Source organism: Drosophila subobscura, chromosome A, assembly GCF_008121235.1.
Source record: "Drosophila subobscura isolate 14011-0131.10 chromosome A, UCBerk_Dsub_1.0, whole genome shotgun sequence".
In the NCBI taxonomy this organism is placed as follows: Eukaryota; Metazoa; Arthropoda; class Insecta; order Diptera; family Drosophilidae; genus Drosophila; species Drosophila subobscura.
Window position 1 is genome coordinate 18,394,424 of NC_048530.1, and position 62,793 is coordinate 18,457,216.

The 62,793-nt window shown below is 46.4% G+C and overlaps 10 protein-coding genes and 1 long non-coding RNA gene across 17 annotated transcripts; 6 read left to right on the forward strand and 5 right to left on the reverse strand.

Annotated features, from left to right (window-relative positions):
* Window positions 1–2,058: 2,058 nt before the first annotated feature.
* Window positions 2,059–21,286, forward strand: LOC117900134 (neurogenic protein mastermind). 4 transcript variants are annotated; one of them, XM_034810372.1, is made up of 10 exons: window positions 2,059–2,182; window positions 3,852–5,197; window positions 10,755–12,396; window positions 12,465–12,724; window positions 12,808–13,036; window positions 13,693–13,950; window positions 14,025–14,137; window positions 14,261–14,341; window positions 16,612–16,955; window positions 19,099–21,286. In XM_034810372.1, exons 2-10 carry the CDS (start codon window positions 3,883–3,885, stop codon window positions 19,972–19,974), a joined length of 5,118 nt encoding a protein of 1,705 aa, XP_034666263.1. In that variant the 5' UTR covers window positions 2,059–2,182; window positions 3,852–3,882; the 3' UTR covers window positions 19,975–21,286. The 4 variants fall into 4 exon arrangements, with proteins under 4 accessions (XP_034666263.1, XP_034666271.1, XP_034666254.1 ...); XM_034810380.1 differs by lacking the exon at window positions 2,059–2,182 and having other exon boundaries at window positions 3,774–4,391; window positions 4,461–5,197; XM_034810363.1 differs by lacking the exon at window positions 2,059–2,182 and having other exon boundaries at window positions 3,774–5,197.
* Window positions 21,287–22,117: 831 nt separating this feature from the next.
* LOC117900158 (eukaryotic translation initiation factor 3 subunit G-2-like) lies at window positions 22,118–22,997 on the forward strand. Its single transcript, XM_034810402.1, has one exon. It carries the CDS (start codon window positions 22,144–22,146, stop codon window positions 22,966–22,968), a length of 825 nt encoding a protein of 274 aa, XP_034666293.1. The 5' UTR covers window positions 22,118–22,143; the 3' UTR covers window positions 22,969–22,997.
* A 7,382-nt stretch (window positions 22,998–30,379) lies between these two features.
* Window positions 30,380–33,087, reverse strand: LOC117898299 (cap-specific mRNA (nucleoside-2'-O-)-methyltransferase 1). The gene is made up of 2 exons (XM_034807574.1): window positions 32,348–33,087; window positions 30,380–32,283 (listed from the first exon to the last, which is right to left on the reverse strand). Exons 1-2 carry the CDS (start codon window positions 32,997–32,999, stop codon window positions 30,563–30,565), a joined length of 2,373 nt encoding a protein of 790 aa, XP_034663465.1. The 5' UTR covers window positions 33,000–33,087; the 3' UTR covers window positions 30,380–30,562.
* A 393-nt stretch (window positions 33,088–33,480) lies between these two features.
* Window positions 33,481–34,644, reverse strand: LOC117902295 (DNA repair protein complementing XP-A cells homolog). Its single transcript, XM_034813579.1, has 2 exons — window positions 34,401–34,644; window positions 33,481–34,338 (listed from the first exon to the last, which is right to left on the reverse strand). Exons 1-2 carry the CDS (start codon window positions 34,553–34,555, stop codon window positions 33,606–33,608), a joined length of 888 nt encoding a protein of 295 aa, XP_034669470.1. The 5' UTR covers window positions 34,556–34,644; the 3' UTR covers window positions 33,481–33,605.
* A 66-nt stretch (window positions 34,645–34,710) lies between these two features.
* LOC117902145 (beta-1,3-galactosyltransferase brn) lies at window positions 34,711–35,849 on the forward strand. The gene has a single exon (XM_034813284.1). It carries the CDS (start codon window positions 34,747–34,749, stop codon window positions 35,704–35,706), a length of 960 nt encoding a protein of 319 aa, XP_034669175.1. The 5' UTR covers window positions 34,711–34,746; the 3' UTR covers window positions 35,707–35,849.
* A 634-nt stretch (window positions 35,850–36,483) lies between these two features.
* LOC117895646 (thymosin beta) lies at window positions 36,484–40,665 on the forward strand. Its single transcript, XM_034803435.1, has 4 exons — window positions 36,484–36,693; window positions 39,906–40,041; window positions 40,106–40,219; window positions 40,433–40,665. Exons 2-4 carry the CDS (start codon window positions 39,906–39,908, stop codon window positions 40,570–40,572), a joined length of 390 nt encoding a protein of 129 aa, XP_034659326.1. The 5' UTR covers window positions 36,484–36,693; the 3' UTR covers window positions 40,573–40,665.
* On the reverse strand, window positions 36,689–37,912 carry LOC117895653. 3 transcript variants are annotated; one of them, XR_004648945.1, is made up of 2 exons: window positions 37,011–37,912; window positions 36,689–36,818 (listed from the first exon to the last, which is right to left on the reverse strand). It is a non-coding gene; the product is annotated as an uncharacterized LOC117895653 (long non-coding RNA). The 3 variants fall into 3 exon arrangements; XR_004648944.1 differs by having other exon boundaries at window positions 36,689–36,945; XR_004648946.1 differs by having other exon boundaries at window positions 37,147–37,909.
* A 1,004-nt stretch (window positions 40,666–41,669) lies between the features above and the next one.
* On the reverse strand, window positions 41,670–44,460 carry LOC117895615 (tRNA (cytosine(34)-C(5))-methyltransferase). Its single transcript, XM_034803368.1, has 3 exons — window positions 44,290–44,460; window positions 42,401–44,219; window positions 41,670–42,342 (listed from the first exon to the last, which is right to left on the reverse strand). Exons 1-3 carry the CDS (start codon window positions 44,347–44,349, stop codon window positions 42,041–42,043), a joined length of 2,181 nt encoding a protein of 726 aa, XP_034659259.1. The 5' UTR covers window positions 44,350–44,460; the 3' UTR covers window positions 41,670–42,040.
* Window positions 44,461–44,525: 65 nt separating this feature from the next.
* Window positions 44,526–45,350, forward strand: LOC117895641 (augmin complex subunit dgt4). Its single transcript, XM_034803421.1, has one exon. The coding sequence runs from the start codon at window positions 44,723–44,725 to the stop codon at window positions 45,281–45,283; it is 561 nt and encodes a 186-aa protein (XP_034659312.1). The 5' UTR covers window positions 44,526–44,722; the 3' UTR covers window positions 45,284–45,350.
* On the reverse strand, window positions 45,275–47,547 carry LOC117895623 (histone acetyltransferase Tip60). The gene is made up of 5 exons (XM_034803379.1): window positions 47,379–47,547; window positions 47,182–47,308; window positions 45,842–47,123; window positions 45,564–45,776; window positions 45,275–45,487 (listed from the first exon to the last, which is right to left on the reverse strand). Coding segments are annotated over exons 1-5 (1,683 nt in total). The 5' UTR covers window positions 47,439–47,547; the 3' UTR covers window positions 45,275–45,486.
* Window positions 47,548–47,827: 280 nt separating this feature from the next.
* On the forward strand, window positions 47,828–59,929 carry LOC117895586 (mucin-19). Of its 2 annotated transcripts, XM_034803331.1 has the most exons (8): window positions 47,828–48,098; window positions 48,734–49,297; window positions 49,407–50,234; window positions 52,352–52,480; window positions 52,556–53,275; window positions 54,137–54,622; window positions 54,698–58,547; window positions 58,615–59,929. In XM_034803331.1, the coding sequence occupies exons 3-8, from the start codon at window positions 49,476–49,478 to the stop codon at window positions 58,677–58,679; spliced, it is 6,009 nt and encodes a 2,002-aa protein (XP_034659222.1). In that variant the 5' UTR covers window positions 47,828–48,098; window positions 48,734–49,297; window positions 49,407–49,475; the 3' UTR covers window positions 58,680–59,929. The 2 variants fall into 2 exon arrangements, with proteins under 2 accessions (XP_034659222.1, XP_034659231.1); XM_034803340.1 differs by lacking the exons at window positions 47,828–48,098; window positions 48,734–49,297; window positions 49,407–50,234 and adding an exon at window positions 51,753–52,263.
* Window positions 59,930–62,793: the final 2,864 nt, after the last annotated feature.

Consider the following 62,793-nt stretch of genomic DNA (forward strand, 5'->3'; position numbering starts at 1 on the left):
ACTGGTACTAGTACCATTACATCTGTCCACCTGTACGTGTGTCCGGCGAATGCGTCAAGCACTTTGGCTGCGTCAAGTTGTGCGGCTGCTCTTAGCTCTTGGCGGTATGCTCGATGTGGCCGCTGCTCATAGGCGATAAGGCGGGACTCATTTTAGTGGTTGAGGCGCCAGAGCAACGGCTTGGCCTGGATCGATCTGTGTTTGATCGTCGCCCAGCGATGACTGCGGGGATCAGCGGACCGCGGACCACGGACCACGGACCATGGTCCATGGACTCTAGACTTGAGTCGACGACGGGATAAAGTCATTTGTGGGCAACCAACGCCGCTGCTGCTGCCGTCGCTGCTGCTGCCACCGCTGCAGCTGCTGCTGCTGCCGCCGCTGTTGGAATTTACAATTAGAGAGGCCCCCTCCCTCCCCCAAAATTGAAAGCCAAATCAGCGAGTGGCGGGCGGCTGACGGAATGCGCCGGAATCACCCTGCGCCCTTCGTCAACCCGGCCACGTCTGTGCGATTTTTTCGGAGACATTTCTCTGACCGAACCCGAGAACCCAGTCGACGTTCAGTCGACGTCGCAGCCACAGCACACACAAGGGGTGGGCAGAGCTGGCAGCAGTGCGCCGACTCCGTAACTGTCATATAACTGTGCTACCAGCCACGGCTGTGGTTCTGTTCTGCCACAGGGGGAGGCCAGCGCAAAGGCAAAGGGCCCACGAAATCCGTTCGGCTTTTACTCCGAAAACACGACTCTGGTTCGGAGCGACGACGCTGACGCTGCCGTCTTCTGACGGTCTCTGGACTGCGACAGCAACAGCAACAGCGACGCTGACATCGACGTCGACGTCGACGTTCGACAACATTTTTGGCTGCAGTTTTCATCGCGTTCTAAGAGTTCGACAACTTTGGGAAAACTGTCAGTTGGCAGCGAACTTAGAACAGGTAGACACGCACGTTGTCGGCCTTCCTCCTGGGCCACAAAAAGAGAGAGTAACGGTACGCGACGCGACGCTACGCGACGACAAAAACGAAGCGGAACAGCATAGAAAGGAACATCACGGAACCAAAAACCGACACGACCCGAAACACACACGAGAACCGACCGTGGACCAACCAACCCCCTCGCCAACGTAAACGAATTGTAGGCGAAGCCGAAGTGTGTGCTGGTGTGTCTGTTGTGTCTGTGTGTGTGTGTGTATCTGTGTCCGAGTGCAATCGCTAAGAAGAAGCAGCAGCAGCAGCAAAAGGAAGAGGAAAAGGAAAAGCAGAAGCAGCAGATTAGCTGGGAATCCCCCGGACAGGCTGGCAGGCAGGCTCCAAAGTGTTCCGATGCGTTCGTTCGACCATTCCGTTGGTTCGTCGTTTTTTGTTGTTTGTTGTTGTTGTTCTTGTTGCTGCCGCCGCGCTCCGCTAACACCGCTGCTTCTGCCAGCGTCGACGCCAACCGAGCTGGTCGCGCTGCTGCCGATGTAAAATTTTATTACCCCAAAACGCATCCAGCAGTCGGGTTTTGGACGTCCGGACTACACCGCCGCCTCGCTGAGACAGACGACTTTTATTGCAATTCTCTCGCCCAAGCGGCGAAAAGCGGCCCCAGACCCAGAGGGCAACCTCATTTTTTTGAGAAATTAACGGACAGAGACGGAGAAACGCAGAGAAAGACACGGAGAGCAGCAAAGAAAGACGCAGAAAACAAAGAAATACGAAGAAGCACCGAGAGTGAGAGAAGTGAGGAGGGCCACGGAGACATTCAAACTTTTGCGCGGCATCAAAGTTACGACAAAAAAAAACAAACTTTTCCAAACTACGCGCAAAACTAAAATCAACTCTTCCGGAGGTCGTGCTGCTTATAGACTAGCCCCTTCTCCCGGTCCACCAACCCCCCCAAGCCGCCCACATACCTCCTCTAAGCAGCCGCTTTAAACAACAGTGCAGTGAAACAATAAGCAAAAGCGAACAAAAAGTAAACCGAAAATTATAGTGGAAACAACAATTTGCCCGAAAGTGGAAAGTGCGCGGCCTAATTGAAATTGCGTATACGCCGCCGATGCCGGAAAAGTTGAGCGACGCACCAACAGCCGATCCTCCGCTGCCAAGCACAACTTTGAACTCTTAAATCCTTGAAGTCGTCTCAGCGGCGTGTCGACCAAGTCGAGAAATTCACACAAATTGTAACCAAGCCAAAGTGAGTGCCAAAATCCAATGATCAAATAATTCCTTTTTCTAGTTTTAATTATTTCTGGTAGTTTTTCCTTATTTTTTGTTGTTGTGTTGAACCTGGTGTCAGTTTGTGTGTGTAAGTGCTTGTGTGTCTGTGTGTGTGTGTGTGTGTTGCAGGTGTGTGTAGGTGTGCATGTGACGAAGATGAAGACGAATATCAACCAGCAGCAAGTTCAGCAGCAAAGCAACAGCAGCATTCACCATCCAGAAGAATGATTCAAACACGAAGACAAAACTAATGAGAAAAATACAAATAAAGCTTAAAAGAATTAGCAGAAGTGTCCAAGCTGAAAGTGTTAATAAAGAAGAATTTAAATGCAAACGAGCTCGAGGCTGCAATCTCCAAAATTAATTAAAACACAAAAACCGAAAATCAAACAAACTCAATCGAAAATCGAAACAGAATCCGAACAAATCTGAAAGCAAACTAAAGAAAAGCAAAGTCGAAACTGAAACAGAATTCACAAAATAGGTAAAGTTCATATATATTTGAATCTGTAATCAATCAATCTCCTAGCCAATTTTGTCTCTCTCTGTAACCCTTAAAACATTTCGAGTTTCTCAGAACGCCAAAGAACCGAACAGATCCCAAAACAAACACCACCCCCCTTCATTTATTTAGCTATATATTTGACCCGCCCCTGCCCCAAAAAAAAGCAAACCAAAAAACATAAACAGAAATTGAAACAAACGAAGCAGAAAATGAAAACCAAAAAAACCGAAACTAAAAGCGAAATATATACAAGAAATTCAATGCAACAAGAATAATCACATTGAGAATTTGATAAATTGACAAAAAAACAAAACAAAACAAGAGGAATTGAGCAAACGACAATCGAGAATTTTTTAAGGGTTTTACTCATATTCGATGGATCGCATTTAGGTCATAGCCTCGTAGGATTTGTGTGTATTATGAGTTGGGACCTAAGCAACATTGGAACCGCAATAGGAGCAGAATACAATTAATAGACTTGTTTAGTATATTGACCAAAAGTGCAAATAATTTAAGATTAATCTTTCGCACTTTCAACTATAATTCATTAATACATTTTGTAACTCAAGCAATGAAGTGTTTGCATCTGAAAGAGCAGAACTCTCAACGGATAAAGATTAAAACAGGAATCTATCTTCATTGAATTCAGGCAATATTTCTCATTCCGCAAACATTAAACAATTTTTATAAATATTTTACAATATGTAAATCCAAGGAAGTACCGAGAAAATCATTTGTTATTAACGAGGCTTAACTTTAGGGTCCGCAAATTGTTCTGCGGTCGTTAATTATTACGAGTATGTGTAAAAATATGTATTTGAAAGCAAGCAGCCTTTTAATGTTTCAAATGTGTAGCAAATATAAACTTAGTTTAATTAGGGATCCCCCCATAAGAGAGTTTTGTATGTTAGCAGAGAACTCTTCAGATTTTGTTCGATTTTGTTTGGTATGGTGTCGGGGCAAAGCGATCTTCAAGCTACTGGGATAACGGATGCTGAGGTGATGCTGATGTTGATAAATTATGTTGATTGGCGCCGCCGCTCACGCTTACACACACAAGTTTCATCGCGTTATCAAACACAATCAATCGTCTAAATTTTTATTCAAATCCCAAATACGAATCTGAATCTCTTCTGATCAGCGAACTGGCTTAAAGCAGAAGGGCAAGCAAGATGGCGCTGTCCAAGCGGCCACTCACCAAGGACACGCCCTTGGCCGAGAGCAACAGCAACAACCAAAATCACAACCACAGCCACAGCCACAACCACGGCGGTGGCAACAATACCAATACCAGCAGTGATCTCGAGACGACAGCCATAAAGCGCAGGAAGCGCTGCAGTCGCGATGAGGATTCCACTCTCAATAACAACAACAATTGCAATAGCAACAACAACAACATATTGCCACAAAAGAAACGAAAACAGGGACCCATACCGGACAGCCCCGAGAGTCCTGCGCCGACGAGCGTCCTCAATGTGGGAGCAGCCGGCATAACCAAGATGACAGCAGCTCCAGGACCCGCCGATGCTGATCAGGATGATGAGACACTCATACGGGAGACGCAGGCGGCATTGAAGAGTCTGTCCGGCAGCTGGCCGGATGCCCGGGCCAATCTGTACAGATTGCAGGAGCAGGACGAGAATCCACCGCCCTTCCAGAACCTGTTCGAAGAGAAGCAAAAGTATGAGGCCATTGCACCCAGAACTCCCACAACAACTGCAACTGTATCCCTGTTTCCACGTTTCCACAGACAGAAGGAGAATGACCAGGCCCGCCTCAATGCCGGCGCCACGCTCGAGGATCGCGAGCGGGGCAAGAAGCTGGTTCCAGTCACAGCAACGGGCACAGCTCTGGGTGGTGGACCAGAGGACATGGATCTGGAGGAGGCCGCCAGCAATGTGTATGCCCAGGCCGCCTCGGCCTTCAAGCCGCCCATCGACTTTATCAAACGCAACTATGCGGCCGCTGCCCACGCCCATGCCCAGGCCCAGGCCCATGCCCATGCACACTACACGTCGAGCGCCTACAATGCGACGGCAGCGGCAGAGTCCGCCGCCGGATTGGCCTACTACGGCTATGCGGCAGCCGCCGCCGCCAGTCAACAGCAGCAGCAGCAATTGAGCCTGGAGCCGTCACCATTGCCACCACGCGCTGCCTTTGACATAGCCAGCCAGCTGGGCGAAAAACCGTCAAAGAACTCCAAGGAGTCGCTGGCAGGCGCATTGCCAGGAACGGGCACGGGTCATGGTGGGTCCCAGGTGGATGCCAAACAGTATACGATCCTGCAGCCGGCTGGCGTGGGCAGTCGGGCAGCCTCAGTGATGCAGGACATTGCCCGGGAAGGTGTTGTCGGTGTACCTCTGGTTGCCACACCCCCATCCACGAGTAGTCCGCCATCAGGAGCAGGAACAGCAGGCACATCGACAGCATCAGTGACATCGACATCGACGCCGGCGCCCAGCTACTCGCCGGGCAGCCAGAATCGCGGTAAGTTCTTCATAGTAAGCATAGTAAACGAGATTTTACAGTTGGCTGTGATTTTGGTGTGAATCAAATTCCGGCATACTGTGCTCCAGCATCACAGTACTGTGATTCGTGGTGGTTCGGTTTGGTCTCCGGTTACGGTTCAACTGATCGTTCGGCTGATGATGTGAGCGAGACTTCTTGTTGCATTGAGTTTACCACTTCAATTGGCAAAATCAAAAACAGAACAAAGCCCCCAAAAACCCTTTCCCCCCAAAACAGTCTCAACCCGTCCCAAACCCTACCCAAAAGATGACAGAGACCAAGAGAGAGAGTGTCCCAGTGCGTGTGTGAGTGTGGTTTTGTGGATGATTTATATAGAGAAAGATCTAATTCAAGCGGTGATAAATCTGTGGTTATTCTCAGACACAATTAAGAGAACATTTTTGTGCTTTTTTGTGATCAACTCAGCAAAGAATGAGCCAGAGGCGTCTTTTCTGTGTACCAAAGAGCAGCACTGAGATCCAGCAGTTACTCCAACTCTTACATTATTTTACGAGTAACCACAGAAGACTAATTGAACCATTCAATTTGAGTTCATCGAAAGTACAGCTGTGTTCAGAACTCGCCCAATAACCAGCGAGACTTTCGATCGAAACAGCGAGTAGTAGCCAGACAATTGTTTTATTTTATAAACTCTTTGCTTTATCGAACGGCAATGACTTTGACTACTCTTTTTCGGAAGAACTAGAGTCATTCCCTCATTAGAAAGTAAAGCAAAGTTATTCCCACAATATGGAAAAAGGAATTTGGCCAAATGACGTTCAGGTTGGTTAAAGGCTCAATAAAAAGCCAATCATTAGGCATGCTGTGATGGCAGCGTCTTAGACATTAAAATTCCGTATGAGAGAGACACTCAATCTGCTTGCGTAATAAGCAACATTATGACCATTATTATAATGTTGGCTTTTGTTGTTATTATTTGCACATTTCACTGCTGCCACAGCACTCGACTTTCACCTAAGCAACTCCCCCTCTTGCCCCTTCCAGTCATATCTAAAAATAAAACCCTTTTTGCAGCTCATTCAATGCGCTTCCTCTCTCTCTCTATGCAGAGGATGGAATGGAATGGGAGCGAGCGTGTGGAGAGTGTGAGTGTGGCAGCCAAAAGACATTAAGCGATTTTGTCGTTATGAAAATGGGATCGGGAATGGGTGTGGGAATGGGTATGGGATATGGAATGGAGTATGGGAATAAGGTATGACTAGTGGGGCAGGGGGCAGCAATTTTGTTGGCTACAATGGGGGGGCACACAACAACAACTAATGGCTTGTAAACCCTTTATACCACAATACACACACACACACACACACACACTCGTTGAGAACTAGACGTAGACATAGACAGACACATCTTCTGGCTGAGTGAGTGCCTCCTTGGCTTGGCAAGGCCTTGAGCTTTGCCTTTTACTAATTTCGCTGTACAATTTCCACCAGACTGTCAGTTGTTGGTGGGTCGGAGTGCGGGGGGCAAACGAGGGTGTATGATTAGATATAAAGCATTATGAGCACGTTTTCCTTCAAAACCACTTTTGCATATTTATTTTGTCATTATGTTTTGGCATTAATATGCTGCAGAGGACCGCCGCCTTGAACATGAATATATATACATAAATGTATGTAGGGTCTGTGTCTCTCTCTTTGGCTTGACTTTGGTATTCATATAATTTGAATGACTTTTTAAATAGTTGACAGAAGGCTCTAAAGCTCTAAAATAGAGGCAGTTTCGTGTGTGTGTTCGTGTGTTTGTGTGTGTGGCACGTAATAAGTCATTAGCGTGTGGCAAGCACTCATATTCCATATTTTGTTGGCATTATTGTTGCTGCCTTTCGCTAATGTGGCTTATTAGGCTTAACCCTGGAGCACCCTGTGTGTGTGTGTATGAAGCCTTCACTCCATGCTTTAGTTTCTTTTTGTATCCTGGCAGAGTGTATCAGTTTTTTGAGCAGAGCATAGAGAAAGTTAACGATATAATCCATAAAGATAGGTTCATTTTATGGCTTCAAAATATTCGATTGATGTACCAAATGCTTGACAAATTAATATGAGAGTTACTTTAAAACAAAAACTCTTGAAAAATATTCATTCTTTAGGGGTATTGTGTCTGACTATATACACATTTGTCTACCATTTGTCTAATTTCTCTCTTGTTTCCTTCCTTTTTTTCCGTTCCCCACGTTTTACACACTAATCTAAAGTCTGTGCAGAAATATATTATAAATATATCTTGAAGATCTCGCAAGCAAGTGTATCAACTGCTTCGGGCTGCGAGGCTAACATTCTTTCCTGGTTATTCCCAGCTCCTACCGTATCTGCTTTTTCCCCAAACATTTTTGGTTAGTTGAAAATATTCTAATGCACAAAACACTTGGCCCTCCATGGCTCTGCTTGCTGCTGCTTCCCCTGCTGCTTGATTTTAATTAAATTCTAATTAGAGTCGAGTTGGTTTTTACCTTTTCCGGATGGTGTTCTCCACTGGCTGCTGCAGTTTGACATTTTGCCCGGCCACGTAATAGACACAACAACAAAGACCTGGAAAGAGCAAAATATTTCGAAAAGTATTTCATTAACCAGGCCACCCGTCCACCCACCCGACACGACTGTCTGATATATCACACAAGTATGTACATGCATACATACATACTTACATACTTATATGTACAAGTATAAGTATGTACATATATGAACCGTGAAGGTATGATGGTTGTTATCTTGAGAGGAATACGCGCTTAGAAAAAGGCCAAGTTTTTCCGTCTGCACGACATGGTTTGCTTCTCGGTCTGGTTTGATTTTTGAAAGCTGTCGTACCGTTCCCCCCAGCCTCACCCATTACCCCCCTCTAGGGCTGTCTAATGTGTGAGTGTGTGTGTGAGCTTTTTAAAGTAAATAATGCAAAGCTGTTTTCCATCAAATTTTAATTAATTATTTAGGCTAAAAGAATTCGTACGTTCGCTTTTCCAGCATTTCTTCTTCAAGGTTGCTTTTTTGGAGAGGTTTTTCGTGCAGTGAAAGGATGGAAAGCGACTACATTTAGGTGGGTGGATGGGTGGTGGGGTTTGTTATGGGTAGAGCATATGTAGGTAAAGGCTACAAAGGGGTGGGTGGGTAGAGTGGTATGGTTTTGGACAACGTCAAACTTGTCTCTCGCTGTCGCTTCCCATATAATTAATTAGAAAATCGCTCGCCCGCCCGCCCGCTCGCTCCAGCCAGCCATGCCATCCATCCATGCCACTTACACACTCTCGCGTCTGTCTCTCTGCCTGTCTCTCCCTGTCCCTCTCTCTCTCACTCTGTGTGTCTCTGACGCTGACTCAGACTCGCTCCCTTCTCTCCGGTTCATCTTGCTCTCAATCGCAATCGCTTTCCCCAGCGCCTTCGTTGATTTCAACTTTTTACTGTTAATTGGTTAATTGTAGATGGCGCCAAATGCCCCACGCCGCATTGCACTGGCCAAGGACATGTCACCGGATTGTATTCGCATCATCGCAGGTACCGTTGCACCGTTTATCCCGTGTTGTGCCGTTATGCGAAATCAATCTCTATTTCTCTTTCTATCTCCCACTCTCTCTCTCTCTCTCTTTCTTTCTCGAACATGCTTGGCCTGGGCAGTTTATCGGGTTGTCCGAAGCGCGATAAGGTTACCACAGAATGTAAGTTGTCCATTCCGTTTAGATATTCTTATGCGTAGTAGATGATCTATCCTCTCCATCTATCACTCTCTCTCTGTCTGTTTCTGTGCCTCTTTCTACTTGTCTGTTTCTCTGACATTGTCTATCACTCACTCTCACCTTCTCTCTTTACACTCTCTGATACTTCAACGAAGAATTTGCTGAGCTTTACTTTCCCGTAGTTCTTAAAAAAAGCATGTGTTGTATGTGTACATTTCTGTGACTGTTTGTGTGGAAACTGCAACTTCTTCAAATACTCTGCTATAGCCTAGATCCAGCAAAATAAATCTGTTCTTTTGAGCCGTATTTCTTAGAGCAAGCTCTCGCGCACACGCTACCTGAAAGCGGCGCCGAAAAAAAAAAAAAAAGAACCCACACATTACACAAGTGCAAGTGAGATCGCTGCTGCCTAGCTGAGCTGAAAGCTCTCCCATTGCACGTTGCTGCATCGCTCAGCTGAAAGCTATTCCATTGATCAAGCGTGTGTGTTTTTGTGCGGGGGTTCTTAGAGCTTTAAAGTTCCATTTTTGCAGAGCTTGTATTCTTCGTTTTGTTTTCAGCACACTTTGTGATGTTTTTCTATCCTATATTAGATGACCTTCTAATTCGAGATATCTTCTATTTTAAAGGGAGTTTACATACAGCTTAACCATTTGCTTGAATGCTTTTATCTCCACGGTAACTTATATTGAAATTCCATGGCAGCCCATAGAAACGTCTGCGAAAAACTGTAACATTGTAAATGGAATTTATTCAGCAAAAGCAATTCTTTACCAATGTGTTCCATAACTATTTTCCTGGATAACACTTATGTTGTAATCTCTCCTAAAAAATATGTTCAAGCAGCCTATCTTTAAAAATAGCTTTGTTATATTAAACTTTTCGTAGATTCGTCGCAATTTCTACGCAATGTACCATTCTTCTCAGTTCCACTCAGTTTTTCATCACATTCATCTTCTGTTCAGACGTTTCCTCCCTTGTCCATATCTATTTACCAGAATTTAATTAGAATCCATTCTTCCTTCTTCTTCTACAATCTGTTTAGAGTGTCTACTTCTTTGCCACCTTCTTCTTAGTCTCTATCTTTCTCTATCTCTCCCTGTTTGTGTAGTTGCATGTGGCTGTGGACTGTTTTGCGAAAGCTCTAGGTTCGCACTGTTTGATATTCCGTTAGATGGCTCTCTCTCTCTCTCTCTCTTCATTTCTCTGCCTCTTTTGGTCGGTCTTTCTCCACGCCTGACTGTCTCTCTTTCTTTATCTCTCTCTCTCTCTCTCTCTCTGTCTGTCTGCGTGTGCCTCTCTCTCTTCTGCCTGTTGCTGTTGTAGTTGTGATAGTTGTGAAAATCGTTGAAAATATCGCTGATCGTTAATCGTTAATTTCCCCATTCACTCTTACGAATTGAAAACCCCGGCCCGAATCGCATTCGAATCAAATTGCACATCCAAATTTGACTTGAACAGTGCTGGCCCTGCACGAACAGATACTGAAATGCCCCACACCGGGCTGCAACGGACGCGGACACGTTCAGCCGCACCGCAGTGTGCATCGCAGCCTCTCCGGCTGTCCGCGCGCAGTCCGTCGCTCAGCCAGTCGTCGTCTGAATAGCGAACCCTCCTCGAACGTTGATCGAACAGGTGCGTCCATGCGGCCATTGAGTGCACGGAACCGACAGAACCACAGAACCACTAAGCTGACATTTCGAAACCGCTTGATTTCGATTGCTTGAAGAATGATCTTTTAACGCGTCTCTCTCTCTTTTTATCTCTCTCCCTCTCTCTACACTCTCCCGCTCTCTCTCTCTATCTCGCTTAATTTCTGGCCATCTCCTTTTTTGTGGGATTTTACGTTTAAAGCGGATTTGGAGAAGCACGAAAAGGAGCTGCATCCATTGGATAAACTGAAGATCGCCTCCAGTCACTATCTGAACAACAACAATACGAGTTGCATCAACAACAACAACAATAACAGCAAGTTGAGTGGAACAACAATGCCCATTATCAAGTCGGAGTACAGTCCTGTAGCGAGCATCAAATCGGAGTACAACAAAAGCCCAATGCACTCATATCTGGCGAACGATGCCGCCGGCCCCGCATCCAGTGTGACGGCCAGCGCATCCACGACACCGGGCACGGCTCGCACTGCATCCGGCGGCGGTGGGGCAGCTAACGGTGTCGGCGGTGGTGGCAACACAACCACCTCCAATGGCGGCGATGCCAATCTGCACGCCCCCCACCTGAGTCGCTTTGTGGGCATGCAGAGTCCTCCCCATCCACAGAGCCACCATCCACACGCCCACCACGTTCAGCAGCAGCAACAGCAGCAACAGCAGCAGCAGCAGCAGCAGCAGCAACATACGCTGCACCAGCAGCGCGGACCCTTTATCAATGAGGGCAACGATGGCCCCGATCCCTCAGCCAGCTACCACACGGAGCACCAGCAGCAGCAGCAACAGCAACAACAGCAGCAACAGCAGCAGCAGCAGGCGGAGGAGCGCCAGTATGAGCAGATGCGCTACGCCGTCGGCGGTGAGCTGCTGAGTAGCAATGGTGGAGCGAATGCCAGTGAACTGTCGCCGGGAACGGCGAGGAGTGCCTACGAGGCGCATCCTCACCCGCATCCGCATCCACACCCACATCCGCATCCACATCCGCACCCGCCCACCTCGCTCAGCTCCCTCAGCAGCGCATCGGTGGTGGGGGCGCCCGCCTTTGCCACAGTAGACTCCGTGTCGGCGGTGACAGTGTCCAGTGGAGCTGGCGGCTTCGAGCGATACGATCCCAACTGCTGCCCCAATGGACAGCGTCAGGTGGCGTCCGTGGCGGGCGTGGCAGCTGCCTCAGCCTCGGCTGCGGCGGCGGCGGCAGCGTATCACTATCTGCCCCAAAGCGCCGACGATCTGCAGGTGCAGCAGCAAAAGTATCTGCAGGAGCAGCAGCTCATGCTGGCCAAGGCCGAGCACGATGAGCAGCTGGCCAATGGCGGCGGTGCGGGGCCGATATATCCGCGGCCCATGTACCACTACGATCCTACCATGGGACCCCTGCCGCCAGGCTTCTCCGCCATCAATCTGTCCGTGAAGATGGCCGCTGCTCAGGCGGCAGCCGCCGCAGCCGCCTATCAGAACCAGCAGCAGCAGCAGCAACAACAGCAACAGCAACACCACCAGCAGCAGCAGCAACAGCAGCAACAGCAGCAGCAGCAACAACAGCAGCAACAGCAGCAACAACAGCAGCAGCAGCAGCACGGCAAGCAGAGCTCCTCGCCCACACCGAATGTGGGTGGTGTGCCAGCGCCAGCGGTTGACCTATCCGGGTCCACATCGGTGACCTCCTCCAGTCCGCACGGTTTCAATTCACCAGCCTCCCACAACCAATACAACCAGCGCATGGGCAACGGCAGCCCACAGCCGGGCGCCAGCCCCAATATAGCCAGCCCCCAGGTGCCCAGTCCGCAGGGACAGACCCTGGACCTGAGTGTCACCCGGCTCCCACACAGGTAAGCAGAGAGCACGCGACAGTTTCCAGCACAGCATCAACCAGATCACTCATTAGTTGGGATTACAGCATCATCACCAGTCCCCAGTACGGGGCCGATGGCCTTGTCGTGGGTCATGCCCAGGGTTTTGGCAGCGGAGCGCCTGGCGCTCTGGGCCCCAATGGACCGCCGCGTTCCCCCCAAATGGAGCCCGTCGACTTCAGTGGACCGCCGCGACCCCTGGGCTTCGGACTGGTTGGACACATCAGTGGACCGCGGCCCTACAGCCGTGAATCCACGCCGGACAGCGGCGGCTCACACTACATCGAGACGTACAGGGATCCCAGCGGTGAGTGAACAATGAGCGAAAATCAAATCATAAATAAATAAATCATAATCAAAATAAAATTTGATTTCCCTTTGTGCTTTCAGGATACTCGCCGCATCCCGGTTACGGCATGGTGGTGCAATCGGACTATCCACCGGCTGGCTATCATGGCTATGGTCCAGCCGCGTATCAGTGCAGCAATCCGTATGCCACGGCGGTGGGCCCCGGCGGCTATCCAACGCCCGTTTCCGGCGGCTATTCACCCAGCCCGGCCACCTGCTACTCGATGCCACCGCCGCAGCACATACCGCAGCACGACAAGACCAAGGACGGGTAAGTACGCGGTCAGCATGGACCTCAGGGCGCACACCTCAATGAATTATGCAATTATGGGACACAAACACGCGCTGCCAAAATTTACTACACTTAAAAAAAATAAGCAAAAACTATTTTAAATATATGCATCGGACAACTTTTTGAGTTGCAAATAAATTTGAGAGTTTGCTAAATCTTAACAAAAATATTTGCCTGCCAAAAGGATGCAGAAAAAAAGTGTTGAAAATATCCGAAGCTCATTTTTTGCCGTGCACTTCACATCCATCGGTCAAGCGGACAGTGTCCCAGTGCCGACACCTGAAATGTCGTTAAAGCTTGCTGGAAAATCAGAGACTTTAATATTTATGATTAGTGGCGGAGAGTGGACGCAGGGCGGTCATAAAACCAGTCCCAAGTCTTAGTCCCACAACCCCACTCCCGCCCACGCCAAGACAGATGGCAGATGGTTTAATGAAACTTTAAAACTGAAAGTTTCAAGAACAAAGTCTTAGCCCACACACACACACACACACACACACACACACACACACAGGCGAAATCCCACCCACCCATACACAGCGCAATCTTATCTGACCAAGAGCACTCTTGGCCTGGTTTAATACTTTTGGGTCAGGCAGTAATCCCTTTTCCATCCACCTCCGCACCATCCACAGATTGACGGGCTGCTCGCGCTCCGACCGAAATCATCTGCAGTCGCACTCGCAGGAGCTCAAGTGCCCAACGCCCGGCTGTGATGGCTCTGGCCATGTGACCGGCAACTACTCATCGCACCGCAGCCTCTCCGGCTGTCCTCGGGCCAATAAGCCCAAGAGCAAGCCGCGCGATGGCCAGGACTCGGAGCCACTGAGGTGTCCCATACCAGGATGCGATGGCTCAGGTCACTCCACCGGCAAGTTTCTCTCCCACAGAAGGTGAGTTCAACTGTTGCCTGTTCGATATTCGAATAGTTTTCTATAAGACAAATGGATCTCTCTGTGCATTCCAGTGCTTCGGGTTGTCCCATAGCCAATCGGAACAAGATGAGAGTCCTGGAGGCTGGTGGCACTGTGGAGCAGCACAAGGCCGCTGTGGCGGCTGCCACCGCCATGAAGTTCGACGGTAAGATCCCTAAACAGATCACACAGGAAGCTTTCATGATCCCAAACTCGCTTTTCCCATCTGTTCTTTCCTCTTTCCTCTTTCCTCTTTTCTCTTTTCTATTCTTATCTTTTGCTTCTGCAGCGTGCACCACTGTGGGCGGTCAGGGCATCAAGAAGCCCAAATTCGATGAGGTCACCATGGTCTATCCCAAGGGTTATACAGGTAAGTTTCAATATCTCTCTATCTCTCCTTCTCTCTCTGTCTCTGCATCTCTCTCTTGCGCGTTTTTTTTCTGTTATGAACTGGGCCCACTGCCATTATACCACCCCACCTCCACTCAATCAGGGCAGAGGTTGGGTCATAATGGCATTTGCATAAAGTCTGCAAACACACAGAGAATGATAAGGCCGAACCCAACCAAATTAAATGTTGAAAAATGCATTACAAATTCAAATAGGCCTCGAATTTCTTGTACAAAGAACCATCAGATGATTTTACCTTCAAAGCTCTGCTGACAGTTCCATTAGAATTAGATCCTGTGATCTGAACCATCGCTTCCACCAAGAAATCCTAAAAAGAATCCTAAGAATGTCTTTCCAAACATGTTAAAATATTTAAAATTGAAAAAATCACCACTGAGCATTGTCTTTGCAGAAGGGTGCCAAAAATTCTTCTCTGTTGTTGCCAGATTTTAGTAAAAAAAAAAGAAAAATAACTTTCGGTTGGAGTTTTGTGTGCGTGTGCTAACGTCAAGAAAAAGAATACCAATACAAAAGATTGAAAAAGAATAGATAAACGTAATGCTAAAAACATGAGTTACAAGTACTTATATTCAAAGAAGAGACACTTTATTTTTGGTTTTGGTTTCGGAAAATGCAACAAAAAATGAATAAATACAAAAAGAATAGGATTTATAAATTCAAAACTAAAAATTTATCGTTTTCAAATTGAAGAGGAGAGGATACGGGCTATGAACAAAACCCCAACAATCCAACACCAAAATTCCCCCCATAACAACAACAAAAAAACCCCACTCCACAAACCAACCAAGATGAATCCTCTATAAACCCGGTACATAACATGAACGATCGACCCGTTGATATCTCTAAACACACACACACAGCTGCATATCCTTTGAGGTGTGGCCGTCTGTGTGTGTGTGTCTAAAGAACAAGAGAAACAAAAAGCAAACAAGAAGATAAGTCAAAAAGAGAAAGAAAACAATAGAAGAAAACAAATCCATTTAAATTCCTAGTTTTAATTCTAATTTAATTCTGTGTTCCTTCTTTTCGTTTCGTTTCATGGTTTTTGTTGGCGTTTTCTTTTAGATTACGCAACATTTTGTATCGGTGCCGAGTATCTACTGTAGATAGAAAATCAAACTGATCAAAAACAGTCCGAAATAGCGAAAACCTGAAACCACAACCACCAACCAAAAATAAATGAAAAATGCAAATGAAAAAAACGAAAAACGAAAAACGAAACTGCAATTGCACCAGCAAACAAAATCAAAAGCAGAAATCCTCCCCCAAACAAACAAACCAAAAAGAAAACATTATATATTACATGTAATGAATGTATATGGAGAAATGTTGTATATACATTATATGTATGTACACACAGCAAAGCGAACAAGCCACAAATTGTTAAACAAAACACACAAAAATCAAAAAGAACAAAAATTCAAAGTAAACCACAGCAAAAATGTACATACAAATATTCCCAGAGAGTCTGTCGATCAAGGTAAGCCACGAAGATACATAACTACAAACAAACTACATGCATATAATGAAAAAACACACATATCCAATCCCAATCCAGTCACCACTCACAGCCACAACCACACACCTACACAGATCATAGCCACTCTATGAACTTTAAAGACTGCGAGGCACCCACTCGATGTTTAAGGCACAAACTGTGATCAACAAATATTTCAAATAGATTCGTTTAAGGGTACATTCTTGTGTCCTAGGCTGCAAGCAGTTGCCCAAGAATACTGAACGTTGCCTCACATAAACGTTCCATTCCATTCTGTTTCATGGAAAGGCGCTCTCTCTGCCTGCAAGCAGTGCAATTTCATATAATTTGAATGTGCTCTAAATGCAGTGTTTTCAACAGGAAATATTTTCACACTCTGTGGCAGCCTTTCCCAGAATTTCTTCCACTTTCAGTGGTAACCTTTTGTCTGTTTTCTCTGCATTCAGCGATCAACGTGCACAGTTTATATTCAGCTCTGTCCCACGCACTCTATGATCCACTCACTCACCCACCACAACCCACCGACACACCCACACACGCTCCGATTGAGTTGCTAGCACACGCGCACATAGAAAACCCGTGGAATGCCAGAGACAAGAATGTAAAAGCAAAGAAAAAACAGAAGAAAAACAAAACTAGATCCTAAGAGAGCGCTATCGTGTACACCCACTAACTGTGTCCTTTGACCTACCGTTCTCTCTCCCCTGCAACTATGCGGCTCCACCATTCAGGAGGAAGCGGCCTGGACATTGTCATGAGCGGCACAGGGGGTGTTGTTGGCGGCGTCGTGGGTGGCATTGGACTCAATGTCAATGTTGGCCTTGGAGTTACCAGCAGCAGCAACAGTGCCCACAGCAGTCTCAGCAGCAGCAACAACAACAACAACAACAACAACAATGGAAACAACGAGAAGAGCGGCACGGCGACAGCATCGGGCAATGGCAGCGACGATCTGAACACCCTTGAGGCTGAGATCTCCGAGCTGCAGCGAGAGAACGCCCGAGTCGAGTCGCAGATGATGCGACTCAAGTCCGACATCAATGCGATGGAGTCGCAGCTGAGCACCAGCGATCGGGTATGTAGGCTCAGGTTCGTTGACGGCAACAAATTATGAGAACAAAAAAAAACACAAGCCAAACCAAACCCAACCAAACACTAGTACATAAATCTAACTAGGCTAAGTGCACCCTGTAGCATAATATGATGGTCATAGGGAAAGTTTACCGCCCCGGAAAGTTTCGGCCAGACTTTTGCCGAGCACAAACTTTGGCTCAAAACGAGACTTTGAGTGGAGTTCTTTCCCCCGAGTTTTTTTTTAATGTTTTTTTTTTGTTAGTTCTTCTTTCTTCTTGTTTTGCCCGAAGTACTGTCTATCGGCACCTGAGTTTTGTCTTAACACTTTTCAAGGACGTCTCCCAAGCACCCGACAAAAGGCTGAGACAATGAGCACAAATGTACAGTGAAGTCGAGACAAGTACTACAACAAAGTAACAACTTTTATCATTTCACCATTCACTTTTTCTCCAATTTTTGACTTAAAATGAGGAGAGTAAGCTTTAATGGCGGATGGTCCGATTTCTATTATATTTTATTGGCTTAAAACAAACTATTAAAAACCGCTTAAACGCGATATTCAGACAATAAAATACACAAGTGCACAAAACAAGTACAATTTATTGCAGCTTGATAGATGAACTATTGTGACAAGTCCTTTTGCTGCATGTCCTTAAATTAGTAGCTAAACCCTGGTCTGAACTGGAGCTATAGATCTGCAATGTTAGAGAGAAGCAAATGAAATCAATTTTTGCAGCAAGATTTATTTACAGTTCCACGGCGCGGAATCAACTTTAAACTTTCAATTTAAAATTCAACCCGAAATGCACTTTTGACAACAGGAGCCCTCCCTTGCCGTTAGAGTGTGACAGCCAACCAATCGGTGACGTTGCATCCGCACTGCATCTGTGGCAGCGAATCAGATTCCACTAGGTAGCAGGAGTGTGGAGAGGTGGCAGGAGACAGACACACCCCTAAAACGCAAGCGACAAGCTCCCATACACACACACACACACACATACACACGCATGTCCCTAGACCACAGTGTGTGTGTGTGTGTGTCAGTATGTATTTTGGTGTGAGTGATGCTGGTCATGCGCAGGCAGCAGCTGCAGCCCGTCAGAGGCGAGGCGCCAACCCAACACGCAGCAACCCAGCAAATCGCAGAACACCATTCGATTTGCTCCTAAAACGGACAAAGAAAAAAAACGAAAGCAGCAACAAAAAGAAATACAACAAATAACTGTGCTACGGTCAAAGCTGTGGCGCTGCCAACAAGCATGGTGGGCGAGGGTAAAGCTACAAGCAGTAGCACAAAAGCATCGGAGCAAGCAGAGCACAAGCAGAGCGCAAGCAGTGTCGCTGCCGCAGCAGCAGCGCACGGGCAGAGCACGGGCAGAGGCCAAGGCAGACAGCATTAACCTTTTGTTGGCCCCACAGTGGGGAAGGTGGGGACATACATATGTACATGTGCGTCTGTGTGCGAGCTCAAACAACTCCGAAAAGCTGAACAAAAAAATATAACGGAACCTGCCTTCCCGCACCCCACATTATCCACTCTCTCTCTCCCTCTCGTTTGTGCTCGTGACGGCTTCGTCGATGATTCGTCCTCTGACGTTTTTTTCTTATTTGCTTCTCTTATTGTTGTTGTGCCTCTGTCTTGCTCTTCATTCTTGTCACCCACTCCTTATTTGTTGTTCTTGTCTTCGTGTGTGGGTGTTTGGTGCGCTCTTATTGGAATTTCAATTTGCCAGAGTTACATATGTGCACATAACGGTTCATGAGTGGGTCTGCGTAGGGGTGGGAGTGGGAGTGTGAGTTAGCGAGGTGCAAAATGTATTTATGTACAATATTTAGAGGTAGAAAAGTCCAACCCTCCACATGTGGGCTGTGGCCAGCCACCACATTCCAATTGAAGGGAACAGCCCTAACCTTCGATGCGAAGCAGATTTACTTTGAAGGCATCCATCAATATATTCTCAACTCTGGCAATTAGAGATATAATTATACTTACATCCACAATCGATCTCAAAAATTGGCAGAAACTATTAAAAACCTTCCCCTATGGCCATCCCTGTTGTAGTCTCAATCCACCCCTCAGCACTGTTAGCTGCAAGACAACTCTCTAATCACCGCCCGGAACCTTTCTTCTTACCATCCCACAGGAGGCTTCTCCATTGAGCGGCCATCAGCAGCAGCAGCGCTCCTCCAATGTGACCATGGCTTCACCCAGCGGACAATCGCCCTTCGCTAGCGTCAGCTCCACCAGCGGAACCGGCACAGGTCCCGCAACCAGCTCCAGCAACAATAACGGAAACGGCAGCAACGATCTGGGCCACTCGATCAGCAGTCTGACGCCTGGCTCCGGCAACAGCAACCCAAACACGAATGTCGTTGGCATGATGTCGCATGCCCCGGTGGACGGTGGCGTTGCACCGCCCAATGCCAACCTAAACAACTACTACGAGAGTTTGCGCAACAATGTGATCACGCTGCTGGAGCACGTGCGCTTGCCGCCGCCACCCGCACCGCCCACTTCGGTGTCTGTCTCGGCCTCGATAGCCGGCGGTCAGGTGGTGGCGGGTCATGGCCTGGACAGTGTGTGTGCCGGGGGTCAACTGGTGGCCGGAAGTGGCAGCGATCATGCCACAGCGTACTCCACATTGCTGCCGCCACCGCCACCACCGCCGACGGCCAGCAGCGGCAACATTGGTGGCGGAATGTACGGTCATCAGGGTGGGACGGGTGCCGGTGGTGGCCCGCCACCGGGTCCACCGCCGGTGCCTCCGCATCATGCCTACACCGTGCATCATCCCGTCAGCTATGCCCACCCACACTCGCATCCGCACGGACATCCGCACGGACATCATCCGCACCCGCATCCGCACGAGCACTTCGACTCGTACATCTCCAAGCTGCAGTCGCTCTGCGTGCCGCCCGATGTCTATGCCCTGCCCGATGACGCCGAGCGCACTGTCTACAACTCGGTGAAGCCAAGCATGCACCAGGACTACGGCAAACTGATGCCGACACCCATCTAAACGAGCAGGTAGCCCCGATGTTCCATCCCGTCCAGGGTTCGTGAGTGTACATATATCTACCTATAGCATAGAGTGGAGAAGTGCCGACACAAAACAGACTATAAGAATTGTGGCGCGAGGCATCTCCCAGCCCAAGGATCTTTAGAGATCTACGTATATTTCGCATGCTCCTGGAAAGCGGACAGATTCTTTTCCTAGTGTTAGATTGAGCTGTTGCACATCCTATATCCTAGACGCTTTCGTCGTGTTGATAGAAACTGTATAAAAGATTAAAACCTAAACAAAGCAGAAGCAAAAGCAAAAGCAAAGTACGTGTGTAATAATATTCATCATAGATACGATTTACGATTAACATTTTTTTTTGTCTGTATCAAATACTAAAAGAAAATAAAAAACTAGAAGTTATAGCAACGTAAACATAAATAAACTTAGGCGTAGGAAGTTTAAAACCCGTACATACTCGTACATTGTATATGTTAACTGTAGGGCATTTGTTTGGTGTTGATGTCTTGGTCAATTTTTTGCATACAAAATGGATAATGTTCTTAACTATTTAATCACCCCCTTCCACCCTCACCCTCACCCTCCCGAAACCCCAACCGCAAACCCAAGTTCTATTCCCTCAAAGTAAGTTTAGTTTAGGGAAAAAGTCAAACACCAAAAGTGGCAATGAAAAAACATAATACAAAAAAAACTTAAACGAAAATCTATATTCAATACTAATGTTTAGAGGATGTAATCGTGTTAAATTTTTTTTTTTTTGTGATTACTGTAATATTGAAAATGTAATGAAAAAAGTGTGTGTGGTGTGTAATATCAAGAGAATATCCAAAACTAAGTAAATTGTATATGGCAGCAGGGAATACATGCATAAATCTGTGTGTACATTCATGAATGAATGCATGAATATTCCGTAGAAGAGCATGCACACACACAAAATATAAATATATAAATAAATATGCGTGGTTGTCTGTGTAGGATCATAAGTTTTAATTGCCGCTATTGGCAAAAGGCATTAACCGAGCCCCTCCCCCTCCCCCGCCCACGCAATGAGCGAAAACATACTGGGGAAAAATCAATGGAAATAAATAGGTTACAATTCAGTGCAATACATTCAAAAACGAAGAATAACGAGAAACCCAAAGCATATTTAATATAATTGTGTAAACTTAAGTAACAAAAAAAGTAGTTGAACATAATGTCACCTTTTTTTTGTATCGTCTTACGTCTAATCATAACATTAACTATAATAACTAAAAGAAAAGGAAGGTGAGAGAAGCAAAATAGGTCCCCACAGAGAGCGAGAGAGATGCTGGAAGGGGTACCCAAACCAAATGGTAATTTAGACGAATTTTAAACAATTAAATTAAATTAAAGAAAAGAAAAGAAAACAAAAAACCAAAAGCAAAAAAACGGAAAGCAAAAGAGTATGGAAAAATAGCAGGCTTCAAAAATGCATTGTACTTAATGAAGTCATAAATTATGATGATAAACATAATTACACTAAAATAAATACAAATAAAACAACAAATAAATATATATAGTAATATATATATATGAGTATATATAATATTGTATTGTATGACAAGAAAATTCTGTAATTTACAAGCGAAAAATATTTTATGTGATCATTGTCATTTTTTTTTTTAATATTACAAGAAATAAATAATTCGAATACCAAATAAAGGATATACACAACATGATGGCTGGATGTTTCCAATGAGCTTCCTCGGGTGGGATATCAATCGATTCGGGGGTGCCAGGCAGAAACCTGAGAGACGCTTTCATAAAAGACTAAGAGGTTCTGCCAGAAACCAACGAAATTGTTTACTTATTTTAAAATTTAATATTAGATTGATTATCATCTGTTGGGCATAGGCATGGGTAGGCTATATTTGATGATTATTATTCAATATTGAAAACTTTGTTACATATTTCTCATCGCAGCAATCGTCGCAACATAACTCTAAATATTCAGCACTAGGTTTCCAGTCAAGCATCGGGGAGCTATCAAGCTATCAAGAATTCAAAATAAATTTTTTGGGTAAGAAAAGAGCAGGGAAAATAACAAAATGTTTTGCTAAAGTATCCGAAGCCTTCAAGCAGTTCCGTTCCAAAAAATATAAATTAAGTTTTGCAATAGAATTTTTGTTTTTATTAGAAACCAAAATGAAATCAATGAAGACTTCGTGGGCCGATGAGGTGGCTGCGGATTACGTGGATGGGCTGCCACCCACCAAGGTGCACACTGATGGCAACTTCAAATACGTCACCGAGTACAAGTTCAATGAGGAAGGCAAGAAAGTGAAGGTGGTCCGCACCTATAAAATTCAGAAGCAGACCGTGCCCAAGGTCGTGGCTCTTCGTCGCAATTGGTTGAAGTTCGGGGACTCCAAAGAGGACAAGCCCGGTCCATGCTCACAGACCACCATGGTCTCCGAGGAGGTGCACATGGTATTCCTTAGCTCTAAGGAGCTCGAGCAGGCCCACGAGCCTCAGATGGAGGAGCCGGGCAAAAAGATCGCAAAGTGCCGCATCTGCAATGGCGAACACTGGTCCGTGAACTGCCCCTACAAGGGAACTGCCATGGACAGCAAGACTTTGATGGAGAGCAAGGCCACAGCGGCGGCAGCCGCAGCCGTCAGTGATACCTCCAAGACGGGAAAGTATGTGCCGCCGTTCCTAAAGGCGGGCGGCTGCGCGACCAATGGCTCTGCAGTAGAAGGCAAGGCCTGGGACCGCGACCGCTCGGCTGTGCGAATCTCCAACCTGCCCGAGTCGATGACCGAGGCCGATCTGGAGGAGCTGGTGAAGAACATCGGACCCTACAACAAGCTGTACCTGGCACGCGAGAAGAACACTGGGCTCTGCAAGGGTTTTGCCTTTGTTAACTTCAAGTTCCGCCAGGATGCCGCCGCTGCCATCGAAATTCTCAACGGCCATGGCTACGATCACCTGATCCTCTCTGTGGAGTGGTCCAAGCCGCAGTCCTAGAGGCGGAATCGCCATTAGCTTTTATTTAATTTTCGTACATGTTCCTCCTCTCCGTTAAGTCGGTGCGGAAATAAGCTTCGCCACAAAGAAATCGAAATAAAATATATGAAGAGGCGGACTCCAATTATTTAGATCGGAATTATCACAGCCCTACAAAACCTTCAGGGCTATGCTGAAAAGAGAAATCTGTGTTACCTTATTGATCTTGAATCATTTACCACAAACATTACAACATTTTGAGTAACTTTAAGTTATTCTTTTGACCTTTTCTCTTTCTCGTGCATTAGCATAAATCAGTGGTAACATTATTTTTTTTGTTGGGTTTGTCCTGGCAATCGAATGAAACAAAAAAAATTGCAGCTATTTCTTGGCAACATTTTTAATTTCAATTAGCCCTGGCACTGACCAGGAGAGACCTCAGTCCAGTCCACCGCCATGAAGGATGAAGGCAAGCCCATGGGGGCATGGCAACAGAGATTGGGCATTGGTGAGGATTGCAATGTTTTCTGGTTTGCTGCCACTTGATTTATGTGGCTTCATTAGACATTCCGCACATAGAGCGAGTCCCAACTATGTGTGCGAAAGAGAAATTCAGATGGGTTCGAGGTAAATGGGTTTGAGGTAGTTCCATAGATGGTTTGAGCGTGAAAAAGAGCTATAAATGGGTTCAGTGTGAGGGGAAGATCTAAGCGTTGTGGAAGTAGTGAAAAGTTGACTAAGTGATTGCCAAAAAAACGAAAACGTAAACGAAAAGCGAACACGACCAAATACAATTAGAACCAAAAACGAACTTCAATGAGAGGCTGAATGTGTGGATTTGATCTGATGGCTGGGGGGTGCTCTGTAGTTTTGCTATTGACCAGCATGGAATATTTTTGGTTACCACCTAAGCACTCAAAGGGTTTAAGCGTACACAGAAAAAACGCCTCCTCCAAATGAGGGCCAAAGGGTTCGGTGTTCTGGGTTCAGGGTCTGGGTCTGGGTCTGGGTCTGCGTAGCGCGTTCCAGGGTCCCGGTCAAGCTTTGGTTTCTGTGTTTGCTCGTGTGAGCCGCAAAAATATTTGCATAGTTACCTTTAATGTGGTTCGACAGCGTTCCAGCAGTTGAGTTCGGTGCAGAACGGTTTCAGATTGGTTCGGTTTTGCTTCGAAATAGAGTGAAGTGAAGTGGAGTGGAGTGGAGTGGCGTTGAGTTCAGTCTCGATGCAAAAGTTCTTCAACAACAAACGAACAAAAGTTTTCTTTGCACACACACAGACACACACATATGCGTTGGCATGTAATTTAAAATGAAAAATTCTATTCTTTTGACACAAACACACCCACACCATGCACCAGCAAATACACACACACATGCAGACATCAACAAGCATTGATTTCATTTGCATAAATAAGGAAAAACTCAAATGGGGAACTCCGAGAAAGTCTGTGGGCACCAACAGGCGCTGCTGGTCGGAGGGTGTGCGTGCGGGTGTGCGGGTGTGTGGGTGTGGGTCTGTGTGTGTGCATGGGGGGCAGGCACCCTGTCCTCGCTGATAACGTGCAGCAAACGAAACTATTGCCTACTTTTGTGCGCCAAGCGTAGACAATCAAAACGCGACACTGTGGTTCGACAGTCGTCAAAACTGCAGATACATGAAACATAACAAATTAAAAACAGAATTCCGACAAAGCATAAAGAAAAGCCCGCTGCATGGGCACAAAAAAACGTATTTGTTTGCATTAAAGTACAAAACTCGATACAAATACCGAGGAAAAATGATTAATTTTAAATTTGAAAGCTTAATACGTACCAGACGGTACGGTACGGATAAAAAGTGTCCAGGTAAAACTTATAGCTGCAGCTATCAGCTTTTCAGAATAGCAAAAAACATTACAGCCAGGTGTAAGATGCTCTAGTTATGTGGAAAAAAAAACACTACCTCTGAAAAAAAAACTTAAAAATAATTTTATTTTTTGTTTGGTTTTTTTGCGTAGTGGAAAAATTGTGTTGAGTAGTAAAAAATGGGAAAAAATATCTAGATTGATTATTTCATTTATGGTTTTTAAGTTTTCCCAATGGAACTTCTCTGACGCAGCAATTCGTTCGAATTTCTGCTCTAAATGCTCATGGAATTTTCTTGACACTCGAGAATTTTGTATCCAATTCGTTATCCATTCAATGAGTTTTAATTACTTTGCATGTCACTGTGCAACAACGCACTGCTGCCTCCCCCTCATAGACACAACCCCCTTCCCAGCACCCTCTCAATCTCTCTCTCCACCCATTTTGTACGCTGTGGGCAACGACAGTCAAAAATCGCATAAATTAAAAAACTGCACACACTCACGCACAGACATGGATACAGAGAGAGTGAGTGAAAGCCAGAGGGGAGGTGGGGCATAGGGGTGGAGTAAGGGCAACCCTTTGTACAGCTAACACACACACACACACACAGGCACACACACACACAGCTGTCGCTCACCACCAAGGAAGTAATAAAGTATCTCGAAAGTAACTTATTAACCATGCTGACAACGCTGCCGCCAAGCTCCTGGAAGCATAGCTCCCGGACCCGGACCCGGAACCAGGCTGTGTCTGTACACACACTCATACCGCACACACACACACACACATACGTACCTCAAAGCCAGGGTGGTGGGAGGATGAGCTGGGTAGGTAGTCATGTTTCATGTTTGCTAATTGCAAGTCGATTTTTCATTTCACATTTCTCTCCAGAGTGTCGTACTGGACCCCGAACCTCAGATACAACCAGAACGAGGCCCAACACAACGAAAAAACCGAACCTCAACCCAGACACGGAAATGGAGACCTGAAGCAGCACAACCTGAAGCTGGACAAGGAACTGATTGAGTCTGGGACTGACTACCCGGCCGTAAGTGGAATTTGTTGAGGTTTCCGCTGACCCACTCAACTCTGGCCACATCCCGGAAGGGCACACACACACAGACACACACGCACTGCACAAAGCAAAAATATTTCATTTAAAACAACAACAACAATAAAATATACACAAAAATGGCAGCTTTGAATGCCCTTTTGCAGATTTTATAGTTTCAATTTGATGTCCAAGATATTGCTGCGGATCAGTCGGACTTATAACACAAAGTGCATCCAAGTACCTCTCATATGGTTAAGGGATCTATCTGCTAGCTTAAGGCGTACTACCCACAGGGAGAGGGTATTGAAAACAAAGTTGAAATTATGGGCAAAAGAGGCAAGCAAATGGTTAATTTAATTACAAATTCTTTGCTTTCTTTTGGCATTGTATTAAATTTTCATGGGCATCTGACATCCGCACACATGCGTCGGTATGTGCATGTGTGTGTGTGCGTGTGTGTGCGTGTGTGTGTGTGCGTGTGTGTAGCACCTGCTGTCATTGCCATCTTTGCTACATTTTGGACGCTTAAATACCCAAGAGACTTGAGAAGCGGCGAGCATCCGCCTCAGCCATTACTCCCACTACCACTCATCGGTCCACCCACCCACACACACACACACACATACACATACACATGGTCACACTGATTGTCCTTTCAATGAAAAATAGCGCTCATTAATGTTGCTCATTAGCAGAGCCACAGCGGGCAGGACTTTTCTTGGCTTTGCCGCTCCTTTGCCGTTCTGCCATTGACATTTCCCCCTGACAATCTCCCCCAATTTTTGCTTCAGCTCGACCCCCCTCCTTCCTTTGAGCATTCAGCAAGTGTCAACTGGCAAATGATTTGCCATTATTTACTAATAAAACTCATCGAGTTTTCTTCTCGCCGCTAATCGAATGTGGACTCTGTAACCCACCACCCATAACCCACACACTGTGCCTCCTGCTCCTCCTGCTCCTCCTCTAAAAGTGCTCAAGTCGTCACGAAGTGGAAGATGTCCCAGTCAGGCAAAGGACTCTTAATTCAAAGCGACTCGCATGCTTATGCTCGCCAATGACCTCAATCAACGTGTTCAAATTAGGAGCACGAAATGGCAGAGCATGTCCCAGCAATATAGAGGTAGAGGGAGGAAGGGCTAGGGATTAAGGAACTGCCTAGAACTTGGCTTGGCTCACAAATAAAACATAAGCTCAGAGATATTTCGGATCTAAGGGAAGGAGCTGCTTTAGTTGCAGTTCTCTGGCAGAAAAGAGTATAAACTAATGGCAAAAAATACGAAAAATGCATTCCATTTGATTGATTTTAAGCTGATTTATGCAGCTGTTATCAAAAAATATATACTCAGATGATTACAACTACTTTTATTTGAAATATTCATGCTATTTGCACCACTTCAGACTGCTCTAAGTAAACATTTGCATATATAAAAGTAATTTTAAGCTACAGATCAGAACAGACGGAAAGTTTCCTCAGCTCTTTCAGTTTTCAGGCAGTCCATGTATTTTCGGGCGGAGTTTCCCTGTCAGAAAGCACATTCCAATGCGAAGTTTAAGCCAGGAATTGTGCATGCAACGATTCTTCGTATATTCCAATCAATATTCCATTGGCTAATTGCTCCAAAGTAAGCCCCATATGAGGGCAAAAATATTTCTTGAGATGAAATTCCCCCCCACCACTCACGGGTTCAAGGTTGATTCCGTTATGTGTCAATCATTTGTGGTCCCAAATGGTTTATTGAAGACAGGGGCCGACCCCTCCAGGCTCCAGCTCTGACTTCCGCTTGGGCTGCCATTCAAACTCTTTTCCTGTTCCTTTTTTTTTGCTGTTTCTGTTTCTTGGCATTTAATTTCGTTTATTCATTCGAGTGACCACAAAATGACATTTGCATTTGGGCAGCGGTCAGCTACAGAGACGCCCAGGGTCCATGTTCAGTTTCTCGTACTCAAGACTCTGGACTCCACTCCCACTGAGGTCTCATGTGCCGGCCACCAGGGAGTTGGTCTCGACAGCTCTGCTCTGGAGTGGATTGGAGTGGCGTGGCGTGGCGTGGAGTGGAGTGGAGCGTGCGGCTGTTACGTCAATGGGTAGGGGGTCGTCTCTGGGGTCTCTGGGGTTGGCCTGTAAGCCTGTAACAAATGAATGGCACAGTTGCAAAAATTTGTTTTGACAATTGAAGATGCTCGCAGCAGGCAGAGTGCGCAAATTTATAAAACTATCAACTGGTTCCTCCATTTGTGTGTGTGTGTGTGTGTGTGTGTGTGTGTGTGTAATTAATTCTCTGCTGATTCGGCATTCGTAGGCCGAACCAAAAAAGCACAATTAAATGCACAGCACAAACACAATGCTGCCCCAAGCAGCTTGCCTGGACATGCCACACTGCTGCACATTGATTCTCTCACGCTTTGTTCTTAAAACTTTCCATGGCATTTCGAACAAATACAAGTGCAAGCAACAAGACACAAGAGACAGCGGCTGAAGGAGCATCAAAAATAAATCCAGAAACTCTTGGCACATTTGCAGCTTAAGTAATTGTAAAGAAAATATTTAACAATGTTTCGTTTGTTCTTCGTTTATCACATGCATCATATACTTATGTGACCCACTGTACATGGGAGTTCAACTGCAAATGGATAGGTCCAACATTTTTTGGATGCTGTTACTGTTGCCCCACGTACCCGTTGGCGTCATCAGCATTGCCATCGCCATCGCCATCGCCATGGCCATAGCCGTGGCCGTAGCCAAAAAGCAATTAGCAAAGTTTTCAGTCTCCAAAACACTCACTCGGCGGGGTGGCGGGGATGCAGGAGTAGCGCCACTCGTAGAGTACAGTTTTGCCGGGCCATCATCAATCTGGTGCAGTTGCGCAACCCCCAACGGTGACGGGGGGGGTGTTCACTGCTCCTCCATGCTCCAGCCTAATCCATTATGGTTGCACCTAACTGTGAGCTGCCATGGCCAGGGATTGGGACAGGCGCGACCATCGTCATTCCCAATTATTCATGGATAATCTAACCCAAAATGGGACGTTAATTACGGGCGCATGTCCGATGGACATTCGAGCAAAGCTCTTCACACCTCAGCGCCTCACACTATAGAGGAGTGTGTGTGTGTGTGTGTGGCATGAATTGCAGAAGTATTTTTTGCTTCTTTTGGGCTCCAACTGTAAACAGCAGAGTGTCAGTGAGGGGACACCATTTATCGAGTGATTAATTAAGCTGCAACATCAAGGATGCAGCGAACTCTGCCGCTGACAGACAACTTCCAAAAAAAGGGCAAGAAAATGCCATACAATTTTACTATTAATATGTAGAAATTCTGCTGAAGAATTCCCCAAACTGTTTACTGCATCACGCGACACTTGAGTCGGTTGCAAAACGAGAGGCCCCCGACGGCCAGTCTGCATTCCTCGTTTTGTTTTGCTTTCATCATCAATGAATTGGACCTGGTCAGCAGATGCTACAGAAAACCAGCGATGAATAATAGCCACAGATAAGCACACTCCCCATTTGTTTGTCCTCAAACAGTCGTGAAATTCGAGCGATCTATGCCCTTGCTCTTCCCATACTCTTTCCTTTTAAAAATATAAACAAGAACATTCAAATTATTTCCAGCTATGGCCAGAATGGTAATCTTACGAAATTTATTTTATTGATTGATTTTTGATGGACAAACAAAACCCAAGCATGGCTGTACTTTGAGGGCATCGAACCTTTTATTTATTTAAATATGCGTGGGCGTAGATTTTTCAATTGGTTTTGGATTTCCACGCCAGCAGTACACAGAAACCCATGGACATTTTTTTCTGTTTAATTCAACTCGAGAGAGCAAACTTTACTTATGCTTTTATATTTATTTTTTTTGTATTTCTTGTTGGCTATTTCCATTTATTTACATCTATAATATTACAAACTTCAATGGAAGAAACGGGAGAAAGGGTGAGTGAGCGGCTGGCCACTGGAGCTCTGAATGCTAGACAGAAGCCAAAGCAGCCGATCAAATAATGAACGAGGTTGCTGTCAACAATTATGTCAGCGGAGCCGCTGGTGTGTCAGCAGATCTGCAGAGCTTATGGGTCTCGCCGCGGATTGCATATTTGTTTATTTATAATTCATAAATAAGATTAATACAGAGAACTGCTGCATGTGGTTCCAGGGTTATACAAAATTCGATTGTGATAGACATTCATAGTTAAAACTTGAAGATGATTTGTTTGCTTTTCCTATCAGTTATCCGAGTAGAAACTCGCCAAAAAATATTCCACTATATGTATAGGAGTTTCACACACTTTCAGGGTCTGTTTTAATTCGGGCAAAATGATTTAAACAAGGAAAGAAAATAAACACGCATTAATTAAAACTAGCTACATTTTGGCAAGGGCATCCCAAGGCCTTGGCTGTCTTCGCTTTTTGGTAGGATCTATTGCCATTCGGTGGAACATCACTGGAGATTTCGTTCCGACACAAAGTTACACTTAATTTAATACAATTTCGTTCACTGATTGCACGATCAGAAAACCAAACGTTACATTTTTTTGGGAACAGCTCCTGTTCGTCAGATACTTAATTCGTATAAGTAAAATACAGGATCTGTTGTAAAACCTCCAGATAAATCCTATGCAGGTGGCAAAAAACAAAAAAAAAATATGGTAGTAGTAGTAAACATAAACACTTTTCGTCTTAAAATATGGTTAAGCTTAAGATCTAGGTGGGGGCCTACGCTGGCCCCAATTTGTCCAATTCGTCTGCGATAAATTTGACGAACTGGCTGCGGAACAATAGATTTGGATTGTCCTCGTGGGCATGCTCCTCCACCTGTCGCAGGTCCGTCCACTTCCAGAGCAGACGGCGGATATAGTTCTGGCGGAAGGAGCCAAAGATTTCGGCTTCCTTTTTAAACTTGGGCACATCATCCTTGTAGAACGACTCCCGGCTGTTGGTGTTGAAGTAGTAGATCTGGTTGCGGGATCGCGACTTGGCCGACATGTAGTTCGGCGTCAGTTCGCACAGCATGAGTATGCCGCCGGGCACAAAGAACTTGTTGTCGCCCAGGGAGAAGCCGAAACGCTTCGAACTATCCTTCAGCACATACTGGCGCATGTCGCCAAAGAAGCTCTGCATATCCGGCAGCCGAAAGTATGGATTGCTGCGCAGCGGGCCATAGGTGCGCTCCTTCTTGTACGGCTTGTTCAAGCTGCGCGCGTACTTGTCGCACATGCTGATGCGATCGCATAACGCACGTCGGCGAATGTCGATGCCGCCCAGGCAGATGCCGTCGATGATGTGCAGAGCGGGCACGCGCTGAATGGTGCGCCCCTCGCCATAGAACTCGGACACGATCTGGCCGAAAAATATGGAACGAGCCTGCACCTCAAACGACGTTTCGACGGGCTCCCACTTCTTGTGCTCCGTGTAGCGGAGCAGATGGCCGCGCGACCTGCACATGAACAGGCTGCAGCTGTTGTTGTTTGTCTCCTCGCGACCGATGGGCATGAATATCCAGTCGCGGACGTTCTGAACGCAGTTGGCGAGGGCCGTCACACTGTTCATCTCAATGGGCTGAATATTGAGCCACCTGCGATCCTGCGACCAATCGAGGAGCAGCTCCTTGAGCAGATGATCGGGTGGCTTGGTCTCCGGCGCCTTGCGCAGCTTATCGGGCAGCGCCCACATCTTGAGGCACTGCTGACGCACCTCCGACTGGCGTGTTTCCTTCAGCTCGGGATTCTGGGCAAAGGCAGAGAGCTTATGCAGGCCCGTAATCTGCTTCCTGCCAATGGCATTGTTCGACTCGATCACATAGCTTACGAAATCGCCATCCGCAGCGATCTCGTTGGCGTCGAAGATCTCGAGAATATCGTCGACACTTTCGCGCTCCTCGTTCAGCGTAACGTTGATGGTGTTCATGTAGTTGATAACGTCAGTGGTCTCCTCCAGCTTGTACTTGCAGACGAGGTAGCGCTCCGAGTTGGCCGGACGACTGCTATTTGGCTTGATGATCGCTATTTGATGGAAGCACTTGTACATCAGGTAGATCAGACCCACGCTGAACGGTGTGAACAGATCGAACAGCTTGCACACAAAGTTCCCGTTCTTGCGCAATATCTTGAGTGCGGTGAGGCACTGGCACAGATACAGCTGCTTCGACAGTATCTCCTGTATGTTCTCCTCGCCCTCCACCGAGAATCCGCCGTCGGCCATGGCGAAGTGTACGCCCTCCGGTGTATGGTAGCGTATGTACTCGTTCAATGAGTCCTGATTCTGGTCGTCGAATATGTTGCCATCGTCCTTGACGCCATAGTAGGTATCGAAGGACTCTGGTGAGGCGGCAAAGAATTTCTCCAGCTTGAAATCGTTGGCACCGCGCAGCGTGAATCCGAATCCCTTGGCCTCCCACGATTTGCGGAACAGAACGTACTCCGAGAAGCCACCAGGGCCTGCAAAAGCGAAAAGAGGAGAACATTCAGAGGAGCTCCAACTGTTTGGTCATTCCTCACTCACCCGCACACATGTCCGTGAAGTAGAGCAGGTCCTTGGGATCCACCAGGGCACGGCCCTCGAGATCTCTGGGGTTGGTGAACATGAAGTCGCACATGGAGTCGATGTTGGCCATTTTAACGGCCGCTCGATTGAGAAAAATGGAACTGCGTATGGTCTCAAATGGATTGCAGCGCGAGCGGGCGCGACGTTTCTCGATGTCGTTTAGGTCGTCAAAGGCCGACTTGGCATTGAGGATGTGATGCAGGACTTCGGGATCACAGTAGCGATTCTCATCTTCCAGAGTGCGTTTTCGTTCACCCCTGACGACGAAGCCCATCAGTTGATCGAGCGTGTACTGGCTGGCATTGGGGCCCACATTTGTCAGCCACTTGACTGTCTCGGGCATCTCGAGCTCCTCGCAGCTGGGGTCCCATTGCCCGGCGGCCAAGTGGGCGGCGTCCAGCTTGAGGCCAAAGCCACGACGGCCATCCTGCTGAACGGCTATAACGGGCTCCAGGCGACCTTGATTGCTCTTACCCAAACCCTTGTCGTTCTCGTAGCCCATTTTTTTCATCATCTCCATGGCCTTCTCGGAGTAGCTCTTCACCCACTCCCGCTTGATCTTCTTTGGAGCGGGCTCCGCGTTCTCATCGTCGGACTGTTCCTCCATCATGGCTTTGCACTGAATAAACTAAGTTACCTTAAATAGTGTGTGCAGACAATTTGTTTATGCAGCTTGGTGTCAGTGTGACTGCGGATTTATTGATCACTTATACCACGGCCAGACCGTCGGTAATATACCGCGATTTAGCTGCCCATTTGCAGAATATACCATAAATATACCAAGGAAACAAACGAACTTTGCCTAATTAGCCACCATGAAAACAGGTGAACAATTAAGTTAATTCCTTGAGATACATAATTTCTCCTTACCCAAAAAAAAGCACACCTATTTTTCACCTGAACTGCGGTAAAGTCTGCAAGTTTCGTTTCCTCTTCAAATACCCATTGGTCAACAATGGGTTAATCGCTGCAGCCCAAGATTGGAAATCAAATTCCTATTCGGTTTTATGCATATTACTAGCCAGCCAGAACTCTGAGCACTGAATATATAATTTACTTTCATTAATAAATCAATTTCAAACAAAAAACTAGACATTCAAATACAATTTTAAATCAGAATCAGAAGTTATCCCTTCAAGGGTCTTACAGGCTATGGCGAAATAGGTTTTTAAATGAATACTATGGGTTTCTCTCTCTCTCTCTCTCTTAGGTGACTCTACATCTTTTCGTAGGTTTCGGTGTAGGGACAGGTGAGGCAGGTGTGCGTATACTCATCCTCCTCCTCGTTGTAGGTGTCCGGGCCAAATTCGTGCTCGTGTATGGCATGCGTTTTCTTGGTATAAACACTGCTGCGGACCTCCATGCGGAGTTGCTTCATTTGCTTGTTGTACTTGCGGGCCTTGCCCACCTCGCGCTTCTCTTCGCGACCCTCGTGCTGGCGCACGAGCTCCTCCTCGCTGCCCCACACCTCCATGGCACGCTTCTGCACCTGCGAGTGCAGGTAGAGCTTCATCTCGCCCCAGCGCACGTTGTGTGGATTCTTGCGGCTAATGTAGCGCAACTTTGGCTCGCGCTTGTCAAAGTCGCAGTCCTTTAGCAGATACTCGGCCTTAGCCTCTGTGCGGGTGATTAGTGAGTGGCGCTCCTCGTTGTCCCGGCACTTGTCGCACACCGAGTGCCCGAAATTGGTGAACAGATAAGAGTCGGCGAACGGCTCGCCGCACTCCAGGCACTCCTCGTACACCACCGGTATGGCAATGGCATCATCCTCGATGATGGGCGCTGCTCCATCCTCGGGCTTGCCAGCCCCTGCTGTTGCGCCAGCCGCAGGCAACACTGGCTGTTCCAGCAGGAAGCCACCGCCACTGTCAATGTATTTGGTGCCCTGCACCTTGATCACCGAGGCACCCTGACTGGGCCCTCCCTCTGGCTGAGTATCGCCAAGGTGGCTGCAAAAGAAATCAATTAGATTGTAAGCTCTGCGCATGGTATGGTCAAAAAAGAAACCTACTTGCCGAGCTCCTTGTAAGGATACGAGACAAGTTTTGCCTCCCGCAACCTCTGGGCCTTGGCCAGATTCCGCTCAATGCGCGATCTCTGGGCTGTGGTGAGGTTGGATTTGGTGGGGGCTGCTACTGCTGGAGCTGTTGCTGTTTCCTCGGACATTTTGCCAGAGCAAATTCTTTTCAGGCGCCAAACAACAAAAATTCCAATTTGTAAACTATTTTCTCTGCCTCTTTGACAATTGACATTCACATATATCGAGGCATCGTTGATTGCGGATTCGGTATATTTTTGAGGGTCATGCGGTATATTTTATCGATAAGTCCGCGGTCGCACTGTATTTAATATCCTCAATGTTAAATAAACATTATAAATTGCTGCTAAAATGTTCGCTGGCAATTCCCATCATATTCCTGATCGACTTCTGCGGCCTGCTGACCCATCTCCATGAGCTAAGCTTTGAGCAGCACTTCTACTATCCAATGCACGATGAGGGCCCAGCCTTGTCCGGAATTTCCAGCTACGGATTTCTGCAAATGCCCGCATTCATGGCCACGACGGATCCGCCCCGCCTGACTGTGCTGGTGAAGAGCGCCATTGGCAATGTGCGGCGACGCCAGGCCATACGCAAGACCTGGGGCTACGAGTCGCGCTTCTCCGACGTTCACATTCGTCGCGCCTTTCTGCTGGGCACCTCGTCGGACAGCATGGACAATGTGCGGCGGGAGGCCAAGGAGCATGGGGACATTGTGCACGCGGACTTTGTGGATGCCTACTTCAACAACACCATCAAGACAATGATGGGCATGCGCTGGGCCAGCGAGCACTTCAACCAGAGCGACTTTTACATGTTCGTCGACGACGACTACTATGTGTCCATCAAGAATGTTCTGCGATTCCTGGGCCGCGGACGGGACACCCATCATCCGGATCGTCTCTTTGCCGGCTATGTCTTTCAGACTTCGCCGCTGCGCCACAAGTTCAGCAAGTGGTATGTCTCGCTCGAGGAGTATCCGTTCGACAAGTGGCCGCCGTATGTGACGGCCGGTGCCTTCATCCTCTCACGCAGCGCCCTGCTCGAGATGTACGCGACGAGCAGAAGAGTGCCACTGTTCCGCTTCGATGACATCTATCTGGGCATTGTGGCGCTCAAGGCAAGCATTCCCGTGCACCACTGCGACGGCTTCCTCTTCCACAGACCCCACTACTCCGGGCCCGATAGCTACAGCAACGTCATTGCCTCGCACGGCTTCAGCGATCCCGAGGAAATGGTGCACGTGTGGAATGAATGCCGATCGGCAAATTACGCGTAGCACAAGCCTCGGACAAGGGTTACTCCTACTCCACTCGACTGTATATATAAAGATGTATTATGACGTAGATCCAAGCCAAGCCTTATTAAAGTATAGTCTTTTTTATATGCCTCTAAATGTGTAAATACATAAATTAACGACAAGCAAGTTTTTCCTTCCAAGATTTAACCGGAAAGCAGCAATAAGTGACGTAAAACATTTAAAAATGTAAAAAACTCGGATCTTTAGCCTAACAACAATTAGTTGGATAATATGAAACTTAAGGCTGGCTGAAAGTGACTGATTTGAAACTATTGAAGGTAGATGCTATACAACCATGAAGTATTAAATCTGGCTGTTACAATTAGCTTTGAAAACGGATTTTAAGCAGAGTAGCTCTTTCTATTCACGCATGAGAGCTTTAGCTTGCTAGTAATTTTAAAAAGAATAACACAAACGAGGAATATGGTTCAATTCCTCCGGAATTCTCAGGCAAATCATGAAAGTTGAAGAAAGTGTGTATATCGTGCTCATTTTTTGTATAAGTAAAGAGACAGGATGTATTTATAGGGAGAACTTGAAATATTTAGTGCGTTTAAGCGCAAGTCGTAATTTGTTTAAATGTAGGGGGCCCAAGTGGGCTTAGCATGTTATTGATTCCTAGTATATCGGTTTAAAATGAAGTATATTTCATCCATTATTTGGTATATTTCGGTATATTTCTGAGGTTCACACGGTATAGTTTATCGATAAGCACGACCGACGACGGGGCGCAATTAAAGTTTTTCGTTCAGATTGGAACAACTTTAAGTCCGTTTTGACGTCCATCCAGTTAGCTTGTGCGCTCCGCGACCGAACTGAAAGAAAGAGTATTTCTTAAATCAAGTGCAAAGAATTTGCATAGTGTATATAAATATATATAAAGCAGACCCAACCAACCCCAACCAGATAACTACACCTCACCAGTATCTTTTTTTTGTAAATCCAAACCAAAAAAAAAAACTTAAGGTGAGCGTATAATTTTATTTATTTTAATTCGCATCCACTCCCACCGTCCGCCTCCCCTTAAATTGTTGGCCGGCAATTTCTTTTCAATTCGCCATCCATTGTGGCAGACACAGGCCAAAAGAAATCTGCAAGAAGAAGCAGAAGGCAGAAGAGAGTAGAAAAGCACTTAACTGGTTTTTTTTTGTTGTTGACTGCGCTTCTTCATTGATTGCAGAAATGATGAGTAAGAGGTGGAGTGAGAGAGGGGCGGATCTTCAGGAGAGGAGTGCTTCTGGTTCTTTTCAGATTTGTTATAAATATTTATTGTGGTGCTTTACCCGTTAGGTTTTGTCTATCCCTCTCTCCCTCTCGCCTCTTGTTAGACGCAGCTGTTGAAGCGCTTTTGTCGCCGTTTGCTTCTATGTGTGTGTGTGTGTGTTGGGTTAAAGCTTTTCTTTTGCTCCCTCTCCCTACCTGAGCGAGCCGGCCGGCATTTTTTTAACTTCATTTTTGTATACGTCTGCTTGTATGTGTCTACTGCTTTGGGCGGGGCGCATTTGACGCTGCTTAATATCCTCCCCACGAAAACTACGGCTTGCGCGCAAGTCATGCACATGCACATGTGTGTCTCTGTTTGTGGGGCGTGGCAGCGGCGCATGCAGTGGCTATTCTGTCACCAATTTCGAATTTGTTATCGCAAAAAAAAAACCATCTTAAAATGAAAAATGTAGCAGACGGATGAGTGGGCCTGCATATGTGCATATTTAAAATTCACTGTACCTCGCTGTCATTTATATACATATGTACATATGTATGTATGTATGTATGTACATGCATATGTGTGTTGTGTGTACGTGCCGCAGGAATTGGCGACGCTGGCTGCGGCGGCCTGACTCTGCCGGCAGCCCCGGCGAGGGTGTAAAACGGACGTGTCTGTCATTTCTCATTTCTCCCCTTTTTCGAATTTCATTCTGCCCTCTGCTGCTGGCCGTCTGCTTCTTCTACTCGGTGCTGTGCCTCAACTTCGGCTGGGCCCTCTTCTCGCTTCCTTCTCCGCCTGTCTGGCCTTTGCCACGCATCAGCACTCTTTTGACTCATTTTGGCTTTCAAATGTGTCCAAAACTAATTTTTTGTTGTTGGCTGCTTGGCGCCGACTCCACCTCCACGGGCTCCCCCTCGTTAAGAGTTCCAATCAGCAAACAAAGTCATAAACCCAAAAGCACTACAAGATATAAAATTAACAAAAACAGGGAAAAAGAAAGAAAGAAGGAGAGTGGGAAAGAGCGCTGTTAGCTGTGGAAAGCTGACAAAAGACGGCTGGAAAGAAGCAGCAAAAGAGAGTGTGTGGGCAGAGCACCGGCAACAACAACAGCAATGAGAGCTGGCAAACCACAGCAGCAGAGTTGTTGGTGGCGACAACGACAAAGCCGGCAATGGCAATGCCAACGGCAAACGTCGGGCTGATGATTCATCGGTCGCTTTAAGCGGGGCGACCATATTTCGAAGTTGGAAGTTGATTCACGGCAAACTTCATCCTATCCACCCCGTCTCCCCACCTCATACCATTCCCAATCAACTCATTTTGTATGTGTGTATGTATGCAGAGTTGCATGTTGATTCTCCTTTGTTTGGCTGCCTGCCAAGGAGCTGACTAATACGAAACCCCGTTTATGCGATGTCAATTAATCGAAGGCAAGTCGCCAACGATTTCAATGGGCGATCAGCATGTAATAGTTCATGATCAATTGGTAATCATGTACAGATGGTTACGCATAAACAATTTGAGAGATTTTAACTGTGCTTGTGCAAGGTGAGGAGGGAGCCCGCTACGACAATAATTGCATCTGCTTGCAATTGTCGTAGAAAGGGGGAGAGACGATGTGGGCAAACCCTGAATAGATACACTTTGGCTGAGCTAAGCTTTGGGGAGTGGAGTGGGTTGGATTGAACTTTTGGTGAGGCGCAGTGAGGTGATGTGACGGTGATGGTGACTTGCCACAGGAGGCCGTTAGTTGTAGTCAATCCACAATGATTGGCTATCCGCTTTAGGCGCAGTTTTAAGACCATTTATGGTCTGTAAATGCACAATACAAACATGGATGAATGTGTGCACATATTCACATATGTGTATATGTATATGTAGATCTGTTGGTTTTGGTGCGGTCGCTGCCCTTGTAACGCTTGCAGCTGTTCAATTATCGGGATGCAGAAGCAATACTACTTGATGACTTGATTTCGATATTGATGAAAGGCCGCACAAAGCAAATTCTTTGTGGAAATAAGAATGCTGATAGCGAACATGGAATGGGTCACGCACATTGGGACCCTGGGACCAGGGGGGGACCTTTAGCTCGAATTTTGCAACTAAAAATAAACGTGATAAAATGCAATTTAACAGCCCCGACCACGGCCCCGAACGGCGAGCATTCTTCAAGAACGTTCTCCGTAACGCCCTGATAACGGCGGCCGGCCAGAGAATAAAACAAAAGAAATACGAAAGAGAACCGAACCCGAACCGCAGTCCACAGTCATGAGTCGAATTTGAGTTTAATCTCTCTCTCTCTCTCTCTCGCTCTCTCTCGCTCCGCGCTTGATGACGATGACGAAAGGTTCGCTGAACTCCGTCTCCTCTTTCATGCTGGTTTCCTGATACGCAACCCCCCACCCGCTCTTCTGGTAGTCCTCCTCGTCCTGGGATCGTGACTCATTGGTTATCGGTTAACAAATTCATGATTAATATATTGTTTTGCTATTTCATTACAATCTGTCAGTGTGGCGAGAAATCGCAAACGTAAATCAACGGTAAACAAAGAAATGTATTCTACGAAAAATGAATTATTTATTAATGCGCAATATCAAGCAAGCAACTTGTTATCAATGTTTGCTTCCGCCTTATCCAACTGCCAACTTGATCATAATCGATATCCTCTTCCGCTTCTATACGAAGAAAATATTGTCACAAAAGAAGAGAGAAGAAAGGCCAGCCATATGCTGCAGCTGTGCTTTGAAATCAGACACCGCCAAACAAAGCAACGATAGAGAAACAGATGTAGTAGCCAGAATAGAACATTTATTGGAAATTATATTAGCCGATACACAAGATACAGATGTGCAAGCACTGTTTGCTTTCTCGCTTAAACTCAGTTTCGTTCAGGTGTAACAGAAACTTTCCTGAAACTTCCTCGCTAATTGTTTACTTTACAATAAAAAATGCAACTGTTGTTTTTTTTTAGATGGCATCCACAGCACCAGCACTTAAGGATCTGCCCAAGGTGGCCGAGAACTTGAAGAGCCAGTTGGAGGGCTTCAACACGGAGAAACTGAAGAATGCCAGCACCCAGGAGAAGATCATTTTGCCCACAGCCGAGGGTGAGTTTGGCTGAATAATCATAAAAGAAAAACCAAAACTGAGGACGCAACTCTTTTGTAACAGATGTGGCTGCCGAGAAGACCCAGCAATCAATCATCGAGAGCATCACTGGATTCGATCAGAACAACTTGAAGCACACCGAGACCAACGAGAAGAACCCCTTGCCCGATAAGGAAGGTGAGTGTCTATCTGTCTATCTGTCTGGCCATATTCTGCTCTGTTTGGAGCCACCATCTGTTGTTGGCCATAAAACGATATTGAACCGGCCTTGCCGCTGCCATAGCTAGCGGTTGTTTCTGTCTGTCTGGCTGGCCAAGCAGCAGATTGCCCATACATGGTGAATGCAACTAATGTGCGCTCTATTTCTCTGTGTTGTTTTCTCGGTTGCAGCCATTGAGCAGGAGAAGGAGAAGAATCAATTCATAGCCGGCATCGAGAATTTCGATGCGAAAAAGTTGAAGCACACCGAGACCAACGAGAAGAACGTGCTGCCCACCAAGGAGGTCATCGAGGCCGAGAAGAAGGCCTAAGCCAAAAGTGGCAGGCGCATCCAGCATTGCCAATAACGTTGCATCTCTCTCAAGCGCATACAAAAAAAAAACACCACACTCAAACAAACACACACACACTCTTCACGTATATATCTTTTTCCTTTTCCATTTGCTAAAAAACCATCAAAACGAACATTCAGGCTAACGTACATGCGAGTAATAGAACGAGGAGAAACACGAAGCACAGACTCAAGCAGCCTCCATCCATCCATCCATCCATCAGAAAAGCTCCACAATAACTTGAACAATTACCGGAATGGCATTGCCAGTCATTGCAAACCGACTGCACTGGTGCACACTGGTACAATGGTGGCAGAGAGAGAAAGAGAGAGAGAGAGAGAGAGAGAGCTTGCAACACTGATCGTGAGACTGTTGCTGTAGTACCACATTCATTAACTTATTGTCTGCCTGCTTGAAAAAGTATTTTGTTTTTTTATTTTTTTTTTATTATTATTATTATTTTTGATATGAATGTAATTTTTGTTTTCTCCTTTTTTGCAAATTGTATTACTAACAAAGCTGCCAAAGCTGGCAACACACACTCTCTCATTCCTACAAACGTATTTAAACATTAAACATAAAAAACGTTCGTCTAAAAACAAAAACAAAAAAAAGCGCCCTTTCCCCCCAATAAATATACATACATATATTTGTGCATAATTGTTTCCAAAACACACGAAAAAAAAACAAAAAACAAAACTCCAATTACTTTACTCAAAAAACGCAACGCAATAAGAGAAAGAAAACAAAAAATGGAAACATATGAGAAATACTTTTTAAAAGACATGGAAAACACCACACAACACGTATGAAGCGTATAAAACTAAACAACTAGAAATGGAAAAGCGATATAAGAAAAGCATAAAAAATACAAACGAAATGCAAAAAAAAAAAGGCAAACATTTTTTATAAAGAGTATGTGTAATTTTTTAATGAAACTTTTTTTTATATACTTTACATATGATATATTTATACTGGGAAACAAAAAAAATAAAATTAAAACCATAAATGTAACATTTTATAACAAAAAACGTATGCAAAATAATGTTCTGGTCTATTCTCTTTTTTTTTTTGTGTCTGGGAGGCAATAACTGTAATCGCTGATCAATCGTTAAGCTGTCGATTATTTCGCCATGTGCTTACCCTTGCAGATTGAAAACAAATGTTTGCTCAGGCAATTTCCAGAGTATTTAAAATATGATTTACACTTCCGATAATTATCGACTATAATCGGTGTAGGAGGCAACTGTACTTGGCTGGTGTGCAGATGTTTTCAACATTTATTCTTAGTAAAATATATCCGCAAAGGGTATACAAAAGTAGCACATATTTTATGGGAATACATAAATATATATTTTTCGTGTTAATTATACAAACCCCTCCAGACTATCAGTGGAGGTGGAGAGTCAAAATTGAATGCATTTTTCAAGGAGAATATTAACTTTTACTAACTCTCCGTTGGCGTTTGCTCAGCTTCCATAGGTGTGGCTGCTGGGGCCTCCTTCTCTGCACCAGAAATGGTTTCAGCGGTAGCCGCTGTTGCAGCTGCTTCTGCTGCCGCTGCTGCTACCTTCTTGGCCTCCTCGTATTTGTTGACCTCAAACTTGCTGAGATCGGCGCCAAGCAGACGGAGGATGTGAATGGTCTCATCGCGATCGACATAGGCCCGCAGGCTGGAGGTGCCGCGCCATCCAACCACAAACAGGGTAAACTGCTCGTCCACGTACTTTAGGATGCAGCTGCCCACGCCTAGAGAAACCAGAGATTACGAGAGAGGCAAGTGATAAAAGTGGGTCATTGGACTTACCAAGCTCACTGCAGCGGTCCTGGGTGGCCTGCTTCAGCTCGTGGGTCGAGGGCGGTTTCGTTGGATCTGTGCAGTTGAGCAGAAGCACCAGGTCATCGCGATGCACCTCGATGCGACGACTGCTGCCCATAAAGGCGTTTGAGGTCTGAAGTCCCTCCTGGGCCAGCCGATATGGATGGACCGTGTGGCGGTTCTCGCAGCGTACAAATGTCTTTACGCCGGTGTTGATTATCTTAATGTTGTGCTCGTTGTTCACCACCAGCTTTCGGATGGGCTCCGAGCAGTAGTAGATGTTCTTTTTCTTCTCGGTGACGCAGCGCGTGAGCAGACAGCGCTTGCTGAGCGACTCGTCCAGCTGGTAGAACTCCTTGATGGCATTGTAGTCGGCATCCTCCTCGCCAAAGAACACATACGGATCCTCCTTGTAGCCATGGAGACGTTTACGCTTCCGCTGTGGCCCCCACGGCACGTTCTTAGCCTCGATGGGCTTCCCGGACTCGTCCAGTTGGGGCTCTTCGACGGCGGCCTCTGCTGGCTTTTCCACCAAGTCCTTCACATCGTTCTTCTCGAAGCTGAGCTGACGCCGCTTCACGATGACGGCCACAAAGAAGCCGCCGGTGTCCTGCAGGTGCGGCAGTATCCGCATGCACTTGTTCAGGTTAATCTTGGCCATGTCCTCGGCGGGCAGCGGGAACATGGCTGGACGGATGATGGTGCGCATGCTCTCTGGTACCTCATCGAAGCTTGTGTAGACAGTGTCAACCTCTTTGGTGGCCAGTTTCCAGTCCGTCATGCCGGGATTGTACTTTAGGCCGGGCACCAGGTGACCGGCATCCACCAGCTCGAGCGCCCCATCGGCATCCTTGAGAATGCGCTGCAGCACAGCCTCGTTCTCGATGGGGTTCAGCGAGCAGGTGGAGTAGACCAGGCGGCCACCCACCTCGAGCATCTCGGCGCCGCGTCGCACAATGCGGTACTGGATCCCATGAAGGTTGTAGGCCTGCGCGAGGTTCCACTTGGTCCAGATATCGGGATTCTTGCGCAGCGTACCGTCCCCGGAGCATGGCACATCGCAGAGAATCTTGTCGAACTTGAGCACGGCCTTGGTGCCGTCCTCGTTGCTCTGCAGCAGGTTCGGGAAGACGCTGCTGTCGTGGTTGGTCACCAGCAAGCAGGGCGAGTTGAGGCGCTTGGCCTGGTGGACCAGCATGTAGCAGCGATTGTTGTCCACGTCGTTGGCCAGGACAAAGCCGGGTGGGATCTTGTGCTGCTCGGGCGCGGCGTGCAGTGCTTCGATGAGCTGCGCCGTCTTGGAGCCGGGCGCCGCACACATATCCAGCACCTTGTCCGTGGGCTTGACGTCCAGCACAATGGGCGGGATCATGGAGACGGCCTCCTGACGACTGATGCTGCCAGCCGTTGTCTCCACAATGAGAAAGTTGTGCAGTCGGCAAAGGGGCTCCGAGCGGCGTATGTCCTTGCGCGTGAGCTGCAGCTGATAGGCCAAGCCGTCGGGATACCAGGGCAGGCACAGGGGACGCTCCACCTGCTCTGGCGGCTTCTGGTGCAGCTCCGCCACCGCGCGCACATATTCGGTGAAGAGCTGCGTCTCGATTATGTTCAGCAGCGCCTTCGCCTCGCCCTTGAAGCCCGTCACACGGAACGTGGTCGGAAGATTGTCGCGAATGGATTCGAGGAACTGCGTCCACTCCTCCTCTGTGGGGCAAATCTTCTGCAGGTGATAGTACTTGATGAACGAGACATTGTCGCGTTTGGTCTCCTCGTAAGGCTCCGAACGCCGATCGGGGCGTTGTGGACCCTGAAACACAGAAATTGCAGATATTACAGAAAAGAAACTTTAGTTTTAAGGGAAAACAATGGCTGCGTACGTTTTCGCGTTTTTGACGTTTACGGGCCGCAAAGGGATTCTGCTTCTTTCCACGCGCCATTATCAATAAATTTCTACGTGCTGGTCCAAGTATATGCAAAATAATGAACGAAATATTTATTTTACAGGCGCGCACAGGTCGAAACAGCCGGCAACACGTGTTGGATGGAAGTCTGGCAGCACTGCTCACAGGTGGCATGGCGCTGCCAGAAAGTAGTCGATAATTAATAATTATAATAAATATAAACTGTATCTGCACTCCAGCCACATTCTAAACATTATTTATCACTGCAATAATGCCCAGCTTAAAGTATTTATTATAATATGACTTAAATTGGGTTTCGCACTCCTTCACCAGCTCACGCTTGCATTGCGGTCATCGAAAATAATATTTCGATAAGATTGCAAACATTTTTAAAAAGCCTCATCGAAAAATGGAAACCTCCTCATCTTTTGTAGCCACGGACAATGGTCTCGAAGATATACAGTACCTAATGCACCTGGAAGCCCTCAAGCGTTTCAACGATGACAAAAAGATCGTGCAACGCAATGTGGAGGAGTCTGCGCGCAACTGGCTGGAAGCCAAGTGCGAGTATCAGCGCCACTACAGCCGCTTGGTCAGAGTCGCCAAGTGCACTATGCTGGGCAAAGCCATAGCGGCCCAGAAAGGCGTAGCGCCCGACCAGGTAGCATATATTTCCAGCGATGTGCGAACACTGGCGTCAAAAATTTCCAGTGACAAACAAGCCACAGTCCTGGACCAGAATGCCATTGAGAAATGCACCGTTAACCTGGAGACGGACCACCGAGCACGCTCGCTGCTTAGCAAGCAGCAGCGAAATTGTGCTGAGAATATGGAAACCCACAAGTCGCTGCAGGAATCGGTGGAGTTTGTGGAGAACGGCCTGGAGGCGGCCACACTGAAGGCACTGGACAATCCGGTCAGTGAGCTGCCGCCGAGGGAGTCGAGCAAGATTGATGATTCGTCGTCGTAAATATATTTGGAATACACGGATTCTTTGTACATTATTAAAAGCGCAACAGATTGTAATAATAAAACTATAAACTACGAACTACAAGGCTTCCAGTTAGTCTCTTGCGGGGCTCGGGGCATGCCAGCACTGGCCAGGTCTGTCCTGCGGCGGCTTGCCGGCTCAAGCGACCACGCTGTGGCTGGGTTAATAGCAATAGCAGGCCATCTACAATGAATTTATAAATATGTTTAGGTAAGCGAGCGTTGGACAGGCGAGTGGGTGAGAGAGAGAGAGAGATTACCATTTGGAGCGCTTGGACCAGTCCTTGGGTGTCCAGTGCAGGCACTTGGAGTCGATGCGAATTTTACGCTTCTCCATGGCGCGATGATGCTGCTCGATGGTGTCCCGATTGATGCAGACTATGTACTGCCCCTTGTAGTAGTTGATGAGATTAAGGTTCTGCAGTGTTGAGATCACGTCCTCCTTCTTGATGGAAGTGCACTCGCAAATATCGCTGGAGAGAGGGAGAGAAAGCAGATTAGCAAGAAGGAAACAAGAGAAACATTGAGTGGCACCTACTTGATGGTTATGGTTGGCTTTTCGCCTTCAGTGCTGGGATTTTGACTGATGAATATCTCCAGTATTGTCTGCGCCCAATATGAGCGATATGAGAGCAGTCCCAGATCGGAGAGCGGCTTCTCGGGCGAGCCTGTCTTGCCCTCGAACTTGGACAGCTCGTAGCTGAACTCGATGAGCAGCTTGCCATAGCCTTTGCGCTGATATGGCGGCATTGTCAGTATGCAGGCGACGTTGTAGTCCTCGGTGCTCTCCTTCTCCTTGGAGAAGTAGCCGACAATGTGGAAGCCGCGCGAATCGAACTCCGTCATGATGTAGAACAGAAAGGGATCTGTGTCGTAGTAGAGCGTCTTGTGGTCCAAGAACAGCTTGGCCAGCAAGCAGAGATTCTGTGCGTACACCTTGTTCTTGCGCCCATCGATCTCGAAGAAGGAGATGGTCTGCTTGCGGTAGATCTCGTTGCCCGGCGGATGCCGCAGATTGCACTTGGAGAGATGACGCTCCAGGCACTTGCGACTCTTGCAATACTTCAGGCAGAACTCGCAGATGTAGATGCAGGGCATCTGGCACAGCTCCTGGGGATACGGCGAGAAGTACCACGGCTTGATGCGGTGACGTCCCAGCTCGATCATTTCCACGTTCTTCATGCGCGTCACCACATCGTCCTGGTGCGTGACCATGCTGCCCGACTGTCTGGGCGTGGGAATCTTGCCATCCTGCGACCCGTCGCCATCTTCAACGGGTGTTGTGGGTATCAGGCCATCGCCAGTCACATGCACCGGCGTGGCCGCCTGAGCGTTGGGTGTCTGCGGATGCGGCGGCTGTTGCGACGGTATGTGGTGTCCATGCGTGTTGCCGTGCACGCGGCGCCTGCGATTGAAGCGCTTCTGCAGCGCAGCAGCCAGTACATTGTTGCCGTTGACCAACTCGCCGCCGCCCACAGTGGCACCTGCAGGCACAACGGCGCCGCTGGCCACAGCCCCAGCGGTAGCTCCTCCACTGCCAGTGACACTGCTGCTGCCGCTACCGCCAATGGGTATGCCAACGCCAACACCAACGCCACCCGCACTGGCACTGGCACTGACTGCAGCTCCTGCGGTGCTGATGCCAATGCCCGGATGCTGGGGCGAAGTGGGACGCGACACACTGCCGGCCAGAGAGTGATGGCGCTGCGGAGTTGTTACGCCCGTGCTGGTGCCTGTTTGGGAGCCGTCGCGACGCGGAAACTGCACCTTTCTGGTGTACAGATCCTCCTCGTTAACCCATTCGTCCAGGCGTTTGTTGACTGTCAAGATTGGTTAGTTTTTCCTCTTCACGCTTCGAGAACATTTCCAACTACTTACAGTCTACATAGTGGACATAAAACTGACGGCGCCCGTCCAGCTCCTTGATGCTGACGATCTCTGCCAGGGGCCAGTCATCCGTCTTGTGCATACGCACCGGCAGGCGGCAGCCCTCGGTCAAGGCGGCCTGAAAAAAGGAAGAACAATCCGTGAACGAAGGAGACACCAAAAGTGTTGGGCATGTGGGGAGGGCTTACCGTCGATTCGCATATCGATGCGACGTCGTCGTCGAACTCGTACTTGTTATTAATTTTCATTTGCCTATGCTATATTGCTATACACTCGTTTTATTTTGTGCAATTTAAGAAATTAATTCAGAACGCAAATCAACTTGCAATATGCAAAACGCAGGGTTGCCAAGGAATGCAAACATACCGATGTAGCCTATCGATATTTCAAATATTGGATGTTTTGTGCACAGAAAGAAAACATTTCCCTAAAGACGGACAGTAAATAGCTTAAATGTTAAACAATCAATATAAATGTTGAAAGGCTACATTCCATTCAATAATAATAGTTCCAAAACAATAAACGCTTGTATGGTGTGATATATTTGCGAATGGTATGCTGTGACATCAGCAGTATATAAATATCGATGCCGCCGACACTTTCAGTGTTGCATAGAGTTGAAAAAAGTGTTGCTAACGCAACAGCGTAAAAGCGTAGTGTTCTTTTCTACATTTTTCATGTGCTGTGCGACGAAAGAAATCCTGTTGTGCATGCTACAAACAGTTGTATATTGCATTTAAAAACAAATATTTGTGCATTTCGACCTCTCTGCCTCGATGGCCATTTGCATTTTCCGCGTATGTCCGTCGTTTTAGTTGTAAATGTCCAAAGAGAAGGTCAGAAAAATGTACACAGTTCTGTGTGGTAGCAGCAGTGCATAGATAGTAGGCATACCTGCGCTCCCAAGTGTAAGTGTGTGCGTGTGCGCATAATGTTATACAGCTGTCACCGCCTGTCGTGTGTATCAGTGAATAACAAATGTGATAAACAAAAAAGTGCATTGTAAGCATTGCTAATGCACTCACATGCCCGACCCAATCATATATGTGACAACATGCATATGTATACATACTAATGAAAAAAAGGCGCATTCCTTTTCAATTGCAAAAAAAACCTGTGTGGCAAAATGACGTGTTTTGCGCTGGTGTTGCCACTGACAACAGCAACAGGGTTGCCAACTCGCGTGCGCAACAAATCGCAAGCTATAACACGCAGCAGATAATCAGACAACTGACTGACTTTATTAAATATAACGCATAAAAAAGCAATTAAATAATATAAGCCTGCAGCCCCGGGACGGTACTCTTCGTCAGTAGAATTCGTCCAAAAAAACGCAGCCACTGCACTGGCAACGCCACTTGGCATTCCGTAGCTTGACAACACTAGTTGGCTTGTATGGCAAAAAAAAAGAGAATAAGTTTTTTTACGAATTGTGAAGCAACGCTACTGACGAAGACGAGGCTGCCTTAAATGGCAAGCAGACGAATTATCAAGCCAAGTAATTAACGATGCAAATTTCCCATCCCATTCTTTTTCTGTGCAGTGTGTTAGTTCTACGCACCAGCCGTTTTGGTGACACCCGATAAACCCAATCAAACAACAACAGCAGGAGGTACCAGCTCAACCGACACTCTGCAACATTTTGTTGCAGCACCAGTGCAATTGGTGCACATTTAGCTGGCCTGGCCGCATTGCTCACATTACACACAGAATAACTAATAAATGTATTGTGAAGTCTGCGAAAAATAGGATAATTGGTCGTGTTTTAAACAGTTCGTAGTTCGGCGCCGTTCGCTGTGGAGCGAGAGTTTCGGTTTATAAATTTTTTTTTGTGTGTGGCTTGACAAGTGCAGAACAGCGGGAGGAGTATAAGCTAATACGCAATAGAAGGGCAGCGCCCCCAAACTATATTATTAGTAATCGACAATAACTAACGGAAGGCCATAATCGGGAATAGCAGCGACAGCATCGTTAACTAGCAGACGCGGTGGCGTCCGCAAGGCGGCTGGCCCAGCTGTGTGTGCTTCCTAGGAGAAGCCAGAGCCAACCAGTAGCATCAGATACACCAACCGACAAAACACCAATGCCGGTTGGCAAGGGTTTGTAGGTAAGAAAATATTGAATATGGGGGGATAGTGAAATGAAATCTCTGTCCTTGACCCCCGACCTGAGAGACAGAGACTGCAGATCGCACCCTATTTTTTGCTCTTCCACAGATTTGGAGAATTTTTAATGGCATTTGATTGTTTCGTCACCTGGTCACCCTGTTATATGCCACCTAAAAGATGAACAATGAACAAAAGCCAGCATCACCAGATACATCATCATCATCATTATCATCCGCAACACAGCCATCCACAACCTCATTGGCAAACGCTTCTGGTGAGCGATCTGCAGAGCGCCTGGCCGCTGCGGCCAATAGTAAGATACCATCCATTATACTTCATACGCCCATTGTATCAATTGCGTCTGGCACCATGAGTAAAAGCACCACCACGACAACGTCAACAAAGACAACTCCGACCGCACACAAATCCGACGGCCTGTTCGAAGCAATGGCAAATAATTTGACAACACTGGACAGTGTGACGGTGCGACGTGACGATGGTAGTGTCGGGGTTCGTGGACCGAAAAAAACTGCAGCTGCAAATGCGAAATCCACAGCAAAGTCAGTGGCAGATAGCGATAAGAGAAAGTCATACTCCCCCCCAAACAGTGTCAGCAACAGCAACAATAATAGCCATAACAATCCCAGTGTCAGTGGTAGTGTCAGCGGCAGTGAGGGAACCATCACGCCGATACCATCGGTAACAGCGTCAGTGCCAGAGGTCCAGACCGTTACTTCCAGTAATAAAACGACTCAAGAAGAACCAGGTGCCGCCGCCACCGCCGCCGCCGGTGCCCCCCTGCCACAGGTCTACTCATTTCTTGACGAAACGCCAAAGCTGGAAGGACCCACACGCAGGTGCCTGCAGTATGGGGGTGGAGCGAAGGGTAAAACGCAGGATGATCAGAATGTGGGAAAGCGACAGAAAAATAAAAAGGTGAGTCTCCATCATCATCATAATCAACATTCACCTGTCGTTTATTTGATTGTTTTGTTTTGGTATTGGTTTCGCAACTATTTCATCTAAAAATATGTATGTAATATTATCATGGGATATGGGATAATCATAGACTAATGCTAAGTTCATCAATTATACATAATAATTATAAGCTAAGTACTCACCATCCTACTGACACTTATTTCTGATTATTTTGTACATACACTTATGTATTTAAATAATAATTACTTACCACCCTTTTACGAACGCATCATTTTATTTCAAATTATCACTTTTTAAAATATGTTTTTCCAGCTGCATGCCAAACAAAAATTGAATAAATGCAACATTTTGAATCACTTTAAAATGCTCTCAATAATTTCCAATGTTTTGGGGAAAAGATTTCTCGATATAAATATACTTATGTATGTATATGTAAATAAACTCAACTAGTGAGGGATCACAACACAAATAATTATTTAGTATTAACCACACACAAACATATCCACGCACCTGTAATAATTGTTTCTAACTATTTTGTTAAACCAAAAATTTGATTGTAACGCACACTATGTTCTTTTTTTTGCTTCTATTTTGCTAGCTTTTTTCTTATTTTAATTTTTAACTTTGATACCTCTAAGGAATATAATCCAAGGGCAAGGCACACAAAACTAAATGGTTGAGGGAGAAAACCGTATCGCCTGACACACTGCCAATTGACACGCACACACACACCCAAGGGCGATCGGCGAGCTGTGCCTTAAGCGAAATTGGAGAAATTAACCGTTACTGAATTGATCCGCAGCAAAGCGGAGATGAAGAATAAACGAAAAAAAATGAATTTCAATTGAGAAATGCGCATGCATGATTCGACTCGAGAATCGTTTTTATATTTGCCGAGTCGTTATATTGATCGCGGGCTTTTATTTGTTTACTTTTCCATAACTAGGCTGCGAACACAGCCTCCACAGGCATCCTGACAAGTCAACTACATTTGTACCTTTATTTTGTGATAGAATACATTTTTAAGATAAAGTAGTCCGATCTTGGAATGTAAATGCCAACGTTTGTTTGTCATTGTCTATTAAAAAATAAAAGTTATCCAAGGGTATCATGCAAGAGGGAGATAGTATCATCCACGCACAGAGCTTTTTGTTTTTCATACACGCATACATAGAGAATGGTGATCGATGGCTAGAGCGGAATTGGAACATTAACCGTTGTGATATTGAGCAGCATGCAAAGCTGGAAAGATGAAACCGCGGAGAGATAACGAAATTCAATTATGAAAATATGCGGGATATGTTTTATGTTTTATTCGACCTGTGAGCAATAAAAAAATAAAACAAGCTAAGTCTGAACTGATTTTACCCATTTTTACGTTGCTACGCAATCCTGCCCCTAATCGAACAAGAATCACCTCTGTTGCTGCAAATACATATTTACATATGTATGCTTGGAGCTACATATGTGGGCACTTGCACTCATATTTACACTAATAGTTACATACAATGCCTACCCATAAAGAAGATGGCACAAAACGGAGGAGCGCAATTGAGAAATTAACCGTTATAGCAGTGTTGTGTTGTGCTTCCCGCAAAGAAGGCGCACAATAAGGAAGGGACAGAATTTTAGTTTGAGAAATTATTCCGTAGAAGTCGCACTCGCAGTCGAAGTTTGTGTGTGGCTTTGGTTCAAATTTGTGAAGCGATAAAATATAAATTATAAACACCAAACATTTGTACATACATATATAATCAAACCACATCCGTGACTACACCGCAGCACTCATATGTACATATTGTACAGCTATTATTTTCAATAAAACCCATACCATTTATTTGATTCGTGTATTCCCACCATTCCGCATGTGTTTTTTGTGTGTTTAAAATTAAAACAATCTGAATATTGCTTGGAAAAGTGCATTGAACAAGGTATACAAAGTGCTAGAGCCTGGCATGCGTTCGGATTGAAGGCCGCTTCCTAGTGAGGTTATACACGACGTTGGCGAGCGTGTGTATGTGTGTGCGTGAGTGTTCAGGTTCACTTTCTTTTCCTAGCAATGTCGCGAAATGTTGAAAGCCTTATACTTTAAAGACACTTGATCCATCTTGCAGACAAAATACGATGCCTGGGAGGATAGCGACTTCAATGATCTTGATGATGCGTCATTAAAGAAGCTTCTCGAGGAGGCCTATTGGTACCGTAATCCTGGCGACAGGAAAAACAAAAGCCCGCGCTTTCTGGTAAGTACTCGGGCACATCCACGCCCCTTTGGCACAGCTCTAATCTTGCTTCCAATCCCTTTTGCGCTTGTGCAGCAAATGCTCAAAAAGGCTGAGTACGACGAAGAGATCTCTTATCGTGCCATCAAAACCTGCCTCACACTCAACCCAATCACGCTAGCGACGTCAGCGTCCACATCCGGTGCAGCCGGCATTAGCAGCAGCAGCAACAGTAACAGCAACACCCACCACACAAACAATCGATCGGGGGAGCGTCACAAGCAGGGCGGCTCCTTGCAGGATCTTGTCGAGGCGGCTCATCGAAGTGGGGCGGCCACCACCTCTGCAGCGGCAGCAGCAGCAGCGGCGTCAGCCACATCGGCGACAACCCAACGATTCAACTGTGATTACCAGCTGAGTGGACGCGCGAACCGTCGCCACCAGCAGCAGCAGCAGCAGCACAACAACAACAACAACCAAAACGCACCCTCTGCCTCGAAGAAGATCAAGAACTGGTCAGTGTCGGGACGGCAGCGTGAGGGAGGAAGCCTTCCGAGCAGCGTCAACTTTGAGCCAGCCACCACGTCCATGGATGCCAAACTGAAACAGACCATGGCCGATTCATCCCAATCACAGGCTGCCGCTGGCAAGAGGAGCACCGGCAGCGGCAGCTGCAGCAGCCTGCCCAGCCACCTGGGCGAAGCTGAGGCCGGTACCCAGTTCGATATGGACGAGGATGAGACGGGTGGTGGTGCAAGTGGAAGTGCTAGCGCTGGCCCTGGTCCTGGTCCAATCCAACAAGAATATCTGTTGGAGGTAAGCGATGAAACGATGAATCAGTGGGACGTCTGTATGGATCAAACGCTCTGGGATATAGCTAAAGCGAGCCTAATCGAAACCGATGGGCGTCAGTTTGGGTCAAGTCCATTTGAGGCGGTAAGATGCGACGCGGTAAGGCCGCCAGCCGCCCTTCAATGGCGTGGTTTGGCCAGTAAGCGAGCAGCATAATCCAATTAGTAAACCATAAACCTGTAGTAATCGCAATAATCAATATTCCTCCTCTGTATGTCGTCTCTTGCGGACAAAGTTTCTAAATGGAAATGTAGAATTAATCAAGTTATGTCTACCCCACACACACGCATAAACACTAACACAACATTCATTCCATTCCATTCCATTCATATATAAATATGTCTCTCTGTATGTATGCATTACGTATCTATGTCCTGTGGGGAGAGACGTTGGGGTGTGCGTACAGTGCGCCTCCCTTTCCCAGGCATTATTTATGAATATTCTACGTATTGTGATACACAAACAAACACGCATATACCATAGCTATATAAGAAATTAGTAAGAGGCAAAAAACTATACGTAAATGGAAGGATTCCGTAAGGATTCTGCCTACATCTACGGCTGGAACTATCACACAACGAACACATTCACTTCACGGGGGGGTAGTCGAACATAACTGTGAGGGGGGTATACACATTTTCTCTCTCAATGTAGAGATTTGGAATTTTTGCTCGTTTTATCGCTCGCTCTATAGCCAAATCTTCAGCTCAAAGTTTTGGGCTTGCACTGCGTTAGCCGAATCTAAGCTAGCGTGTAGATCTACCTTGTTGTCTCTCTCCAATTTAGAAATCTACTAATTAATCGTTTTACCTTCGTTTCCCTTAGCTGGCGGGCGATAATCGAGTGATTAAAAAGAAGAAACAAGTCGCCAATCAATCAACCAATGCGTCAATGTCGTATCTCAGCACCAAAGCGCTCGATAATATCATGCAAAGCTACAGCCCGCAGCAGCCTGATTCAAAGGATTCGGCCACTGGCAGCGAGTATCAAATTGGAGAGACGATGCCGTTTTTGGGCCCCGTTGGCGTTCGGCCACCCGGCACGGCCCACATACATTTACACCAACAGCACATACCGCTGCAGCAGCAATATCCCGCTGGTGGACAGTATGAGAGGGGTGCGGAGGATCCCACGCGCAAAGTGGATGCCGGCTATGTGTCGCTGAGCGACAGCTATACGGCCTGCTCATCGGTCTATGCCGATACATCAACGGCATCCCATGCCAGCAGCAGAGCCTCCACCTCGGCTGAGGTTTTCGGCAAGAAGGGCGGCCGCGCGGGTCCAGTTTCCATGGGTGCCAAGTCCACATCGGTGAGTGCCAAAGAAAGAACCAAACAAAAACCAGTAACAAAATCATTTTCACCTTTTTCGTTTGCTTATTTAAAGCGCAACCTTGATGAGAATGGGAATGCTCTGAGCGATGGCTACGGCACCAATGGCACGCCCAGCAGCAGCAGCAGTGGCAGCAGCAGCAGCAATGGAAATGGAAATGGAAATGGCAGCAGCGGGGGCAGCAGCTCCAATCAGTTCACGGCTTTGATCACCACAACGATGGGTGCAAATGCACCAGCATCGTCGTCCACAGCCCGTCAGAGTAGCGTGTCCACGCTGCTCACAACTGGCAGCAACACAACCACCACGGCCATGGCGGCCGCTGCAGTGGCTGCCTCCTTCAATAGCCAGCTACAGCAGGTAACTGTAGGCAATGGATCGGGCGGAAATGGAGCAGCAGCCGGAGCCGCTACCGGAGCTGGTACTGTGAGTGTCATCGGTGCCGGCACTGGGGCACAGCCGACCAAGCCCAAGTCAAAGAAGAGATCACAGCAGGAGCGCAACACGACCACGGTCGATGCCGAGTCGGTGGCCGGCTATCGCGGCAAGGAGTCCGTGGAGCAGCTGGTCAAGTACATCGAGAACGATGGCAACAGCGGCGGGCAGAAGAAGAAGGAGCGCAAGAAGCAGAGCCAAAAGCTGAAGAAGAGCAACTCGCTGGAGGAGCTGCGCAGCTGCTCGAAAATGGAGGCGGACGACCTCAAGCGTGAGTCGGCCACCACCGAGATGATGCCACAGAAGAAGGACTCAAACAGTGGCAATGCCAGTGGCAGTGGCAAGCACAACTCTGCCTCCGTGGCGGACATCAGCAAGAACTGCAGCAAGGAGCAGCAGCAGGCCGCAGCTGTCCAGGTGCAAGTGCGTGGACCAGCCGCTGGCCAGCAGCGAAAGGGCGAGCGCCGCTCCTGGGGCACCGAGGAGCTGCAGTATCTGGGCGATCAGGACTACCGCAAGCCCGGCCTGGGCAAGGCTGCGGCACGCTCTGAGCCCGACATTGAGGCGGAATCGATGCCGCTCTCCCTGCCGGCCCTCTCCTGCATGTCGGAAATGGATGCCCTGAACACCGTGCTCTCCGAGACAGCCGAATTCCATGTGGTGACCAAGAAGAAGAAACCAAAGAAGCAGCGAGCCGTCACCATGGACGATGCAGCCGTTGCGGCCGCTGCCCACGCGGGCGGCAATCTCCAGCGCATGCAGCAGATCACAAAATCAGCCTCCTCCAACATGATGTCCCAGCGGACGCACTACTACACGGCGTACACCAACAGCGGTGCCAGCAGCAGCACCGCTTCCGGCTCGAATCATCATGGCCAGTATCCCAGCAAGTTGGCGCAGCAGCAGCAGCCGCAGTATCAGGAGGCGCAGCCGCAGCATCACCATCATCATCACCATCATTACCATCATCATCATCATCATGGTGGATCCGGGTCGGCCAAGAAGGATAGCTCGCGACGCAAGTCAACATCCTCGATGCCGCCCTCGGAGAAATCCGATTCCAGTGATCTCGATTCGGTCCACTCGCTGCCCATACAGACGGTCAAGAAGAAGAGCCTCGGCTTCAGCAGCAGCGGCAGTGGCAGTAGTGGCGGCAGCAGCGTCGGCAGCGGCAGCGGCACCGCCAGCAACAAGGAGCGGGCAGCGCAGGCCGCCACCCAACGTCAGGTGAAGAAAAAGACACTGGCACCAGCTCCCATTTCCTATGCGGACATAGCACGCAACAAGCGGGAGGCCCTAAAGAATGCCAGCGGCAATGGCGGCGGCGCAAATGCCAGCGATCCAGAGCCATCCGAATCAGCTGCTGATAAGCCACCCAGCGGCGGCGGCGGCGGTGGCGGCAGCGGCAAGGGTAGCAAATCCAAGATTAAACCCGATTTCCCAGAGCTGCCAGTGGCACTGTCCATTCCGGTGGCCATCAGCAGCAGCAGCAGCACCAGCGGGAGCACAGTCACCAATCAGGTGGCCAGCTCCAGCAACAACTCATCGTCGGCGGGATCGATTAGCTACTCGAAGAGTCTAAATGCGACGCCTGCCAGCAGCACCAGCGATGTTGATGCCTCGCCAGAGCTGACACCCACATGCACGACCGCACCCAGCAGCAGCCTGTCCTCGTCCCAGCCATCGCTGCAAAAGTCAAAGAGTGTGGAGCACGATGCCAGCTATAGCTTCAACAGCAGCAATCTCGATCAGCAGTATCCAGCGCTGGAGAAGACTGTGAAGAGGCATAGCACAACAAATGTTTCCCTGACAGCCGCCGCCTGTCCAGCCTCTGCCTCGGGCTCCGGTTCGGGTTCGGGTTCAGGATCGGCTGCGGGCATGGCTGCGTCGACGATTTTCAACTTTGCTGCCGCAACCAAGCTGCAAATGGTGGACAAGTCGACGGGAACCACATCATTACCAACTACCTCAGCCAAGTCCAAGACCAAGTCGAAGGACTTGTCATACAGCAGCGCGAGCAGCAGCAGCAGCAGCTCCGGCAGCAGCAGCAGCAAAAAGTCCATGAAGCTTGGTCACGACGAGGCGGCGTCCGCGGCCGTGCTTGTGCCAGCGCCAGTTGCCCAGAAGTCTACGACGGCCACCCAGACCGAGGGTAGCAAGAAGATGGGACACAAGATGTCACACATCAGCAGCAAGCTGGCACCAGAGCTCATTGCTGGTCGACCGGCGGTGATAATACTCAACGATGATCGCGACTCGGGCGAGGAGGGACTCAACAATGAGTTCATCTTTGGGGACTTCAACGAGGATGAACTGAAGCTCTTCGATGACAAAAAAGATGAGAAGGAAAAGGGAAACGATAAGGACAAGGAGCAGAGCGAGAAGAAGGCGCAAGCAGAGTCACAGTCAAAGCTACAGGCAGAGCCAAGGGCAAAGGTAAAGCCACAGGCAGAGGCACAATCAAAGGCACAGGAAAAGCCACAGCCACAGTCAAAGCCTGTAACCACCGCACAGATGGACAAGCCACAGCCAATTGATATGGAGCAGGAGGAGGATGAAGCAGCACCAGAACCCGAACAAATTGTTGAGGAGAAAGCGGCAAAGAAGGAGGAAGAGAACCCAGCGGGCACACAGTCGGATACGAGCTCCAGCAGCTATCAGCAGCTGATAATGAATGACTCGGGCGCCGCCTCGGATGTGGTCAACAGCTCGGTCAGTTTGGATATGCTATCGATCTCAGGCGAGGCCGTGCAGTCGTCGTCGCCGCACTCTGCGGCCATTTCGACAAACTCGGGCTCATCCAGCATCATTAATTCGTCGACATCCTCAACGCCTTCATCCGATTCGGCACCCAATTCCAATTCGTCGTCATCCGTTTCGATATCCTCGTCATCGGGCGGCAACGGACCGACGGGGCATGGCTTGTGCTCCAGACACACCCATAGCTCGGGTGCGGCCTATGTGGCGAATCAGTCCAGCGACAGTGGCATCTATGGTGCCGCCATAGATACGTCCGTGAAGGATCACATCAATCAGTTCCTTAGTCGTGCGAGCAGCAGCAGTGAGGAGCCGCTGCCGAATGCTCCCATCTCCATGCAACAGTTGGAAACCTGCAATGACATTGAAGCGGCAATTATAGCAGCTGCTCGAGCCGCTGCCGCGGCACGCAGCAATAGTTGCAGTCGCAGAAATTCCCAGGAACTGGAGCCGTCCAAGTCCCACAATCAGCAGCTGCAGCAGCAGCATCAGAGCCCAGTTGCCAAAACAAAAACTGCGCCCGTCTACACAACTTACAACGTGGGCTCACAGGACTACGACGAGGATTTGGAGGAGCTGAGCTTCCTGGCCGACCTCCGAGATGCAGAGGTAGACGTGGCGGAAGAGGCGGAGGTGAAAGCAGAGGTAGAGGCCGAGTCTGTTGCGGCGTCGCCAACCCAAACAGATCCAATTGTAGATTATATTTCAAGCAGTGAGTAATCCCAGAAACGAGTAGAAACTTCTTTATTTTCATCATCCAATAATGTTTTATTCTGCAGCGTGGCATGCGATTTCTACCAGCAAACATGTAATGTTTTATCGCGAGCCCGAACAGGAGATCTAGGATGAAGCGACAATTCCGCAGCAGGAGATCAGAACTACAGAAATGAATTGAATGTGGGATTAGTTTGTATTATTGCATGTCTGTCAAAGGTTGCACTTTATGTTTGCCACGGGCCATCATCAATTGTACACAGATATACGGATATATTACGGATATGCTATAACCAAACGCTTTTTGTGCTAACTATTGTAACAAACTATTGATTAACTATCGATTAGAATATAAAAACCGCGAGCGGCAGCAACTAAAAGCCACCACCAAGAGTGTCAAATAAAACCAAGAAAAACAATGAACAAAAAAGTCATTCGAATGGAAGAACCAGAACTATTAAGACAGCTCCACAAGTGGGAGACTATCCAGGAGTTAGTTGAGGGGAAAATAAGTACCGGCGATGACAAAGCAACAGAATTAGAGAAACTTTTAATTGATTCTGATCTGAGCAGAAGGTGGCAACACGGGGATACGGACACAGACAAGAAGTGGGAATACGAAACGAGAACAAAGTTGATTTTGTTGAACAAAAAAAAAAAAGAAGTAAAATGAAGAAAAAACAAACTCTCAATCCGTTGGTACCGCTGTGAATAGAACAAGAAAGAAAAATGAATCCCTCTATAGGAAATCTTTGAGGCCGATTTGGTGACGTAAAATATATCTATGAATATTTATTAAACATTTAGTTTGGTAACGGTGATGCGAAGCGATGTTCAGTCAGCATTTGGAAGTGCTTTTTTGTTAATTGAACAAACAATATTCTGGCTCCTTAAAACGCAACGTTTTACTATAACTATTACACTTACGAACTCAAATTTTAACTATTATTATTATTATTATTATTATTACCATCTATCTATATTATTCTTTCTTTTTTTTTTGTGTTTCTCTGCTTGATGTGCGCGCGCGAGCCTGCAGCTTATACGAGTATATTTTATCATTACTTCGAGTAAGATTGAGCAAACTAGTTACAGACAGAGTCAAAACGCCAGTGAGAGCAGTGAGGGGAAAGTCGAGGAACCGATTGTACATAGGATACAAAAAAAGAAAACAACCACAGCAGAAAAACAAAAAGAAAAAACAAACTAAGAACTTGAATAATTTTTGCGTTTAATTGTTGAAAAGAAAATCGCAAAAAGAAAACAAAGCAAAAGGAAAAATGAATTATGAATATCTAGTGTTAAGATCTATACGGCTAGCCATAAAGAAGCCGCTTGAAGGGGGGGAAAATGTATGTTAAAACCACAAAAAAACACACACACACACACAGACAGAACAAAAAGCATAAAAACTATCGAGCACCTACGAAAAATGCCGCCGTTTAGCTGCGAGAGAGTGCCTCAGCAGGCCTTTCCGAGAGTAAAATTAAAGAAAACAGAAAATAGAACCAGTAAACCGGAAACCGGATGATAACCGGCTCAAAAACCACAAAAGAATAAAAGAAAACCATAAAATAAAATTAATATAAAACGTAGCATTAAAATTGCACCTATATAGGCATATGCATTATACACACACACACACACACACACACATACGCATACAAAAACATGATACATAGAAATACGAAGAAGAGGTCTTTTTTTTTTTAGGAATGCCAGGCGTTAACCATTTAAACTCGATTAAGATATTTAAGATAAATATAAATCTACCTTTAAATAAAACCAAAAAATTTGTCTAAAGCAACAAACAAAAAAAAACAACTAAAAAATTCAAAATTATCAACAAAACAAAAAAAAGAAGTCGCGAAACTATTTAAAGTTTAATCCCGAGAAAACTAAACACACACACAGACATTTGAAAGGCGAATAAATAAGTTAAAGAGTAGAAATGTTACAACTTTGGGCTGTATTACGGAAAAGAGAGAGATGAAGATAGCGAGAGAGAGCGAGGGAGATAGACGGACAATGCTTACTGTCTCTCCCTCCCACACTCTGGATACCTTCCCTATCATCGATCTAGAAAAACAAAGAAAACAAAAAATGAAACGTTTAGAAAAGAAAATTTAATTTTTATCAAGTTGCAGGGAGGATTACTAAGCATATATATAGTATATATATATATTAAAGAATATGAATATGTAATTCCACACATAAGGAAAATTCTAAAAACAAACAAAAACATAAATGATATGCAACCACTAAGTCAAACTAAGCCAATGTACACTGCATCAATTTTTAGAACAAAATGATAACTATTTAGCGACAAGAAAGAGAGTTAGAGAGAGAGCAAGAGCGAAACAAAAAGAACACACAACAACAAAAAAACATTAAAAAAAAACATAAAAAATAAATCAAAATATTAAAACACAAAAAAAAGAAACAATAAAATTAAATGAAAGGTAACTAAAACTAACTCTGAAATATATAAAATAACATTATATTTACATAAAACAAAAATATTCATAAATATATTAAAAAGGTCAGCGAAAGATTTGCTGCAGTTCCACACTAAAAAATCCCACATGGAACATTATCGGCAATACAAATTGTATTGGATCTTAAAGAACAGATCTTGAACAGCTAATGTGGAACTGCGGCAAAATCGTAGTGGGCCTCTAATGCAAATATAAACTATAAAAAAAAAAAAAAACACAAATCAACGTTTCTTATGTGTGTATTTATGTAACATATATTTATATATATATCTATATATTGTAGTTTGCGTGTATGTGTATATAATATAGTAAAACAAAATGTTAGCTCTCCACAATCTAACATCCAAGAAACAAAACAAAACAAAAAACAGGGAGAGGAGAGTCCCCTTGGCAATGATTCGCCTCTCAGTGCCCTCACCCCTAATCCCATCCAAAAAAAAAATATATATAAAGCCGATGGCGCTTTGTAATTAATTATTTATTTTCTACATAAACATATACATATATGAGACCTCAAATTCGCGTAGAATTTGTCGCTACGCAGGAGCTTTTTGGAGTCTAAACAGAACAGAACTAAAATTTCACTTCATTTGGCTTTCTTTGATGGAGCGTAGTTAGCATATTTATCCAGTGGACAGACACTCTGTAACGATACGTACAGCCTTTATAGTAGCGTTTAATGGTCCGTCCTATGACTTGGCGTGTAGTTATCTTACGCACGATTTATCTACATATCCACAACATTCTGTTTTATATTTTAAAATCTATTACCCAAAGAAATTGTTTTATACACCCAGTAAGGGTTTTCTCTGCTAAGTTTTAGTTAACAATTTAACATTTTTTTGTAAATACAAATTGTCAGTTATATGTTTTTTTTTTAAATATTTTAATGTGTCTTTAATTCGTTAATCTTTTATTTTATTTAAAACTCACTTTTAATATGAATAATTGTATAAATTGTCGAAAAATCTCTGTATATACTGAAGAGCATGTATTTATTTATATATTTTGCGTAAGATAACTAAATGTCTAGTGATGGAAGACGAAGGTCCCTAACTGGCTGTAAAGGCTCTTGTTTTGGGTCGTCGGTCGGTTGTCAGTTGGTGTCTTTGTAGAGTTCGAAATGCATCATTTGCGTATTGTTTGCACTTGTTGATTTGCCGATAAGCAGCAGTAACAATAATAATTGAATGGAGAGCAAAATAAATGGAAAACTATAACCATAAACATATGACTAAGTCTATTGAATAGCTAAACAAAGAATTCTATAAAAATACCTAGTTGATAGTTGGTAGTAGTCCCGCCATACGAATAGATAGATCGTGTGTATCTCTCTCTCTCAGCCCCCTTAGAAAGATGATGCCACGTCGATGATAATGACACAACAATGCCCCCACAACTGGGGAGGGGCTGTGGCATTGAAACTAACTCTAAATTTATACAAACGTATACATACTTCTATATATACACACAAAGAAAACATATGTACTCAACTACTTCTACTGATGAAAGTCGCGACTAAAAACAAAAGCCACAAATACTAATTCCCAGGCATGAACCCACGCCCCCATCCCACACCCACACACATCCCAAAACTCGGTGAAGAGTTTTGCCTCGCCCCTGTCCACCCAACCAACTATACTTAACTTATACATACCAATATTTGTACATGCAAAGCTAAAAAAAACGACAAAATCGAAGAGTCAATGAGGAAAAAGAAACAAAAGTGGAGAAATGGAAAAGCGA

Excerpts from the sequence above, each read along its gene's own strand:
- LOC117895615 (XM_034803368.1), bottom strand. The coding sequence starts at position 44,349 with ATGGCGCGTGGAAAGAAGCAGAATCCCTTTGCGGCCCGTAAACGTCAA. Across the intron at positions 44,220-44,289 it reads AACGTCAAAAACGCGAAAAC|GGTCCACAACGCCCCGATCG; the intron begins GTACGCAGCCAT and ends TCTGTGTTTCAG. Across the intron at positions 42,343-42,400 it reads GGACCGCTGCAGTGAGCTTG|GCGTGGGCAGCTGCATCCTA; the intron begins GTAAGTCCAATG and ends TGGTTTCTCTAG.
- LOC117895646 (XM_034803435.1), top strand. The coding sequence starts at position 39,906 with ATGGCATCCACAGCACCAGCACTTAAGGATCTGCCCAAGGTGGCCGAG. Across the intron at positions 40,042-40,105 it reads CATTTTGCCCACAGCCGAGG|ATGTGGCTGCCGAGAAGACC; the intron begins GTGAGTTTGGCT and ends CTTTTGTAACAG. Across the intron at positions 40,220-40,432 it reads CCCCTTGCCCGATAAGGAAG|CCATTGAGCAGGAGAAGGAG; the intron begins GTGAGTGTCTAT and ends TCTCGGTTGCAG.
- LOC117895641 (XM_034803421.1), top strand. The coding sequence starts at position 44,723 with ATGGAAACCTCCTCATCTTTTGTAGCCACGGACAATGGTCTCGAAGAT.
- LOC117900158 (XM_034810402.1), top strand. The coding sequence starts at position 22,144 with ATGAAATCAATGAAGACTTCGTGGGCCGATGAGGTGGCTGCGGATTAC.
- LOC117902145 (XM_034813284.1), top strand. The coding sequence starts at position 34,747 with ATGTTAAATAAACATTATAAATTGCTGCTAAAATGTTCGCTGGCAATT.
- LOC117895586 (XM_034803331.1), top strand. The coding sequence starts at position 49,476 with ATGAACAATGAACAAAAGCCAGCATCACCAGATACATCATCATCATCA. Across the intron at positions 53,276-54,136 it reads AACAAGAATATCTGTTGGAG|CTGGCGGGCGATAATCGAGT; the intron begins GTAAGCGATGAA and ends CGTTTCCCTTAG. Across the intron at positions 58,548-58,614 it reads TGTAGATTATATTTCAAGCA|CGTGGCATGCGATTTCTACC; the intron begins GTGAGTAATCCC and ends TTTATTCTGCAG.
- LOC117900134 (XM_034810372.1), top strand. The coding sequence starts at position 3,883 with ATGGCGCTGTCCAAGCGGCCACTCACCAAGGACACGCCCTTGGCCGAG. Across the intron at positions 14,138-14,260 it reads CACCGCCATGAAGTTCGACG|CGTGCACCACTGTGGGCGGT; the intron begins GTAAGATCCCTA and ends TTGCTTCTGCAG. Across the intron at positions 14,342-16,611 it reads CTATCCCAAGGGTTATACAG|GAGGAAGCGGCCTGGACATT; the intron begins GTAAGTTTCAAT and ends TCCACCATTCAG.
- LOC117895623 (XM_034803379.1), bottom strand. The coding sequence starts at position 47,438 with ATGAAAATTAATAACAAGTACGAGTTCGACGACGACGTCGCATCGATA. Across the intron at positions 47,309-47,378 it reads CATCGATATGCGAATCGACG|GCCGCCTTGACCGAGGGCTG; the intron begins GTAAGCCCTCCC and ends TCCTTTTTTCAG. Across the intron at positions 47,124-47,181 it reads TTATGTCCACTATGTAGACT|TCAACAAACGCCTGGACGAA; the intron begins GTAAGTAGTTGG and ends CAATCTTGACAG.
- LOC117898299 (XM_034807574.1), bottom strand. The coding sequence starts at position 32,999 with ATGATGGAGGAACAGTCCGACGATGAGAACGCGGAGCCCGCTCCAAAG. Across the intron at positions 32,284-32,347 it reads CTTCACGGACATGTGTGCGG|GCCCTGGTGGCTTCTCGGAG; the intron begins GTGAGTGAGGAA and ends TCGCTTTTGCAG.
- LOC117902295 (XM_034813579.1), bottom strand. The coding sequence starts at position 34,555 with ATGTCCGAGGAAACAGCAACAGCTCCAGCAGTAGCAGCCCCCACCAAA. Across the intron at positions 34,339-34,400 it reads CCTTACAAGGAGCTCGGCAA|CCACCTTGGCGATACTCAGC; the intron begins GTAGGTTTCTTT and ends TTTCTTTTGCAG.